The sequence below is a fragment of the Schistocerca piceifrons genome, chromosome 6 (assembly GCF_021461385.2).
Source record: "Schistocerca piceifrons isolate TAMUIC-IGC-003096 chromosome 6, iqSchPice1.1, whole genome shotgun sequence".
NCBI classification, from domain to species: Eukaryota; Metazoa; Arthropoda; class Insecta; order Orthoptera; family Acrididae; genus Schistocerca; species Schistocerca piceifrons.
This window is the reverse complement of record NC_060143.1, coordinates 316,730,085-316,802,173: the sequence shown is the minus strand read 5'-3', so window position 1 is coordinate 316,802,173 and position 72,089 is coordinate 316,730,085. Positions and strand designations below refer to the sequence as shown.

General features: G+C 42.9%; 1 non-coding gene across 1 annotated transcript; it reads left to right on the top strand.

Annotated features, from left to right (window-relative positions):
- The first annotated feature begins 40,604 nt into the window (after nt 1–40,604).
- On the top strand, nt 40,605–40,679 carry Trnat-ugu. The gene has a single exon. It is a non-coding gene; the product is annotated as a tRNA-Thr (tRNA).
- Nucleotides 40,680–72,089: the final 31,410 nt, after the last annotated feature.

The window sequence follows — 72,089 nt, the reverse complement described above, 5'->3', positions numbered from 1 at the left end:
ACAATCTCTTCGTTAAGACGTATAATCTTATGTTATAGGTTACACATATGAGTATTAAAGTCAGGAAATGTGTCTATGTCTTGAGGTAGTGTAATTAACGGCGCGCAAATTACCGAGACTTCATACATCCTGCATTTGAGAATGAGAGCACTTAGGAATTTCAAGCAGATATTACCCATGATTTCAAATTTCTATGAAGCTTTTTCTTGCTGACACCCCCCACAAAATGAAGAAGGAAAAACGCTTATCGCTTACTAAATTTTTGCTGTTCTTACTGTAAACTTTAGCATCTGGCATGGCGTTTCAGTTCGGTCCTTCTTTATTACTGGCTCTATTCGTAACACATTTTGGAGACATTATCCACATACACAACTGAATGTACCTGCAAAATCATATCATTATATGAGACGTAGCCCAGCAGATATGACGTCAATGAACATTGAGTTGCTTAAAACAGATTGGGATTTATCCACACTATACTCATTCAGTGTTTCAAAATGAGAACACTTAGCGACTTACAACAAACTTAAGACATAACTTCAAACTTTTTCCAAGCTTTTATTGTTTACGTACTTGACGTAAAATGTTGAAAACGTTAACATATTTGTAAAGTTATCAGACGTTTGTAGCTGTTTATAAGTAGGAGTTGAATTCTTCAAGGACTCAGACATGGTGGAGGATCGGGCAAGGGGGGGGGGGGGGGGGCAAGGCTACTAGTTCTTTCTAATCTTAGAAATTAATACGTAGAGTACTATATTGGGACCGAGCGAGGTGGCGCAGTGGTTAGACACTGGACCCGCATTCGGGAGGACGACGGTTCAATCCCGCGTCCGGCCATCCTGATTTAGGTTTTCCGTGATTTCCCTAAATCGCTCCAGGCAAATGCCGGGATGGTTCCTTTCAAAGGGCACGGCCGACTTCCTTCCCCGTCCATCTCTAATCCGATGAGTCCGATGACCTCGCTGTCTGGTCTCCTTCCCCAAACCAACCAACCAGTACTATATTGTTGGACATCTCCTCACCTGGTAGCATGGTTACGTCAGTGCTTCCAGACGTAAATAAAGTACAACATGCGATTTTATCTGCTCAGCTGTATTAAGTCAAAGAACCATTGTATCATTATACATTCACGAGTGACTCGAGGGACTAAATTTTATATTCTTCTCTTTTATGTAAAGAACAACTAAGATACATGAAGTTCGTTTTGGATCAAACAGCAGTTATATTTACACACAGACTTAAAAAAAAGGTTCAAATGGCTCTAAGCACTATGAGACTTAACATTCTAAGGTCATCAATCCCCTAGACTTAGAGCTACTTAAACTTGACTAACCTAAGGACATCACACACATCCATACCCGAGGCCTGAGTCGAACCTGCGACCATAGCAGCAGCGCAATTCCGGACTGAAGCGCCTAGAACCGCTCGGTCGCAGCGGCCGGCACAGACTTAATGTTGTAACATAACCAACTCATTTTTTACTGTGCACATTACACTAAGATGGGATTGTGATATGCATATATACAGATGGACGAGTATCGCGCACACAGTTTATATGAGGGTTGGAACTTAAATAGTGGAAACTATTTATTTACATCTGGTACAAAATAGATACGTGTTTCAAACTTTTACTGACCTTCAAAGTAGTCACCAGCATTGTGTATAACCCGTTGCCAGCGATGCGGAAGTCATAGGATACTCTTAGCAGTGACAGTTGTATTGACAGTTGGAGCGCCGCCGTCTACTGCCCGACGCATTTGTAGCAGTTCTGTAACCATCAGTGCTGACATTTGTTGTCAACTGTTGAGGCGTCCTGTAGACGCAATGCAAGAACATCTATCAGGAGGGACCGATGACCTGGCAGTCTGGTCCCTTCCCCCTCTTTAAACCAACAAACCAACTATCGGGAAGACTGCGTGAACTGATGCCCGCTCACATTCTGCTAGACTGACAAAAAAACACTACACAGGAGTTGGGTTGAGAAGTTATTCACCTAATCTGGCGCCCTCACATCTTCACATTTTCCGCTCTCTATTGAACAAGCTTGTAGCCTCCCAACATTTAAAAAAAAAATTTATATCATTCACATTTAGTAACCTACCAACAGATAAATTCCATAACCTACCAATAATAAAAATGTGAATAATCTCTCAATAAAATTCTGGCTTACTTATAACCTTTCAATAATTAACTGACTGTCAATCTAAACTGGTAACTTTGGACATCGGCAGTGCTGCGTCATGGCCCTGAAAGATCATACTGAATAAACTGAAAATTCTTACCCCAATCAGGTCGCCGGATAACGCATGTATATCTGCCCCTATAAGAAATTTTTCTGGCACAGCCCAGTGCAATGGTGGCCGATAGATTTGTCATGTATAAAAAGAAACAACTGATTTTTCTTTACAATAATCGGGATGACCATGGATTGGAGAAATTAGTAAATTCTTTAAATTGAGATGAATGCATGTCAAAAGTTAATTTTTATAAGAAATATTATTATTATGAGATTTTTAAAAAAAAAAAAACAACATAACAGTAGTACATATGCGCGAGGCTGCTTTTACCTTATACTAGAACGCTCAGGTACCGCCATCGCTCCCCACGACCGGCCCAGCGAACTCGATACACACGACTGCTAGCTACTACTTACTGTGGTGTCACCGCCAAACACCACACTTGCTAGGTGGTAGCCTTTAAATCGGCCGCGGTCCGTTAGTATACGTCGGACCCGCGTGTCGCCACTATCAGAGATTGCAGACCGAGCGCTGCCACACGGCAGGTCTAGAGAGACTTCCTAGCATTCGCCCCAGTTGTACAACCGACTTTGCTAGCGATGGTTCACTGACAAAATACGTTCTCATTTGCCGAGACGATAGTTAGCATAACCTTCAGCTACGTCATTTGCTACAACCTAGATTAGATTAGATTAGATTAGATTTACTTTCATTCCAATTGATCCGTGGTGAGGAGGTCCTCCAGGATGTGGAACATGTCAGAAAAACAACAATACATGACAAATATTTACAACTAAAACAAATAAGCTAATGTACCATTCCACAGGTCCCAAGTGGAATAATCGCCATTTTTTAATGAACACTAAGAGTCATTTTACAAATACTAATGCACTGAATTTAAAATAAAAAAGTTTTTTATTTATTTATAAGGTAATAAACATGTAATACAACTACTGTGATACTTATTTACAATGAACACATTACTGCACTGAAATGGTGCAGAATTTAGATTATACTTACACACACACACACACACACACACACATTTTCAATGAACACATTACTGCACTGAAATTGTGCAGAAGTTATGTTGTACTTATATACAAATCAGTTGGTTTTACTAAGAAATTCATCAATGGAGTAGGAGTTGGCCACCAATAAATCCTTTAGGCTTCACTTAAACTGAATTTCATTGGTTGTTAAGCTTTTTATGGCTGCTGGCAAGTTATTGAAAATGTGTGTTCCTGAATAATGCACACCTTTTTGTACAAGACTAAGTGACTTTAAATCGTTGTGAAGATTATTCTTATTTCTAGCTTTGATTCCATGAATTGCGCTGTTGGTTTGAAAAAGTGATATATTTTAATGACAAATTTCATTAAGGAATAAATATATTGGGAAGCTGTAGTTAGTATCCCTAGTTCCCTAAACAGGCCTCTGCAGGATGTTCTTGAGTTCACACCACATATAACTCTTACTGCACGTTTTTGTGCCCGGAAAACTTTAGCTTGGCTTGATGAATTACCCCAAAAAAATAATCCCATATGACATTATGGAATGAAAGTAAGTATGGTATGCCAGCTTTTTCATTTTTATATCCCCTATGTCTGACAAAATTTGCATTGCAAACAGAGATTTTTTAAGATGCTTCAGCAGTTCTGTGGTGTGCTCCTCCCAGTTGAATTTATTATCAAGCTGTAATCCCAAGAATTTAACACTGTCCACTTCTTCCATCTTCTTGTCATCGTATGTTAGATATATACTCTTGGGACACCCCTTACAAGTTCTGAACTACATGTAGTGTGTTTTTTCAAAGTTTAGTGACAAATAATTGGCTAGGAACCAGTGATTAATGTCCACAAATATTTTATTGGCTGATCTTTCTAAGACTACACTTGATTTGCTATTTATTGCAATGTTTGTATCATCGGCAAACAAAACAAACTTGGCATCTGGTAATGTTACTGATGAAAGGTCATTGATATACACAAGAAAAAGTAAGGGCCCCAAAATGGAACCTTGTGGGACCCCACATGTAATTAGTTCCCAGTTGGATGATGTCTGATAGCTTGATACATGTCTCTTTCCTAATAACACCCTTTGTTTCCTGCCAGAGATATAAGATTTGAACCATTTTGCAGCATTTCCTGTTACACTATAATATTCTAGTTTACTTAAAAGGATATTGTGATTTACACAGTCAAATGCATTTGACAGATCACAAAATATACCAGTTGCCTGCAATTTTTTGTCTAATGAATTAAGCACATTTTCACTGTAAGTGTAGATAGCCTTCTCAATATCAGAACCTTTTAGAAATCCAAACTGTGACTTTGACAGTACATTATTTGAGATAAGATGGTTATAAAGATGACTGTACATTACTTTTTCGAAAATTTTTGAGAATGCTGGCAACAGTGAAATTGGACGGAAATTTGATGCTATTTCTTTATCTCCCTTCTTAAACAGTGGCTTAACTTCAGCATATTTCAGCCATTCAGGAAATATTCCACTGATAAACGACTGGTTACACAGATAGCTTAATATGTTACTTAGCTCAGAATCACATTCTTTAATTAACTTTGTTGATATTTCATCATACCCACTAGACGTTTTTGATTTTAAAGATTTTATGATGAACATTATTTCTGTTGGGGTAGTGAGGGTCACATTCATATTATGGAAGTTACTTGAAATGTCTGGTCTAAGGTAATCCATAGCAGCATCTACCGAACCTGACAACCCCATCTTTTCAGTAACAGTTATAAAATGTTTGTTAAAAAGGTCTGCAACACTATACACATCTGTCACCAATGTATCATTTACTCTTAATGCTATTTGTTCCTCTTCATGTCTGGTTGTACCAGTCTCCTCCTTCACTATATCCCATATTGTCTTTATTTTGTTATCTGATATGAGTATCTTTTCCTTGTAATATATTTGCTTTGACATCCGTATTACAGTCTTTAATATTTTGCAGTATTTCTTATAATGTGCTATAGCATCAACATTGGAAATGTTTCGGATTGACAGATACAGTTTTCTTTTTGTTTTACAAGATACCCCCATTCCTCGAGTAATCCATGGCTTCTTTGTAGACTTTGCTCTAACCTTGGTAAGTTTTGGGGGAAAGCAGTGTTCGAATAAGGTAAGCACTTTATTAGCAAAAATGTTATATTTTTCATTCATGTCATGAGCACTGTAAACATCAGTCCAGTGAATGTCTCTGAGGAGTGTCCTAAAATAATCAATTTTTGGCTTACTAATTACCCTCTTGAGCTCAGATTTAACAGATTTTATATCCTGTTCAGTATTAACATTTAACAGAAGGAACTGCATGTCATGGTCTGAGAGGGCATTGACTATTGGTTTTGTAATATAATTTTGTTCATTGGACTTTTCTATAAAGATATTATCAATGGCTGTTTGTGAGCAAGTGGCTATCCTTGTGGGGAACTTTACACTGGGAATTAAGTTGAATGATAGTGTTACTAACTCAAATAAGTTCTTATTGGGAGAGTCTTTAAGGAAATCTACATTGAAATCACCAGCAACCACTATTTCTTTGTTTTTGGTTGTTAAATGGGCCGGTACAGCTTCAAGGTGGTTTACAAACAGATTAAAGTTACCTGCAGGTGCTCGATATACACTTAATATTATGAAGGATATTTTGTGAAATTCTAATTCTGTTGCACATGCTTCCATATGCTGTTCTAGGCAAAATTTATGAATATCTATGTTCTTAAATTTATGACAGTTCCTGATGAATGTGGCAACTCCTCCTTTCTCCATTTCTGATCGACAAAAGTGAGATGCTAACCTAAACCCTGTAACACTTAAAAGTTCTATACCAGTGATCACATGATGTTCAGAGAGGCAGATTATGTCAGCTGGGTTTGAAGACTCTAATTCATCTATGCAGATAGTTAATTCATTAATTTTATTTCTCAGTCCTCGACAATTTTGATGCAATAAAGATAGCTGACATTTCACATTGACTGAGTTAAAATTGGGTGGAGTTAAAATATCTGCTGACAGTTGAAAATTCTTAACCAGTGGCTGTTTATGCTGATGTAATAAGCTGGAATTATGTCTTTTGATTTCTTTCTCAAACTGAAGGTTTGTCTCAGTTCTAACCTCTCTTAAAATCTGCTTTGTTTTTGTCCTCCCTACCCTAAAAAAGGTTCTTTTCTCAATCCTATAACCACTGGTATTTTACCACTCATGACAGTACCTCCCCCCTTTAACTTTCCTGCTATTTCCCCACCCAATTTACCCTTCCCCTTCCTGTTGAGGTGAAGGCCATGCCTAGTATAATCCCACCTATTGAGAGAATCAACATGAACCACACCAATATGTGACCCCGCACCCGACATGAGCAGCCGTTCTAGCTCCAAATTAACTCTCTTGACAGAAGAGTTCAAATGAGGTCGGTCATGGCGCCCAAGAACAGATACAAACTCAACACTAGTATGCTTCGATGCTGATGCTAAACGCGTGCCTTTCAGCTTCCTCTAAATTTCGTGGGTTGGTCTCCTGCCAATCCACAACATTTTGGCGACGAGGCCAAACCGCGTTCGTAACTATACTGCCCTGATTTACTTGTGTAATGGCTTCGCCACCATCTCCAGATGTACTGTCCGAATTTTATCGCTTACAGAATCAGCAGACGCAGGCCTTACTCGATGCCCTTGGACAGCTCGTCCAGGGTCAACGTGCAATGCAAAATGATGCGGCAGCCGTCGCTCCACCGCTAACGCAGCCACAACACGCAGTTGCACCAACTTTTCGTCCTTTTGATGCTCCACTGGAAAGCTGGACGGAGTGGTCACGCCAATTTGGATTCCATCTAGCCGCCTACAGAATTCAAGGTAATGAGCAGCAGCCATTTTTATTGTCTTCCGTCGGCGTCCAAACGTACTGTGTGATCGTCAAATTATTTCCCCGACGCGACGTAGCAACTCTGTCCTACGACGAAATTTTGTCTGTATTAGATGCATATTTCAAAGAATCAGTCGATGTAGTTGCCAGATGGTATACCTTCTTTCGTACAAAACGTACGGCAGGTCAGACTAATCGGGAGTGGGTTGCAACCTTACAAGGCCTTACTAGGGATTGTGCTTTTGAGTGCCAATGTGGACTCCCTTATTCAGATACTATGGTACATGATGCAATTTCACAGAATGTTTCTGATGTTCGTATAAGGGAACAGATTTTGAAACTAGTCAATCCCTGCCTTCAACAAGTGATGGACATATTGGATTGGCAGGACACACTTGACTTTGCTCAGGAATCATTTGAAACTTCACCAGCCATATGCCAGGTTAACCGGCCTGCCGGGCGCGCTGCACGGAACAGTAAACAGTCCTCGCGCCTGGCCGCGCAACTGCCTGTTTCTGTAATAGAAAAGGACATGTTCTTAGTGTTTGCTAGAAAAAGCTCAGATCGGACACTCACAACCATTCCAGGCCCTTTGCTTTGCGCCGGAATCGGAATCGAACCAAGGATACTCAGGCTCGCGAAACTTCGCCCATGGAAAATCATGTAGTTCATTCCACTCCGCTCAGTGCCACTCTCTCTACCAGTGACTGTGTTCGTCCCACAAATAGTGTGCGTCGACGCCGCCGGAAATTCCGTCAAGTCGCAAGTGATTTTGTACTAGTGTCAGTTCACGTTGCACGAGACAGTCGCTCTTGTCGTCAACAGGACAATAAACTTTTTGTCGACTTGGACATTAACAGCAAAGTGATACCATTCCAGCTCGATACCGGAGCTGCAGTTTCACTGATCAATCAAGACACGTACAAACAGCTGGGCACACCTCCGTTGCGTGCCGCAAATGTTAAGCTACCTACATATTCAGGTCACGGGCTCCCTGTGTTAGGACAGTGCAGCCTTCTTGCAACATACAAGGGACAAACAAAACTTGTGTCATTGTACGTCCTTCGTTCTTCTTCTGCAGTGAACTTGTTTGGTTTTGATTTATTTCAGTTGTTTAACTTGTCTATAGTCAATCAGGTCCTATCAGTGAACCAGACTGTGCCTTCAGACAGTGTTTCTCGTCTATGTGAAGAATTTGCAGACATTATTGCACTGGGCCTTGGTTGTGCTAAGAACTATAAAGCACATTTGGAACTGAGAGTAAACGCGCAACCGAAATTTTTCAGAGCACGCAATGTTCCCCACGCATTGCGTGATGAGGTCGCAAAAACATTACACGATTTGGAATCACAAGGACTAATTGAACGTGTGCAGGCTTCTCTCTGGGCATCACCCTTAGTAATTTTGCCAAAACCTTCCGGACAATTGAGACTTTGTGAGGACTTCAAGGCCACAGTGAATCCACAATTAGTGATTGCAACTTTTCCTTTACCCCGCCCGGAAGATCTTTTTGACAAACTGTGCCGGGTAAATATTTTTCGAAGTTGGACCTAGCAGATGCGTACTTGCAAATACCGGTGGATGAAGAATCCCAGCGCATCTTGGTGGTTAACACGCATCTTGGTTTGTATCGATTCAAACGACTGCCATTCGGGTGTGCATCCGCCCCTGCATTGTTTCAGCAATATCTGCAAACTGCTTGTGCGTCGGTCCCTACTGCAGCAAACTATCTGGACGATATTGTGATCTCCGGAAAGACGAAAGAAGAACATTTAGCCAATCTCAGAACATTATTTCAGGTCTTGCGACAAAATGGCATTCGCTTGCGGAAGGACAAATGTGTGTTTTTTGCTCGCGACTTGCCCTAAATGGTTCAAATGGCTCTGAGCACTATGGGACTTAACATCTATGGTCATCAGTCCCCTAGAACTTAGGACTACTTAAACCTAACTAACCTAAGGACAGCACACAACACCCAGTCATCACGAGGCAGAGAAAATCCCAGACCCCGCCGGGAATCGAACCCGGGCGCGGGAAGCGAGAACGCTACCGCACGACCGACTTGCCCTACCTGGGACACGTAATCAATACCCAAGGCATACATCCCAGTCCCGAGCACCTCCATGCCATACAAGACTTGCCTTCGCCGCAGAATTTGAAGCAGCTACAGAGTGTGCTGGGAAAAATTACTTATTATCATCGCTATGTGCGCCATGCATCTTCCATTTCAGCTCCGCTTCATCGGTTACGCCGTAAAGGTGTTCCGTTCGTCTGGACGACGGAATGCGAACGCGCCTTTCGCCAGTTGAAATCGGCGTTGCTTTCCAATACTTGCCTAACGCCATTCGATCCCCAGCAACCCCTTTTGTTGATGGTGGATGCATCGGATTTCGGGATTGGTGCTGTGCTTGCGCACAAAGTTGGATCGCATGATCGTCCTATTGCCTTTGCGTCCAAATTGCTCTCGTCTGCGCAAAGACATTATTCACAGATCGAGAAAGAAGCATTGGCTCTCGTCTTTGGTGTTACAAAGTTTCATGGTTTCTTGCATGTTCGTCACTTTACCATCATCACAGACCACAAACCTTTGACATAGCTTTTTCATCCGAACAAGCCTGTACCTCCAAGTACAGCGCAGAAATTCATTCGCTGGTCTATTTTCCTCTCGCAGTACCGCTACGATATCTTGTATCGGTCCACTGCTAAGCACGGAAACGCCGATGCGTTGTCCCGTTTGCCTGTTGCTGAGGATTGAGCATTCAATTCTTCCGAACTTGCTTGTATGTTCATTGATGCGGAAACCGATGACGTGGTCGAATCGTTTCCGATTGATTTTCGTCGTGTAGCTACAGCCACAGCTGCTTACCCTGTCCTTGCTACCGTTCTGAGTTTTGTTGTTACGCAATGGCCCTTGTCAAAGTCACCGATCGGGGATCCGTTAGTTTGCCGATTTTTTGCTCACAAGGAGAGTCTTTTTGTTCGACGTGGTGTTTTGCTGTTGCGTTCTGATAATGATCAGTCCAGGGTCGTGGTCCCTCGTTCGTTACAGTCCTCTGTCTTACAGCTTCTCCACCAAGGACATTGAGGTATAGTGAGAACGAAACAACTTGCTCGTCAGCACTGTACTTGGTTCGGAATCGATGCTGCGATTACGAATATGTGTTCTTCTTGCATGGCATGTGCCGAACAACAATCCGCGCCGCCGCGGAAATTCTTTGCATGGCCAAAAGCCCCTTCCCCTTGGCAATGCTTACACATCGATTTTGCTGGTCCATTCTGGAATGCTCGATGGTTGGTTGTGGTCGATTCATTCAGTAATTTTCCTTTTGTTGTCTGGATGTCTTCCACGACGATATCTGCCACCATCCAAGCGTTATCTGCTATCTTTTGCATTGAAGGTCTTCCACAGACTATTGTTTCCGACAATGGCCCATAATTCATGTCCGCAGAATTTCAGTCATTCTGCAAGGCCAATGGTATTCAACATCTGACGTCCGCGCCGTTTTCGCCACAGTCAAACGGTGCCGCTGAACAATTGGTCAGGACATTCAAGTCACAGATGTTGAAAATGAAAGAATCGCATTCTCGGGAGGACGTGTTATTGCTCTTTTTGTCCTCGTATCGCTCTCAGCCCCGAGATGGTCGCTCGCCGGCTGAGTTGCTCCACGGTCGTCATCATCGAACCTTGATGTCTTTGCTACATCCGCCGCATCAGGTTCCTGTGCAGCGGCAGACACCTGCTTTTGCTCCAGGCGACGTTGTCTACTATCATCACTATCGAGGTTCACGGCGTTGGCTTGAAGGGCGCATTCTTCGCTGCCTCGGCCGCGCTATGTATCTGGTTTTGGGGGCCTCTGGTGAGGTGCGTCGGCATCTCAATCAGCTGCGCCTCTGTCGTCGCACGGGATCTGCCGCTCCCCGTCTGCTTTCAGCGACGGTGCCGTCCGGTCAGCGCCCTGGGGACCCATCTACTGGCTCGCCTCAGCCCCAGATGTTACCGACCCTGCCTTCCATTTTGCCCCATGACGACGCGCCGCCGCCGCCGCCGCCGCCGCCGCCGCCGCCGCCTGTTCTCCCACCGGCGACGCCCGCAGTGGACGCTTCGCTGCAGCAGCCGGGCGTCTCCCTGGGTTACGCGCCGCCGATCGCTTCCCGTGACCAGTTGTCCTCCGACATGGACCTCTTGCCCGCTCCGGACCATATGGCGTCTTCGCCCGTCGGGTGCCCCGGCCCGATGGAGGCCGACCCTTCGGCCCCTCCTGTCTCTCTGCGGGCGCATACACCGCATGTTGGCGTGCACCATGGAGCAGGTTTTCAGGCGTTTCCTAGCTCCCCTCGGTCCGAATGGCAAGGTGCGGGTGGCACAGCCTCGCCTGTTGTTAGGCTCCCCACCTCGTCGCATACGTCAACATGGGGTCCTCCCCACGGCGGGCGGAAGCCTTGTAACACAACCGTGCGCCGATTTGCGGGGGAGGAATGTGGTGTCACTGCCAAACACCACACTTGCTAGGTGGTAGCCTTTAAATCGGCCGCGGTCCGTTAGTATACGTTGGACCCGCGCGTCGCCACTATCAGAGACTGCAGACCGAGCGCCGCCACACGGCAGGTCTAGAGAGACTTCCTAGCACTCGCCCCAGTTGTACAACCGACTTTGCTAGCGATGGTTCACTGACAAAATACACTCTCATTTGCCGAGACGATAGTTAGCATAGCCTTCAGCTACGTCATTTGCTACAACCTAGCAAGGCGCCATGTTCAGTTACTATTGATATTGTAAATAATATACAGACAAGAGCTACGTTCAACATTAATGGATTAAAGTTAAGTATTCCACCATTTGCGTCCGTTTCTCTAAGTTCTAATTTCCTTGTCCTGTTCCAGACCTCACGCCAGCCTGCGTGAGCCAACCGCGTGCCTTTCGGTTTCCTCTAAATTTCGTGGGTTGGTCTCCTGCCAATCCACAACACTTACTCCTACTGCCACACAGTTCCTACTGCAGTCAGCACTACTCTTTGGTGTGAGATTCTCTTATATCTTACATATCGCAGGCAGCGCGTGAGAAATCCATCGAAAATACATCTGCTCGAGTGCGCTAGCAATAAATTCCTTAGTCATAGACCTCTTACAAGCTTCAAGGAACTTCATACCCGGATGAAAATGCACTCCGAGCATGGCATGACGAGCTCTTCCCCTCAAAACCACGTGATCCCTATAGTCGCGGAATCGAAAAGTTAACCCCGCGTTGGCAGACTGTTGCAAATAGTGAAGGAGAATACGTTGTAAATGACTAAAGTATCAGTGATGTGTATCTGTTGCGTTTGTTAAACTTATGGAAAAACCCTACGAACTTATGCACCATATTTTTATTTATGCATAATATTTTTACTACCATATTTTGTAGTGGCGTCCATCTCTACCTAGCGGTCATATTCCTTCAAAAGCAGGTACAATTCTTTTGTCAATATCACATGTACTATTTTCTTTGTGACAGTGTGACAAGTATGAATACTGTGAGGTAGTTTCTCCGTTGTTTTACGTGCAACTCCCTGCAGCACTTGAAGCGACACCTTCGATTCCAAAATTTGTTTTTCATTGACACGGAAAACGTTTCCTGCCGTCTGAATAGTGTCAAACGCTGCTTCAGATACGCACTCCTAGCTGTCGTCGGTAGTGTAATTTTTGAGTTCGGTTCATCTACGGACTCGTTCGCATTCAGACTGTTCACTTGCTGAATGTGATGCACGGCGCACATCACAAAATACGAATTTCTGCTTACGTTGTTTCACTGTTGTCCCTGGTAGGCAATGGAGAGATTGTTCTTTCTAGTGTAACATCTCATCTACGTCGTTTACGCCGAAAATATGCACTTACAGGCTTCACTGCGTCATTGGTACTTGCTGATTCGCTAAAAGTACTCCTTTGTTCCAACTAGTCTACGAGAAATTCAGCATCTTCTATCAGGCCATGGCGACTGAGGCGGAAATACCGTAAATGTCGCGTGACTAGGGCCTCCCGCCAGGTAGAACGTTCGCCGGGTGCAAGTCTTTCGATTTGACGCCACTTCGGCGACTTGAGCGCCGATGGGGATGAAATGATGATGATTAGGACAACACAACACCCAGTCCCTGAGCGGAGAAAATCTCGGTACCAGCCAGAAATCGATCCCGGGCCCTTAGGATTGACATTCTGCCGCGCTGACCACTCAACTACCGGGGGCGGACACGGAAATACTGTGACATAGCAATAAACCGCAGATTGTGTTAAAACTGAGGGTACCGGTATCTGGAACTGGATTATTTGCTCGAACCATTCTGAAAAGATTTTCCGGAGCTTTTTGTGAAAGTCTGGACAATAAAACACAGTGGAAACTTTTTCATTCAGAGGATACTTGTGAACGCTAATTGCTGCGGTTGCTGCCAGAACAACTCCTGTTTTCCAGGAACTTCTATTCCCGGTTTTTAAATTTTTAAGCAGCGTAATAACACTCCTGAAGAACTGCGCAGAGTCATAGAGTTTGTCTGCAACAGCTTTACACATTGCAGAGTTCGTCTGCAACAGCTTTATACACTGCAGTTTTTCTATTCGTCGACACCGGAAAATTATGTCTAAAACATATGCAGTTGACTCAGTACAACCATAAAGTTCCGTATCTTTACTTCTGCTGCATATTTAATTGCTTCTGGAAAACTATGATATAAAAACGTGTAAGCTGGAGCAAGTTTCATTTTACCGTATTGCCCTGGTCTTATTATTTTTTATCGTAGGTTCCAGGCAATCTTTAATTTTTTCTCTTCGTCAGTATCATACAGTTTTGCAATAGCCTCAACGAAGACAACTGGATATTGCAAATAATTGCCTTCAGCGACTTGTTTGGGAAGAATAATCTGGTCAGAAATTGCCAAATGGTTTCACAGTTTCATCAGAAAATGAGCCACCCTGGGCATCAAATATTCTTTATTAATGCAATTCTTGCTATTCGTCTCAAATTGATCAGATGTGAAGTGAAGCTAAGAAATGAAAATAGACAATGAATTTAATATTAAAAGTAATTTAAAGCTCTTACACAAACCTGTTATTAATAAAGTAGAGTACAATTAACCAAAGAGAACGAGAAAAAAAGAAACAAATATTCCACCGAATAAAGATCGACATTGTGAAAACTGCGTTTGAAATACCGCACGCTAGCAACTACGCTATAAACAAACTTTTGCTTTAGGTACTAAATAATAATATACATCAGTTCACTGTTAGGCACACCACAACGAGATAAATGTTTATTCATTCCACACAGTCTAACAGACTCGTATGGAAACGCACCTTTTCTTCCAATTCAGTACTGTCATATTTTGCATCTTTCTGTATCCCTTCCACATTGTGGAATTCGGAAAGACGCACTACCAAGCTCTGCCCTCGAATAGTAGTTTACTGCACAGCACTGCGGCATTCTCCACCACACGAAAATTGACACGTTTTCTTAGGTTCTTAATTTAATAAAAAATGGGTCTGCATGTTTCACAAATCCTTATAGTCTCAGGTAACAGCTAACTGCATTCATCCTCTCGCTCACTCTCTTGTACTATTTGCGTCTAAAGTAGCCGCCTTCTACAATGTGACGTTCAACTGACCAATGGCAGCGCTCAGTTGCTCAGTTGTCGGCAATCGTGACGTAGTAGGTTGTCGCTGCTGTTTTTATTCAGGGATTTACTGGCGAAACGTTCTCTCGGCACTCCGCGCCAGCGCAGTCACATACAAATAAACAGAAAAGAAAAACGTCAGTTGATTTTTCATCTTTTATCTTATTTGCATTCTTATAACATTACTTTATTTCCTCTTTATCGTCTTATTTATAATGTTGCAAGATCTCCCTCTATAACTTGTTCCCATTCGTGACGCAATACACTGGAGGAAAGAAAAAAAAAAAAAAACGTTCCATCAACTTCTAAAACTTTTTGTAGCATGTCAAGACAACATATTCCTTGGCGGTCTCTGTTACTATTCAGGAAGGAGGAAAGCAGCCAGTGGGCGTCGAATGGGGCAAAATTCTACATTAAGCTCAAGTGGCAAATGCAATGTTGTGCAGTTGCTGCCAGAGAACGACATCCAGTCAGCGAAGAACGTGCGGAAACGTAAGGAATGAAAGATTAGACTTTAACGTTCCGTCGACAACTAGGTCATCAGAGACGGAGCACAAGCTCAGATAACGAAAGGATAGGGAAGGAAATCAGCCGCACCCTTTTCAAAGAAACCATTCCGGCATTTGGGATCGGAAATTTTGGGAACTCACGAAAAGCCTATATCTGGATGGCCAGGCTGGAGCGGGATCTGAACCATCGTCCTCTCGAATCCGAGTGTAGAGTGCTAAACACTGCGCGCTCCCGCTTGGCGTAAGGGAAGGGACAGAAATCTGTCAGTGTCCGTCGTTGCATAGCAAGAAGACGTCATGAGAATGTTGCATTTCTGCATGACTACTGCAAATCTGTCTGAGTCTACCTACTGAATTACATAAATGCGTGCCGTCCGTTCTTTGTGAGAAAGAATGGACACTGCATTCATGAAACTGATTCGCCTCGATGAGCAATTAATCTACCACCTTCAGCGAGGATGCTGCAGAAATCTCAAAGTAGCGAGCATGGAGAACATGTAAGGGTACTGTGGATAGGTGGCGCTAGGTGGAAATGTGAGTCAGTTGGGAGACAGACAGCGCAATGGCAATAAACCATGTGTCTGGATGGCGCACGCGTTAATAACTGCTTAACAAGCGGGAGATCCTGAGTTTTAATCGAGGTCCGGCACACATTTTCTCTCGTCGTAGCTAATTCCTCATAAAGTTCCGATTCAGCTGACATCAGTAGTTCTTTCCCTTTCCTTCGATTTACATATTACCTACTCAAGCCTAGACTAAGATTTTTATTCAAAATGGTTCAAATGGCTCTGAGCACTATGGGACTCAACATCTTAGGTCATAAGTCCCCTAGAGCTTAGAACTACTTAAACCTAACTAACCTAAGGACATAACACACACCCATGCCCGAGGCAGGATTCCAACCTGTGACCGTAGCAGTCCCGCGGTTCCGGACTGCAGCGCCAGAACCGCACGGCCACCGCGGCCTGCAAGATTTTTATTACCTCTCCATTTATTATTCCATGATGTCCTAGGATGTCTCCTATCGACCTGTCCCTTCATTTTGTCAAATTATACAGTCATCAGAGAGCACATTATGACCGTCTACATTACAGCCGATATATCCCCTTTTGCACTGATGACTGGCGACACGTCGTGGTGTGGAAGCAATGAGGCCTTGTTAGGTCGCTGGAGGGAGTTGGCTCTGCATATGCACACAAAATTCACCTAATTCCCGTAAATTCTGGGGAGGGGGACGATGACTCTCCGCGACGTTCGATCACATCTCAGATGTCACTATGTTGCTCGATCCACTCCATCACCCTCCTGGCCTTGTGCCATGGGGCATTACCTTTCTGAAAAATGCCACTGCCGTCTGGAAACATGATCGTCAAGAAGGGGTGCGCTTGATCTGCAACCAGTGTACGAAATTCTTCGGCCGTCATGGCGCATTGTAAGAACTCCACTCCCCGGAGCATAAGGGAACCGCTGCTAGCCTCCCTCTGTCCCACAGTACAGCTGTAAAGGAGCTGTTACCCAGGTAGACGAAGGAGTCGCGCCCTCCCATGGGCCTGATGAAGGAGGTATCGGGATTCATCAGGCGATGCAACGCTCTGCCACCGCTGCAGCGTCTAGTACCGATGATCACATGCCCATTTCAGTCGTGGTATTAACACTGGCACATGCGTTAATCGTCGCCTGCGGAGGGCCATCGTTAGGCGTGTTCGGTGCACTTTGTGTTCATACACACTTGTACACTGCCCAGCATTAAAGTCTATATTAGTTCCCCCACAGTTCGCCGCCTGTCCTGTTACACCAGTCTGCCCAGCCTACGACGTCCGACATCTATAATGAGGAGTGGCCGCCCAACCCCACGACATCTGGACAGCTTGGTTTCGCCATGTGTTGAAGACATTCACCACAGCACTCCTCGAACTACCGACAAGTCGTGCAGTTCCCGAAATGCTAGTGCCGAGCCCCCAGGCCATCACAATCTGCTGTCGGTCAAACTCACTTAGATCGTGCGACTTTCCCATTCTACACATGGGACAGCAGCTTTCTGATACTAAATGCTCCGTGCATGTGTCTGACTAGCAGTCATTCCTCGCCAGGTGACGCTGCTTTCGCCTGGACGGATTTACATCGGTAGCAGATCGGTGGTTATAATGTTATGGCTGATCAGTGTACATCAAATCTCGTTTATTCCCAATTCCAATGAGTGATCAGTGCTCTTTAATTAGATATTCGATGTAACCACCTAAATTTTACCATTCTTTTGCAGCTACATATTCCAAAAGCTTATATTCTTTTCTTGTTTCAACTTTTTATTTCCATACACTTCAACCAAATAGTTTCAGAAAACATTTCATAACACATGAAATTAAAATTCTATGCTAACGTATGACTGTTTTAAAGGAACGCTTTATTGCAGTTGCGCGTTTGCATTTTATATGATTTTTAATTCGGTCACCATCAGATACTTTTTTGCCCAGATGGTAAAACTCATCACCTGAGTCTGATTTACCTATCTAATTACCTCAGCCTCGCCTGACTTAATCTGATCGCACTACATTACGCTTATTTGCTTTTTATTCACGTCCACCTTATACGTTCCACGATACTATTCATTTCCTTCAACTAATGATTCAGGTCTCTTGCAGTGGTATCAGCAAACCTTAAAGATTTTATTTATTCTCTCTGATAAACAGTTTTCTTTCCTGATTTCTGCATTTCTGCTTGCTCAATATACAGAATAAATAACGTAGAGCAGAGCTATAACCCTGTTCAATTCTTCCTCGATTACTTGGTCCCTTCCATGTCCCTCTCCTTTTAGAGCTACACTATCTTTTCCATAAAAAGTTAATATAATCTTTCGTTTCTTGTATTTTATCCTTGAGAACTTCAGGATTCCAAAAAGCAGTTTTACTTAGTCATTATGGAAACATTTTGGAATTTGTGGCGAGTTGCTATGGGACCTAACTGCTGAGGTCATCGGTTCGTACACACTACTCAATCCAACTACTTAATCCAACTTAAACTAACTTACGCTAAAGACAACACACACACACACTCATGACCGGGGGAGGACTCGAACCTCTGACGGGGGAGGCCGCGTGAACCGTGACAAAACGCCCGAGACCGCGCGGCTACCCAGCGCGGCTCATTTTGGAAAAAGATAGGTGATTAATCTCCTCAGTGTGTATTTCTGTTGTTGAGCATACTTATTCAAGCTGCAGAAAGATTGCTTCATTGTCTAGTATTTCGTTAACGTACAAGGTTCTCCACTTGACTGTGCAAAATATGGAACGATAGTCCCTATATCCTATGCCAGTAAAATCGTGCTATCTATACTGCATGTGAGACTGAAGGTCATTTTACTTCCACAAATATCAGATGAACAAACTGGATTTGTTCCAGGCGAGCGAACCCGTGAACAGATCCTAAACAGCCGGTAGCTCATAAAGAAGGCGAGGGAATACAGTATCAAGATGTTGATATGCTTCACGGATTATAATAAAGCTTTGGACAGAATGAAATGGTGATAGCTATGAACTATCCTCACTGAGACGAATACGCCGAGACACCTGATGTACATGATCCAGCAATAGTAGGTTTGGAACCCTGTGACAGTAAGAATCAGTGACACCTTCTCAGACATCTTTTCTGCTAACGCTGGCGTGAGATAAGGTTCCATTCTCCCCCGCTGTTATTCAGTGTACATAGTGAGCATATTATGAGAGATGTTATTGAAGACGTATTACCTATCGTTGTAGGTGGCATAAAAATAAACAGTCTCAGATACGCAGATGACATTCTTATAATTACAACAGACGAGTAATACCTGGAAGCCACAATCCAAAGGTTGACCGTACGAAGCAGGGAACACGGGCATGAAATCAACAATACAAAGACGAAAGTGATGGTTGTAGATCGCCCTAATGACAACAGACCTGATATCACAAATATTGCTGGCTGCGAGGGCGCCAGATGCTTCGGACATTTATTTATTTATTTAACATGGCAAGATTAGGGCCATCAGGCCCTCTCTTACATCTAACCAGGCATTCTACTTATTTTACATTCATATGTTTTAGTAGGCATGTTAAACTACATCTAGTACAAAAAGTGAAATAAAGAATTTGAAAGGTACACCTGGAAAAATACATACATATAGAGTTTATATTCTTAGGTCACAAGTACTGTTATAATTAGACATTATTGAAGAGACAGATTTTAGATAGGAGAGCTGGCAACAGGGAATATGAGGGAGACTCATGGTGAAGGGAGGAGAAGAATAGAGACATGATGAAACATAATTAAGGAAATATAAAGGAAAAGAAGATTGCGTGGCTAATAGAGATAGATGAAGAGGAAGGCATCTCAGGAACAAGATAGGAGACGCTAGCTTTGCTATTTGACAGATGAGGGGATTGTCCTTGTACATTAATTTTGTGGAGAACTTTGTGAGGATGATAGTAGGAAATGCTTCAACTTTTTCTTAAAAGCAGCAGGAGATCGAATTTTGCGCAAGGTAAGGGGCAGTTTGTTCCAGGGCGGACAGCGGCAACTGAGAAGGAGTTTGCAAAAGTTTTTGTTTTGTGAGTGGGCACAGTTAGGATACCAAATAAGAGTGACCTAGTGTTTCGATTATGATGACATGACAGGTTTTTAATCTCTGAAGCAAGGATCTATTAGGATCTATTGTCACTGATACTGGAGGTTGCGAATTGAGATTCTTAGGCGCACTTTGACTGCGAGAATTCTACAGTAAAACTTGTTCACATCTGAAAGGACACCTCCATCACTGCCAAACAACGCTCCCCTTCGTCAACTCCTAATCTTCCCTGTCGTGACCTATGCAGCAGCAACTTGCACGACTGACGCTCTGGAAATATGGTGCTGCAGAAAACTACCTCGAATACTTCAACAGCACATCGAACTAATGAATCGACCCTGAGGCAGCTCGGTATTGGAAGTAGACTGTCGACTCTGGTCAACCAAAATCAGTCGAAATATTGTGATTTCAGGAGGCCCAAAGGCGCTGAAAGAACTATGATAGAGGGAAAAGATGATGGCTGAAGACCTATAGAACGCACACCATTACAGTGGGCAGACCTGATTAAGAGAATGTACATTGAATAAAGTAGTAACTTGTAATGATTTGCAAATTAAGTTATGAAAGAATACCATCACAACTAGTTACCGGCTGTAGCTCATGTCCAAAGCAAGGCCATGAAATACCTACCACACAGCGTATACACAGAAGTCAGTAAAAGAACGTACCTTTTCGTCGCGTACATCCGACTGTTAGCGACTCTTTATGTCTTTGTTCTACGTCGTTTGTGTTTACGCAAGAAATCAAGTTCCTGCAAGTGGTGAGTACAACTATTACATGACAGCGTTATGGCCGCAATCTCAACTAACCAGTCCCTTACATGCAATGCGTTTCCGTGGCAACACACCGGTACCAGCGTAAAGCAAACGATTGTTGATTGCTAATAACAGGAATATATGTACCCTAATATATTACAGTTTAGTACCGTTTGTAAACCGACACCTTTAAAAACAGCGAGCAGTTTCATCGTAGAATCTTCGTACACCAACTGTCCTGTCGTCTTTCGTTTGTTGTGCTATAGTGTTAATATGGTGAAGCATCCCTGATATAAGTGTTGTAATGTTACTGTATTATACCAATTACTGTATTTCTGAACATAGATTACGTTGCTTCTGTGGTAAAATTTACTTCTATATTTTTATAGTAAAATTCTTCACGTGGGTTATCAGTATGTAACATAGCCTTTGTTACAACTGGATGATATAGAAACATACATGCAGACGCTCTAAAAAAAGAAGAACCTAAAGTTTGATCCACAGAATGCGAAATACCGTAAAGCATAATTTGAATAAAGTTGACTGAAGGCGGAATTTATACAAAGATTTATTTGAATGACTATAGTCAAAGACATTTAAATGCTGCTCACGGGTAACTATGCAGGTTGTCCATAAACTCTCGCTATCATTTCAAAAAGTAATAACTTGGAAACTATTAAGCGTAGAGGATCGTCGTTTCTTGTAAAACGTTTTGCAATTCTCAAGTTTTCCCTTTGTCGTTCGTTGGAGATTCAACATGGAGTGGGTCAAAATGGTGACAGACCAAGAAAATTCACCATGTTCCATCTGGTTTGTAGACTCCAAATCTGTGACAACGGTGCTGCACAATTGCCGACGCCAGTACGGGGGAGGGGGTGGGGAAGGGGGCAGGGGGGAGGGCGGCAGAAACAAACTTAATCGGGTGCTTCAAAATCACACAGTGTCAAAGTTCCAACAGTTCCTGTTAACAGATATCCAAGATCATAATGTTCCATCATGTAGATTGAAGTTTGAACCGGAAGGATGTGCTGAAATGACATTTTTTCGAGAGTGTCAGAGTCGTGATCGTCCTATCGCTTGGCCCCCGCTCTCATTTTTACATCAAGGTTGGCGTGTACACAACACCAGTATACGTCATTACTCCCATTCATGCACGAATCAATGAAACAATCAGAACTGTTGACGAAGGTGCAAGTAAGTACATGAAATAAATTTTCAGATATGTAAGTTGCTCGAAGTCTTCTTAAGTGATAGAACCCCGTATGTTTTTCTTGGCAGCGAGTATCCATCAGAGAGAAGGGTATCGTCAGGAGTGCCCCAGGGAAGCGCGATAGGACCGCTATTGTTTTCCGTATACATAAATGTTCTGGCGGACAGGATGTGCAGCAGCCAGCGGTTCTTTGCTGATGATACTGTGGCGTACGGGAAGGTCTCGAAGTTGAGTGTAGGAAGATACAAGATGAGTTAGGTAAAATTTCTAATTGGCGAGATGAATGATAGCTGCCAATGTGGAAAAATGTAAGTTAATGCGGATGAGTAAGAAAAAGAAACCTAAAATGCTCGGATACAGTATTCTCAGTGTCCTGCTTGACACGGTGACGTCTATTAAATATCTGGGCGCAACGTTGCAAACTGATACGATATGTAACAGGCATGTGAGGACCGTGGTAGGGTAGGCTAATGGTCGACTTTTATTGGGGGAATTTTAGAAACATGTGATTCAACTGTAAAGAAGATCACATATAGGACACTGGTGTGACCTGTTCTTGAATACTATAAAAGTGTTTGGGATCCGTACCAAATCGCGTTCAAGGAGGACATCGAAACAATTCAGAGATGGGCTCCTAGATTTGTCAACGGTAGGTTCAAAGTGGTTCAAATGGCTCTGAGCACTATGGGACGTAACTGCTGAGGTCATCAGTCCCCTAGAACTTAGAACTACTTAAACCTAACTAACCTAAGGACATCACACACATCCATGCCCGAGGCAGGATTCGAACCTGCGGCCGTAGCGTTCGCGCGGTTCCAGACTGTAGCGCCTAGAACCGCCCGGCCACTCAGGCCGGCACGGTAGGTTCAAACAACACGCAAGTGTTACTGATATGGTTCGGGAACTGAAATGGGAATACCTGGAGAAGACGCGACGTTCTCTTAGAGGAACACTACTCAGAAAATTTAGCGAACTGGCATTTGAAGCTGACTGTTGAACGGTTCTACTGCCGCCAACGCACATTGCGCGTAAGGACCACGAGGGTAAGATACGAGAAATTAGAGTTTATACGGAGGCATATGAACAGTCGTTTTTCCCTCGCTCTATTTGCGAGTGCAACAGGAAAGGAAATGATTAGTAGTGGTACAAGGTGCCCTCCGCCACACGCCAGACGGTGGCTTTTAGAGTTTATATGTAAATGTAGATGTAGATGTAGAAGGGCAGAACTCGAATATGAAAAATCAAAAGATTGATATGCGAATATTTGAACACTGCTAAGGACTTATGACTGCCGCTTCCCACAGCAGGAGTACATGGCATCCCTTGCACTTGCGGGTAAGTATACGTAGGAACTACAAAACGAAGCATTAACACCTGTATAAAGGAACATAAGAGCGATTGTTGCCTACGCAAGACGGATAAATCAGCAGTAGCAGGGCATGCGCAGGGTCCAGGGAAACACCAAATTTGTTCCTGTGACATCGTAGTTTTAAAAGAAACGAAGAAGGATTAAAATTAGGAAATTTATGGCCTTAGTGCAAAAAAAAGAGAAAACAGAGCGCCAACTCTTCCCCTCTACAAGCTCTGAAGCATATGTCGTCGCGACTGTGGGACAGGGGTTTCTTGACGTCACGAATCGACGGTTTCATGGATACGTACAAACAGCTCGACTTTCTGAGCTTGTCTGAGACTGTAGCTGCTTTCTGAGTCTTTAAAACCTCTGATGATGTCTCCAAAATTGGAAGAGAAAACAACGTTAGGCAGAGAATTATGCGTTGGACCACCGGCTAACACTCATAAATCAAATATTAGCAATTTCCGAATAGCTTTAGTCGGGGGCAGAAAGTTCTCTTTGCTGATGACAGCAGTATTCTTTACTGAGAAAACAAGAGAACTCCTTGATTTATTTATTTAATCGTAAGGCTAGGACCCCCCGCCGGGCAGACCGTTCGCCTGGTGCCGGTCTTTCAAAGAGAAAGTAAATGAAACCAAGCAAGATTACTGTTGATCAATACGCAGTAAAGTTACAATAAACATAAATAAAACAAATGCCCTTAACTTCGGTTCGAACACAGAAAGAAACTGCTTTTAAATTACATGTAGATGATACTTCTACAAACTTCATAACAAATAAACAATTTCTTAGAATGAATATTGACTGTCAGTTGAAAAGGTGTAAACACGCAAAGGTACTTGAAAACAGAATGTCATCAGCATGTTATGCCTCAGAATGTGTAATAAATGTGTGTCAGCCAATGACCGTAAGTCACTTTCAGCTCATATTTACACTAAATTACTAGCAATTCTTCTGGCGAAAAATTACGCAAAATATGAACACAATATTCACACTGCTCAAGAAAAGTGTAATACCCAAAAACAGTAATCAAGCTCATTGTAAACACCTATTCAAAACATCGGCGTTTCTAAGCCCATAATGTAAGCACTTCTAAGAATCACATATGTACTTAAAAATAGCCTTGATAATTGTTACAAAAACGTTTCCGTCAATGAACATGAAGCAATGGAACAAGATCTACACTGAAGTTACATTTGTCAAGGTATAAGAAACCTAAAATTCAAAACACCACTTTCTACCAAGGAATAAATCTGTACAGTAAATTGCCGAAGGAAATTAAAGAGTTTACTAAAACTAACTTACTTGAAAGGCAGTTAGAAAGTAGGCCATACCTGTTAAACTACACAGTCTCTACAGTAAAGAATTATTTACATAAAACCGAGAAAGCGGTTTGATCAGAAATGAATCTTCAGTAAATTATAATGAATCATCCCTGTCATTTCACAACATATTTTAGTACCATAAACTTTTTTCCAATTTTCACGAAAATCTTAAGATGTAGAAGTGTATATCGCTAGGCGTAAGATAGATTCTGTCTACAGGAAAATTAAAGAGACCTTTGGAGAAAAGAGAAAAACCTGTATGAATATCAAGAACTCAAATGAAAAACCAGTCCTACACAGAGAAGGGAAACCGGAAAGGTGGAAGGAGCATACAGAAGATCTATACAAGAGAGATGCACTTAAGGGCAATATTATGGAAATGGAAGAGTACGTAGATGAAGCTGAGAAGGGAGGTATGATACTGTGCGAAGAATTTGATAAAGCAATGAAAGACTTAAGTCGAAACAAGGCACTGGGAGTACACACCATTCCTTTAGAGCTACTGATAGCCTTGGGAGAGCCAGATGTAGCAAAACTCTTCCATCTGGTGAGCAAGATGTATTAGACAGGCGAAATACCCTCAGATTTCAAGAAGAATATGATAATTCCAATTCGAAAGAAAGCAGGTGCTTAAAGATGTGAAAATTACCGAACTATGAATTTAATAAGTCACTGTTGCAAAATACTAACACGAATTCCTTACAGAAAAATGGAAAAACTGGTAGAAGCTGACCTCAGTGAAGATCAGTTTGGATTCAGGAGAAATGTAAGAACACGCGAGGTAATACTGACCCTTGACTTCTCATTGAAGATAGGTTAAGGGAAGGCAAATCTACGTTACTAGGTTTTGTAGACTTATAAAAAGCTATTAACGTTGTTGACTGGAATACTCTCTTTCAAATTCTAAAGGTGGTAGGGGTAAAACACAAGGAGCGAAAGCCTATTTACTATTTGTACAGAATCCAGATGGCAGTCACAAGAGTCGAGAGGCACGAAAGGGAAGCAACTGTTGAGAAGGGAGTGAGACAGTGTTGGATCCTATCCCGTATTTTATTCAATCCGTATATTAAGCAAGCAGTAAAGGAAACTAATGGAAAGTTATGAGTAGGAATTATAGTCTAGAGAGAAGACATAAAAATTTTAAGGTTTACTGATGACATTGTAATTCTGACAGAGACAGCAAAGGACTTGTAAGAGCAGTTGAACGGAATGGACAGTGACTTGAAAAGAGGATATCAACAAAAGCAAAAAGAGGATAATGGAATGTAGCCGAATTAAATGAGGTGATGCTGAGGAAATAATATTAGGCGACTAGGAACTTAAAGCAGTATATGAGTTATTCTGTCTGGGAATCAAAATAACTGATGACAGTCGAAGTAGGGAAGATATTAAACGTAGACTGACAGTGGCAAGAAGAGCGTTTCTGAAGAAGATCACGTAAGCAATGGGGAGGTACTGCATAGAATCGGAGAGAAGAGAAATTTGTGGCACCATCTGACTAGAACGAGGGATCGGTTGGTAGGACACTTCCTGAGGCTTCAAGGAATCACCAATTTAGAATTGGAGGGCAGCGTGGAGGGTAAAAATCGTAGAGGGAGACCAAGAGATGAATACACTAAGCAGATTGAGAAGGATGTAGGTTGCAGTAGGTACTGGGAGATGAAGAAGCTTGCACAGGATAGAGTAGCATGGAGAGCTGCATCAAACTAGTCTTTCCACTGAAGACCACAACAACAAAACATTCAACAGATAATAGAGCAACTTCTTGCTTGACACCCGACCTTTGAATTTTCAGGAACTTAGAGCTTGTCAATGGAAATGTAATTAACATGTTACTCTTTTATCACTAGGAATGCCAACAGTTTTATAGTCATAATGATACCAGTGTATTTGACAAATGCTAAGATGACACTATACTTAAGATTTTTGCTGTAGTAGTATAAGATGTTGACGACGGATGAGTGACATTAATTGTACTCTAATACGGTTTCTATTCTAAGAGTGTATGCAATAATTAGCTACTTTGATTGTAACCATACTTTTTTCTATGTTATTTTACCTGCGATAAGTTGTAGTTACCATTCTGATCAGATAGATAAATGTATGTAACTTCAGAAATGATATCCAAGTATTTTCATTTATGTTACGTACTATAAGAATAGAGATGAATACTTAACATTGACATTTGATACCAGATTGATGATTAACTGTTGACTTGTTTAAGTAATTGACTGAAATAACACGAGAACTTTACTGACAAGCCTAATGTGTTATGAAATAACCATTACTGCTGTATGTATATTACATAAGCATTTTTGAATAAGGCCATGTTGTTGTTGTCTTCAGTCCTGAGACTGGTTTGATGCAGCTCTCCATGTTACTCTATCCTGTGCAAGCTTTTTCATCTCCCAGTACTTACTGCAACCTACATCCTTCTCAATCTGCTTAGTGTATTCATCTCTTGGTCTCCCTCTACGATTTTTACCCTCCACGCTGCCCTCCAATGCTAAATTTGTGAGCCCTTCATGCCTCAGAACATGTCCGACCAACCGGTCCCTTCTTCTTGTTAAGTTGTGCCACAAACTCCTCTTCTCCCCAATTCTATTCAATACCTCTCATTAGTTATGTGATCTACCCATCTAATCTTCAGCATTCTTCTGTAGCACCACATTTCGAAAGCTTCTACTCTCTTCTTGTCCAAACTATTTATCATCCATGTTTCACTTCCATACATGGCTACACTCCATACTAATATTTTCAGAAACGACTTCCTGACACTTAAATCTATACTCGATGTTAACAAATTTCTCTTCTTCAGAAACGTTTTCCTTGCAATTGCCAGTCTACATTTTATATCCTCTCTACTTCGACCATCATCAGTTATTTTGCTCCCCAAACAGCATAACTCCTTTACTACTTTAAGTGTCTCATTTCCTGATCTAATTCCCTCAGTATCACCCGACTTAATTCGACTACATTCCATTATCCTCGTTTTGCTTTTGTTGATGTTCATCTTATATCCTCCTTTCAAGACACTGTCCATTCTGTTCAACTGTTCTTCCAAGTCCTTTGCTGTCTCTGACAGAATTACAATGTCATCGGCGAACCTCAACGTTTTTATTTCTTCTCCATGGACTTTAATACCTACTCCGAATTTTTCTTTTGTTTCCTTTACTGTTTGCTCAATATACAGATTGAATTACATCGGGGACAGGCTACAACCCTGTCTCACTCCCTTCCCAACCACTGCCTCCCTTTCATGTCCCTCGACTCTTGTAACTGCCATCTGGTTTCTGTACAAATTGTAAATAGCCTTTCGCTCCCTGTATTTTACCCCTACCACTTTTAGAATTTGAAAGAGAGTATTCCAGTCAACATTGTCAAAAGCTTTCTCTAAGTCTACAAATGCTGCAAATGTAGGTTTGCCTTTCCTTAATCTAATTTCTAAGATAAGTCGTAGGGTCAGTATTGCCTCACGTGTTCCAACATTTCTGCGGAATCCAAACTGATCTTCGCCGAGGTCGGCTTCTACTAGTCTGTAAAGAATTCGCGTTAGTGTTTTGCAACTGCGAGTTATTAAACTGATAGTTCGGTAATTTTCACATCTGTCAACACCTGCTTTCTTTGGGATAGGAATTATTATATTCTTCTTGAAGTCTGAGGGTATTTCGCCTGTCTCATACATCTTGCTCACCAGATAGTAGGGTTTCGTCAGGACTGGCTCTCCCAAGGCTGTCAGTAGTTCTAATGGAATGTTATCTACTCCGGGGCCTTGTTTCGACTCAGGTCTTTCCGTGCTCTGTCAAACTCTTCACGCAGTATCGTATCTCCCATTTCTTCTTCATCTACATCCCATTCCATTTCCATAATACTGTCCTCAAGTACATCGCCCTTGTGTAGACCCTCTATATACTCCTTCCACCTTTCTGCTTTCCCTTCTTTGCTTAGAACTGGGTTTCCATCTGTGCTCTTGATATTCATAAAAGTGGCTCTCTTTTCTCCAAAGGTCTCTTTAATTTTCCTGTAGGCAGTATCTGTCCTACCCCTCGTGAGATAAGCCTCTACATCTTTTCATTTGTCCTCTAGCAATCCCTGCTTAGCCATTTTGCACTACCTGTCGATCTCATTTTTGAGACGTTTGTATTCCTTTTTGCCTGCTTCATTTACTGCGAATTTATATTTTCTCCTTTCATCAATTAAATTCAATGTTTCTCCTGTTACCCAAGGATCTCTACTAGCCCTCGTCTTTTTACCTACTTGATTCTCTGCTGCCTTCACTACTTCATCCCTCAGAGCTACCTATTCTTCTTCTACTGTATTTCGTTCCCCCATTCCTGTTAATTGTTCCCTTATGCTCTCCCTTGTACAACCTCTGGTTCTTTCAGTTTATTCCTTAAATTCCCACCTTTTTGCAGTTTCTTCAGTTTTAATCTACAGTTCGTAACCAATAGATTGTGGTCAGAGTCCACATCTGCCCCTGGAAATGTCTTACAACTTAAAACCTGGTTCCTAAATCTCTGTCTTACCATTATATAATCTGATACCTTCTAGTATCTCCAGGATTCTTCCATGTATACAACCTTCTTTTATGATTCTTGAACCAAGTGTTAGCTATGATTAAGTTATGCTCTTTGCAAAATACTTCCAGACGGCTTCCTCTTTCATTTCTCTCCCCCAATCCATATTCACCCACTATGTTTCCTTCTCTCCCTTTTCCTACTCTCGAATTCCAGTCACCCATGACTATTAAATTTTCGTCTCCCTTCACTACCTGAATAAGTTCTTTTATCTCATCATACATTTCATCAATTTCTTCATCATCTGCAGAGTTAGTTGGCATATAAACTTGTACTACTGTAGTAGGCATGGGCTTCGTGTCTATCTTGGCCACAATAATGCGTTCACTATGCTGTTGGTAGTAGCTTACCCGCACTCCTGTTTTTTTATTCCATTATTAAACCTACTCCTACATTACCCGTATTTGATTTTGTATTTATAACCCTGTATTCACCTGACCAAAAGTCTTGTTCCTCCTGCCACCGAACTTCACTAATTCCCACTATATCTAACTTCCACCTATCCATTTCCCTTTTTAAATTTTCTAACCTACCTGCCCGATTAAGGGATCTGACATTCCACGCTCCGATCCGTAGAACGCCAGTTTTCTTTATCCTGATAACGACGTCCTCTTGAGTAGTCCCCGCGCGGAGATCCGAATGGGGGACTATTTTGCTTCCGGAATATTTTATCCAAGAGGACGCCATCAGGCTGTAGTCTCCCCTTGCTTTCAGCCGTGAATAAGGCAAATGTGTATGGAATTATACGTTTTCCAGGACAATTCCTTACATGGATGTAACTATTTATCTAATTACTTTCTAAATTTGTTTCATGTATTCTGGACATACGTGGGAAACGATCTGGGCTACCACAAATGCACAAAGTTAATGGACAGTGTATGCCAAGTGGCTTCTGCAATTTGCTGTGGCACTAGGTTGAGTGTCACACCATGTCTCAGTTCATGAAAGATGGATCAATGAAACTCGCTTACTGTGTCAGTGCCACAATGATTGTAGCTCTTCAAATTCTGGGTTGCCAGCGGAGGCTGCCACAAGACACTTACTCCTCCCTGAACCTGCCTGGATAAAATACTTATTTTGAGCCCTGAAGGCAAAGCACTATGCTCCCTGAGTCTAGCTCAGGAATGTGCTCATGTTACCATGCTGGTGCAACTGTGATAAGCCCGTGTGTAACAGAACAGCGATGTGTGTGACTTTTAGTTGTGGTATTTTTCTTCCATTCCATGACGTTGTCCTCACAGGTTTACTCAATAATTTTGACCAGACAACTGTACCCTTTTTTGTACCCTACTGTAAATGTATGTATCTGTCTTGCTTTATTTGAACAGACAAGATCATTTACTTTTCTTCATAATATTTTCTTAAATATTTGGAGAGACAATCATAACAGCTTTGCAAAGTTTTGTACAATATTGCATGAAATGTGTGTGTCTTTCTTACTTCATTGGAACTGTCAATAGTACATACTTGTCCTTACAGGTTTCTTTTAAACATTTGTACAGCTCATTGTAATGACTTTTTAATACTTTGTACCTTATTGAAAAACTGTATGTATTTATGCCACTGTATCAGACTGAAGTAGACTGCTGAGTTACCATAGCAAGCATGTTATTATGCCAAGTCTTCTGTATCATGATAAATACGTAAAATGACTTATTATTAGAAGCTTTGTACACTTATTTGTATGTATGTACTATTACTTGGAGTTCAACCTGTGTACCATATTATACTTTGTACCTCTTCACAGATGTTTCTTATAAATTGTCAGCCACTCCAGGTGTTAGCAACCGCACATATTGTGCCATGCGTTTGTGATTGTTTCTTCCGGAGAGTTTTTTGAGTGCTTCCTGCTTCTGTATTAACAGAAACCACTCTGCATAATTCTTGTTTAATAGGGGAGGGGTGAAGGTGAAACTGAAATGTGTAACATTTTTACTTAAACTCGTGTTCGCGTGTGTCTGGTTGTTATATGCTAAATGTATAAAACTTACTTTGATACTGAAATGCGTGAATCTCAGTGCAGGGCAACAGAACTGTGTTAGAGTTACATTTTGAACGGAAATATGTTGAGCTCAAATTACACGATGCGAAATCCAAGCTAGCCGGTACATCAAACAATTCGCCTGCGACTGAGAAATTCATTTTCAGTGTAATTTACTTATGCTATCTGACTGCAAAACAAAATGATTCACATTAAAATGTTGGCCCTGAATATAGCTAATCTTTATCTTAATCTTGTAAACAAACAATATACCAAAATTGTTACTGTAATTACAGAGCAAATGAAGATAAAAATTAACGCATCTGACTGTATGATAAAACTGCTTGAAAATTCACAAGATAGCACTTTACTGAAATCTTTTGTTGTATTAAGCCTAAGAACTGATACTGATATTTTTACAAAAACGCTCTCACAGTCACTGTACCCTACAATATACAAGAATATTGATGGTAATTAAATTCATTGGCCTGCCGTTGCGCACGTAACGCTCATCTGTCTTGCAACCTCTTATTATTAAGATAAGCTCTCACTGTCCAAAACCCAGTTTCATTTACCGTACTTGCCATGTGCAAAAAAATGCTTCTGCAGCACAAAACACGCAATGTGCAATGAGGTTAAACAAACACATTCATAAAGGTAAAGAATGGAAAATGAGGAACTAAACTTAACGACTGCTAAATGAGAACAAAGACTCAAAGTTAAACTGTGCTTCATTAAACCATAACAATAGACCCTTTCATAAAGTTCTTACAGCTTGATACGTTAGCACAATATTTCTTAATAAATTCCCTGTGAACAATTACCTCCCTTGACACTTGTTTCAATTATAAGACAAATCCATTGCTTCACTATAAAACTTCTTAGAGTAAATTTTAACCATATACAATGTTCTAACAATAAGAAACTACACAATTACGATTATATTAAAAAAACTAGTTTGCCTTAGAAAACTTTCATTCTTACATTCTTGCATTCATATCACCTGAGTTTCACAAAAAAATTTTCTTTCACTAAATTAATACAAAATCATTTTCAAGTAAAACCGCGTCCACTATACGCCAGGTCAGCTTCCATCCTTTTCAAAGCAAGTACATAACCCGACTATCTAACACACACTACATCCTACTCTGACAAAGTAAACTAACCGCTCTCACCAAGACTTGTGGTTTCAGGAACAGACTTACAAGGAATGCTGTTATATCGATGCTAGATGTTGAGTACATTTATCAGATTCACAACTTCGTTCACAGTTATGGTCAAAACGAATTAAAAATCAGTATGGAAAAATAGGACAACCCCGTTTCACTTGCCCTACACAATAGAAAAGGCAATAAAATCATATTCACAATCACAGTGGAAAATTCAGTTACGTAATCTCAACCGCAACTTCGCAGCTGGAACTTCAAAACAAAATTTGCACTCCATAGATAAAACTATAGTAACTTGTGCACCGACGCGTAAAATGAAAGATTATCTGTGTAACCATCTGCATCTCTTTAAGGAATAAAAATTCCACACCTGTTGTACAGATTATTTTATTCTAATTAGTCTACAGTACAATCACCTAAAATATTTACAATTCCTTCTGAAACACCCTGTATAAAAATTACGTTCTTTTTTGTTCTTAAAATGTAATTTCATGACATGCCCATTACCCTTGTAAAAATACTCCACAGGTGAATAGAACTACTGCTAGTACTACTAGGATAGAGTGAGGAGAGAAGAGCATATTTTGAAAACATTGTCTAAATCGCGTTAATTTGGATATGTAAAAGTGTAAACGATTGCCAAAAATTTGGCACACATTTATCATCTTTGAGAGGAAGATCGCTTCTGTAAATACATGAAGGAAAATGAAATTTTAAACAGTACCTAAAATGACTATATTTTCCCATATCTTCTCCTAGGGTAAGTGACGTGATTCACGAAGGGTACAAGAAATGCCCAGTGATTGTAGTTTCGAGCTGGTTCGTTTTATTATAATGGCACGTCTAGCCTACTGGCTTAAAACTGGCTTAAGTAGTTTTTATCACACTTTCAAACCAATGAAAACAATGAAGGAGTCAGAACAACACTTAATTATTATACACACAGTTGGTCACAAACACAAAAACTGAATGAAATTATTATTGTATGGGTAATTACGCAAAAAAAGAAATTATGATACAGGAAGTGTTTGTATAACTGACATTTCCACTGCCTTTCCTGTCATTTCTTCCACAAAGGGCATATATGTTGCTGTAAACTGAACGATCTTCACGCAGTCATGTAGAGTTACATATCGTAACCACCAAGTTTTAGATCCGTCTTCAGAGACATTGTACACTTTCATCTTCATTGAACTATTCCGAGTCATTAAGCGTTGACCGCACTTCTCAAACCATTTTCGACCCAAGAAGCACGATTTGTTATCCAGTCACTGATATTCGGCATGATTTATTTAACCTGCAAGCAGAATACAGGAGATTTAGACAAACTATACCACACTATAAACGCGAAATTATCGCACAGTAAAGTGATACCCATTTTAGGTTTGTGTCTTCTCTCCTACTGTCTTCATGCCTCAACTGTCGTAAAGCAGTAGTGAAGAAGACGCACCTTGAACACTCCACACACCATTGTCATTAACGGATCTATCGCTTGCATCATTCAGTTTTTCGTTAATCCACTTACATGTCTGTTATATTTCAGAAACTTTTCTCGGCCAGTCTGCGAGAAAATTCCCTACGAAGAGTTGCGAATATGCTCACAATTTCTACAGAATTTGCAGAATGCCTGTCCTCTACAATTACTAACTCGTTACTAACATACTCTTGCTGCCAGACACTGGTAAGTATGAAAACGGAAAGTGCGTCTTCTCTCCTACCCGCGTCAACTCTGCTAGCTTTACCGCGCTACTATTACTAGTTCGCCTACGGCTTCGTCTATTGGGAAGTGCTAAGCTTCAGTTGGCTACGAATACCTTTGTATTTGGTGTTGAGTTTTCGTTGTCAGTGCTGAGTATGTCGCAGGAGTGTGTAATTACGTGAAGAAATACACATTTATTTCTTAGTGTTCTTCGTGGTATTAAGACTGCCATCTATATGTGATATTGATCCCTAGATCTACTGTGTAGAAAGTTAATTACTCTAATTGAGTGCTGGATGACTTTATAAATGCGAAGCCGAAGAGTCGTAGAGGCGACGCCACGTGTTCATCCACGACGTGCGACTTTTTCACTTAACGGCTTAATTAGTTCTGTCGTGACGTGTTCTTTGGCCGTTACATCAACAAAATGCGCTCACTTTTACGAGTTTTTATTCCCGCAAAGTGACTTGAGCGTTCGGAAAAAGGATGAGGGAACACAGGATGTAACGTTTAACGGCTGTAAAACGATGAAGTCGTTTATGGGCAAAAACGTTTGTAGGGCAGACCGAGAGAAGTTAAGGATCATCCTTTTCGGACAGAGCGGACGATCGACCAGCTCCGAGAATGAGTGTCCTAACTCGTTCTGAACGCAACTGTTAATGCACGGGGTGAATGAGTTTCTCCACAGATTGCTTGTAAGTTAATCAGCAAATGGGCAAACTCTGAACAACGTTGGCATCATGACAATGACATGACAGCTATCGGGAGACATCAAGTTAGTGAAATTTTCAATCAACACTGAAGTATTATCCCGAAATAAAGAAATATCGTTAGCTGACATCCATACATATTATGAAAATGGGTGAATGTATGAGTGTATCTTGCACAGCTCCTCCTAAACCAGTGGGCTGATTTCAACCAAACATAGTACATATATCTCTTACTGTTAGGCAAATCACTGTGGTGGTAAGAACCACATACACATCATAGTACCTCCTGCATCACGTATGTCGTTCAAATTTATTACGTCTGTGCTACTAACACTACTCGCAATAAATTTCGCAGACTGTATCTACATATGCCACTAAATGCATCTACAAAATTGTATCTACATAATTATATCTTCAGAATTATTAGGAGGTATGACATCATAAACACTTTCATGCGTAATAAACTGTTGCATCATGAATAATGTTTAAATTTATTACTCCTTTTCCACCAAGCCTATTCGTAACATATTTCAGAAATCAAATGTGTGTGAAATCTTATGGGACTTAACTGCTAAGGTCATCAGTCCCTAAGCTTACACACTACTTAACCTAAATTATCCTAAGGACAAACACACACACCCATGCCCGAGGGAGGACTCGAACCTCCGCCGGGATCAGCCGCACAGTCCATGACTGCAGCGCCTAGACCGCTCGGCTAATCCTGCGCGGCGTAACATATTTCGCAGACTATATGCACATATGCCGCTAAATGAACCTACTCAAGCATACCACTGCACGACATATAGTTGAAGAGGTATGACGTCATAAACACTGAGATGCGTGCAAACATGCATGAAGTTTTAATACATTTATTCTTAACTGCTAAGGAACTCCTACAGTCGAGTCATCTTCAGGAAATTCGTGGCACTTGGCACCGTCTTTGACAGCTTTCAACTGTGAATCGATTACAGCTGTAGGCGAAAACAATAGCCGTCTTAGAGCTATGAAGAGCCGTTACCACAGAGACGTTTACAAAATCGCGTTGTACACACGCAAAGCAACTGCGCCCAGCGTACAGAAACTGTTTCATAATTTCAGAACTGTTTTCACGAATACATGGAAATGAAATTTTTCCGATATTACACTACAAACAAAGTTCATTTTTTTGTTTTGTTCCTAATAGAAATTTGGCGCAATGAATACCTGAGCAGTGTCGGATTTGTCAGCTAGTAATAAACTTAAAATCGGAGTTGGACGAAAAACTGAAGGATTGACACTCATCCTAGAAAAGCCACATGAACAATATGGAGGTTAAGTGTTTGTGAGGCCAGTAGGCCAGTGATTGATAATAAATCTGCAAGTCAGACATGCAGGAACAACACCATCTTACTAACAAGAGAACTGGAGGCTTGCACAGTAACATCAGTCTACAAACTACATAACGCCAACTTCCAGCATGAAGAGCATCAATATTGTATTGTTAGATTTCAATTGCGAAAGCACAATCTGGCACTATGAAACTAAAGGCAAAAACGGAGACATGGTGGAAAGCGAAGGCCTGAAACTAACAAACGAACCTAAGCTGAAACCATATTCATGAGGTGGAAGTTGGCGTAACGACTATAAACCGGTCCCGGCGGAGGTTCGAGTCCTCCCTCCGGCATGGGTGTGTGTGTTTGTCCTTAGGATAATTTAGGTTAAGTAGTGTGTAAGCTTAGCGACAGATGACCTTTGCAGTTAAGTCCCATAAGATTCAACACACATTTGAACATTTTTGAACTATAAACCGGACAATGTTTTCGTCAATTTACCAGCAGCTCAATGTTTTATACAAAAAACTGAGGAACCTGTTCCCAAAGTGCTTAATCCCGTAACGTGTGCAATAGTTCGAATTATCATTTCTCAAAGGAACTGAACAATAAAGTTGCAAAATTCAAAAAACCTCCAAAATCGTCTGAGGATTTCGTACCCTAGTAAAAAATATGTCTCGAAAACATATCTCGTTGGTTTAGGACACAATCCATGTCTGGCAACCAAGACTCAGTTAACATACTTAAGATCTACCTAGATAAACATGAAAGAGACCCACTAGCTGAAGACACCATTAAGTTTGGTGAAGAGCTTTTAACATTTTTTAATGTTCGGATAAGTTGCCGTCTCTTTATCTAAGAATAGATGATGAATGCAGCTAGCCGCTAACTCTGTGTAATGTCTTGTCTGTATAGACGTGTATCAGTTGCCTTTAAGATCCCTTCACCTTCACACATAAATCTATACAGTAGAGTAAGGGCCTCCCATTTCTTGGCTGATCCGTGATAAGACAGGCGAAAAGTTAGACTAATGGAGGATTATTAGTATTATCTCTATTTTCATTTACTCTCTCTCTCTCTCTCTCTCTCTCCTTTATCTATGTACAATTTTTAATATATTATTTCATTACGTGAAATCAGCCAAATAGAATCTTTGGTGGAGTCCTTCGTCTTGGTAATCAGCGGCTGGCTTGCTGTAAGAGATCTTTAAATTTATTATTACTGTTAAACACTGCAGTCAGTCGGGAGAATCAATCGTGTGGACAATTTGTTCCTTTTACGAAAGATTGCGAATTCCAGATTTGTACGAAGCCTTTTTGGACGATTTAACACAGACTCAGTGATTGCAGGCTCTCTTCGACACAGCTGAAACTTCCCCGCTAATTACAGGGCCAACGTGATCATCAAATGATTCAGAAAAAACTTATTCGTTCATTCATTCCAGAACAAAAAAGCCACAAACCTTATTTATTAAGGAAATTGTGTATTAAATCCATCTCCATTACATATCCAGATCTCCGGTGATTCCACGCCTTAATTATTTTACTTTTACAGTCTCTTTCTCTTCAAACAAACCGCTAGCGGCACGAATGTTAATTGGCTCGCTTTAGCGAGAAGAAAAGCAGAATATGTATCTCTCAGAAACACGTCAATCCCTCAACAGATACTACAGAAGCTGTCCTAGTTACCACTCTAACAACCATGGAGAATGCATATATGCATCTCTGTTATTTCAAAGAATAAACGCACTAGAAAGTACTTTGGCGTCGTCGAGCTGTCGCCGCATATGTTACGAGAAAATCAGATCAGATAACTTTTCCAAAGTGAATGAATGTGGATGGTTTGATTGAAAATGATTAATTGGTGCGTGGTAGAGGGTATGTTCTGTGGGGACATTACAAGCTGATGACATTTATCGCAGAAAGCAGTAAGGGAAACTGGTGAAGTTTTTCAGCTGAGTCAAAACAGTATAAGGGCACTTAAATTAATTAAAACTCTAAGCAATGGCCCTAAAAAGCCACCAGAGGAATTCCTCTTATTAACACCAAATGAAAAGGCCTACCATACATCAAGATCGGTAAAACAGAGAAAAAATCACAAACTGAGAATTATTGCGACACATTGAAGAAAATAAGTTTCTGAGCTTGGCTTTTACAACAGCAGAATGGTTCAAATGGCTCTGAGCACTATGGGACTTAACTGCTGATGTCATCAGTCCCATAGAACGGAGAACTACTGAAACCTAACTAACCTAAGGACGTCACACACATCCATGTCCGAGGCAGGATTCTAACCTGCGACCGTAGCGGTTTCGCGGTGCCAGACTATAGCGCCTAGAACCGCTCGGCCATCCCGGTCGGCTTTACAACAACAGAGTTGGTAAGTACCACAAAACCAAGGAAAAACAACAGTGCTGCAGGCCAGATGACATGGGAAGAGAGAAGCTGAAAAATTTCGGACCAGAGACTATAAAGTAGTTGGTTGAGTTAATAAATGAATGTGTTGAACCGCCCTTATATCTAAGCTCTGGAGAAAAACACGTTTCGTAGCTATTCCGAAGCTGGGGTAAGAACCCTAAAATCCAAAGAATTTTCGCCCCATCGCGCTTTTGTGTCTCCTTTATAAAGTCTTTCAGACTATGGTACTGACAATGATACTGACTAGCATTTCGTCAAGTGTGGATTAAAGCATCATCTCAGGGCAAGCTGATCTTTGACCAGGTAAGTCATGCCTTAGCCAGCTCCCTAACCTTACCCAACACATTCACGATGTATGTAAAAAAAAAAACTAATCACTGGTGCAGCTTTTACAGATCTCAATACTGAAAGGCACAGTGAATCGCAAAAGGCTTATCCAAAACCTACACGAAATTACAAGGTATTTTAGGCTGACAAATGTAATCAAAGCAGTGCTCCAGAGTATAAGCTTCTATGTAACGCTGCAAGGTAAGAAGAGTCGTCAGAGAACCCAGAAGAACGGATTACCTCAAGACAGTGTGCTGTACCCGATTCTCTACAACATGTATACTGATGATCAGTCAGATGTTAGAGATGCAAGGCGATTTATCTACGCAGATGACACAGCTGTGGCAGCCGGAGGGAAGACCAATGAGGAAGCTGAATTCAAAACAAGCAACACATTTGAAAGGTTGGGTGCCCTCTGAAGCCCAGTCCAGGAAAGAATCAAGTATGCGTTTTCCAATTAAGAAACAGAGACGCTAAAAGTAAACTGAATATTAAGCAGAGAGGATCGGAAATTTAGCAATGTGATACTTCAAAATACATGGAAATTTTGTCAGAACATACTGCACGAATTTGAAAGGAAAAACTTGCATCATAAGCAACATATTGAGAAAACTGATAAGGTTTCCGGTCAGCTATGGTGAGACTGTTTCTCTGTGGTGGGAGGATATGGAACTCCAGTTTGGGGGGGGGGGGTGTCTAGGCTTGTAGACGTTGCCTTAAAGGAGCCAGTCCGCTTAGTTACTGAGTGTCTTAATGGAACACAGTGTCAAAGCTCCATCCCGTGGCCAGTATTGCACCAATACCCATCAGACGCAGAGTGTCGGGAGAAATGGGACGGGAGAAGCAGACTGAAAACCTAAAACACTTGATGCACCATTATACACATGCAGCACGTCGCTTAAGTCCAGGAAAAGTTTTTTACAGTGAACCGTAACATTAAACGTCAAGCCAGGTGTTAGACATGTTTTCTTGCGCCAAGTAAGTGACAAACAAGAACGGTTCTCTCCAGGAGAAGAAATTAACTGAGGGTAGCACCTACCCTACACAACTTGGAAAGCTATTAATAAATTAAGAACAGAAGTCTACAGACGCAGTACAAATGTGGTCTCAGGAAGGTATGAGGAGAACGTTCTGTGCAGCTGCGGAGCAGTCCAGACACCTAATCATCTCCTACACTGGTGTGCAAAATTAGAGGACGAAAGTAATTTTCGCATAATATGTCACTGCCAAGTAGCATAACACGGTAGTCACAACTGCTACGTATAGCCCAGAAGATAACTGAAAGAAGTACACAATGAGTGGACCAGATATGACACTTCAGTCAAAGACAATCATTACAGTGGTACTTATATAGATATGGAGTCTATTCTTTCGGACATGTCCGAAAGAAAAGACACCGTTGATGACCTACAGACGTTTAGAACGATATTAGAATTATATTAATACCGTCAGCTGCTTACGAACGTTGATATATATCAACGGGGACAAGTGAAAACGTGTGCCCTGACCGGAACTCGAACCCGGGATCTCCTGCTTACATGGCACTCGCTCTATCCATCTGAGCCACCGAGGGCACAGAGGACAGTGCGACTGAGGGACTATCTCGCGCACGCCTTCCGCGAGACTCACATTCTCACCTTCTATGTCCACACACTACATTCGGACATGTCCGAAAGAATAGACACCAATCCATATAAGTATATAGTTCTGGCAATACCGGCCATGACCTTCTTTTTCTGTGCGGATGCACACATACTCCCCGAACTCTTACGGGACTTGGTAAGAATGTCTTCCATGAGTAAGAAGTGTGTTGAGGTGGGACACTATGAATGTAGTGTGTGGACATACAAGGTGAGAATGTGAGTCTCGCGGGAGGCGTGCCCGAGATAGTCCCTGCAGTCGCACTATCCTCTGTGCCCTCGGTGGCTCAGATGGATAGAGCGTCTGCCATGTAAGCAGGAGATCCCGAGTTCGAGTCCCGGTCGGGGCACACGTTTTCACCTGTCCCCGTTGATACATATCAACGCCCGGAAGCAGCTGACGATATTAATATAATTCTGATGAATCATTACAGTGAAACCGCTATTTATGATGGTCCCCTGGACGTTAGGAAATGTTGGATACGATTCTTCATAGAGTTTGTGATCACTACAGACAGCTATGGATATTATGGAGCGTACTCTCATGCTGGGCACAAGGTTGGTAAGGGTTTCTTTTGGTGTGTCTTCCATACCTCCATAAGCGTGATTGGCAACTCCAGTGCATTAGGATATACTGCAATACGTTTCCCCAATGCATCAACCGAGCGAAGCGGCGCAGTGGTTAGGACACTGGACTCGCATTCGGGAGGACGACGGTTCAATCCCGCGTCCGGCAATCCTGAGTTAGGTTTACCGTGATTTCCCTAAATCGCTCCAGGCAAATGCCGGGATGATTCCTTTGAAAGGACACGGCCGACTTCCTTCTCCGTCCTTCCCTAATCCTATGAGACCGATGACCTCGCTGTTTGGTCTCTTCTCCCAAACAATCCAACCCCAACCAAACCCCAACGCATCGCACACGTGTTTGGTAGGGGTTAAGTTGGGGGAGCGGGCATTTGCCGAATATCCTCTCGTTGCAAGATCACCTCCACCTGCGCAGTTCGCTTTGGATGCGCTTTGCCATCCATAAAAATTGAAGTCATGGCAGAATACACCCCAGAAAAAACGCGCATGGGGAAAGAGTACACTGTCACACTAATGTTGACCAGTGAGTGTGCTGTATCGAAAGATCTGGAGGTCAGTACGTCCATGCAACATTATAGGTCCCAACACCATAAAGCTTAGACCACCAAAACGATCACGTTCGACGATGTTCTCGAGTGCATTACGTGATCACCTGTCACTGTATGAGGGTATGTATGCACTCAGGAACACTGTTCAACATGATCAGTTTGGCGGTCCAGCACTTACGCCGTCGTCACATTAACGTGACTGTCACCTATACTCGACGTCAACGTGCAGTACCACTCACAGGCGGAAGCTGGCAATACTATCAGTGGGGTAGTATACACAGCTTGTCAGGTGGATGCAGAAAATGATGCAGTCGTCCTCGTAATGCGGGAACGGAGCGATATACCTAAGGTCCAAAAGGGCAAGATCATTGGCTTTCGGGCCAAGGGTGGCAGCATTTCCGAAACAGCTAAGTTTGTAAGGTGTTCACGTGCCGCCGTGGATAAAGTACGCCACGCATGGCGCTGTCCAAAACTGGTGGTGAAGAAATTGTGGTGCAGCACGGGACTCAGATGAAACGGGTGAACAACGTCTGCAGAGATGGGCGAATAGAGGTGCAACTTCTGAGCATGTGACCTCCCAAGGAGCAACCAACAGCGTCTCCTCAACGACCGCTAAGCGAATATTGCTGCATATAGGCCACCGCAGCAGGTGCCTTGTTCAAGCACGCGCGCTGACTGCTGTTCATCGGCGATGAAGGCCAGAATTTGCACACCAGTACCGGAATTGGACACCCACATAGGGGGGACAGGTGGTCATTTTAGATGAATTACGTTTTACGCTCCATCGGGCAGATAGCCGTCAGCGCGTACGGCGTGAAACGTCTCAAAACAAGCACCCTGCAACAATCGTTGGAAGGGTCCAGGTCTGAGGAGAGAGTGTTGTAGTCTGGGGAATGTTTTCGAGGCATTCACCGGGTGATATCGTCATTCTGGAAGGCACAGTGGACCAACAAAAGTATGTATCTGTCCTTGGGGATCTTGTATCCCCCTACATTCAGTTTGCTTTTCCTTGCACGATGGCTACCAGCAAGACAGTGCAACGTGTCCCACCCTCGCGGTGTACGTGTGTGGTTAGAAGAGAACCAGGATGAGTTACCAGTCTCCCCTGGCCACCCAACTTCTGGGATTTAAGCCCAATCGACAGTATACGGGACCTTGCTGGTCAGGTTCTCAGTCGAGAAACCCAGCTTACTTGACCACGGCACTGGACTCGGCACAGCTCCACGTCCCTTTCGGTATGTTCCACAGCCTTATTGACTCTCTTCCTGCACGTCTCTCTGAGGTCCGCGCTGCGAAAGGCGGTTATTCAGCCTTTTGGCACGTGGTCTTATCCCACGAAAAAAATAACTGTATGGCATTGCTGGCCGGGATGTCTCATTCGGGTTCGGCCGCTTCTCATCCCATTAACTGCCATGATCCTAATTTGGGGCTCGTTTAAAATACAGCGTTTACTTCAACGTTATTTCATTTTTTTATTTTACATTCATCTTCCCAGTCTCTTTATGAGTCAAGTAACCCAGAAATAAATTTAGGTTGAAGAATTGTAACTTGGTCTTCATTTCAATCAGTTAACTTGAAAATAAATGTAGGCTGAAGAAAAATAATTTGGCAATTAATGAGTTAATGTGACTGGAGACTGCATGATATTGGGAAGCACGATGCTGCATGGGTGCACTACGCTCCATATCTCTGAACACCGTTCCATACAGCAACATTATCTAGAAGTATGCTTTCCCTTTCCTCAGTGAATGAAACATTGTCCGTTGAAAGCTATTTCTTGTATACAAATGTTCCTTTAGTCAAAACAATTCTTCTTCTGATCGCGCCTCACCTGTCGTCATATATAGATCGAATCTATATCTGGATCAGGATAACAAAATGAGTGATAGCGAAGCACAGTTAAGCAAGAATGGGGTCGATGATGTCAGTTCGCCCGTGCCTGCGTGTTCAGTATGGCTCAAGCAGTAACAGATTTTCGTGCCAGTACTGACTATATTCTCAGGCTCCCTGTGAACGAGGAGTATTGAGTTCGCTTTACTGGGTATCACTGTCAGATGATGGTTGCGCTCCTGTGCATAAAATGATACCGTTTTCCTATTTCTTGTAAATCTCAACAATAGCAACAGGACGTGCACCATCTTTTGCAATAACCAGTATGATGTACGTATGCCGCGCGGGATTGGCCGAGCGGTCTCAGGCGCTGCAGTCATGGACTGTGCGGCTGGACCCGGCGGAGGTTCGAGTCCTCCCTCGAGCATGGGTGTCTGTGTTTGTCCTTTGGATAATTTAGGCTAAGTAGTGTGTAAGCTTAGGGACTGATGACCTTAGCAGTTAAGTCCCATAATATTTCACACACATTTGAACTTTTTTTTTTTAATGTACGTATAGTTGGTATATTCGATACGAAAGAGATGTGAATCATTCTTGTGAACACAATAACTTACAGTATTAAAAAACACAAACTATAGTGTGCCTGTAGTACGTCATACTTATGCAGAAGGGTGTTTCTTAATAACGTGATGCGATTTCTTATGGAAGTGTGTTCCACGCACTGTTTTCAAATGGTTAACAATGGCACTTACAAAACGACAACACTGCACAACACTGTCACTTCTCTACATTATATTTTTGTGTCCATAAACTTTTAGATGCGTGAAACGGAGGGCTCTGACGACTGTTAACATGTAAGTCTTGCTGCCACTGGATAATTTGTCTCGTAAAGATTTTTCATCAGTTCTGCAGGAATTTCATCAACACCTGTTGCTTTTCCTTCTTTGAGATTCCGAGGACTATGTTCAAATTCATGTCTCATGACTGGAGGATCTTCTACTCTTCTTTCACAATCATTGATGTCTTCAGTTAGATTACTTTAATCCATATCATTGCACAAGTTTTTCTACGTATTCTTCAGAAAGAGCACTTGCCTCATCATTATTTATCAGAAACATTCCCTCATTATTTTTAACTATTTCTGACCTCTTTCTTGGTTTGAAGTGATACGTTAAACAAGCAAATTATTAGTTAGGAATTATAATTAAATACGGAGGGCAAATGAAACATGATTAGTTGCCTACGTAGTAATTAATGGGAAGTCATCTAGTGAGACAGAATTACTACAGCAGTCATTAAAACATAGATGTTTTCGTTGCGGGGTCATTTGTTTACGAAATTTCAATTATCAATTATATTTTGTTGGCGTCCATCAAGATAGAGAAATGACCACCATAACAAAATAAACGACAGCTCACATGGGGAGATTTAGTTGTTCCTTTGTCCAACATGCTAGTCCAGAGTGGAACGATCGACAAATAGTCGTAAAGTTGTCCTATGAACAATCCGCTAAACACTTAAGTGTAAACTGCAATGGAACCATATGTATGTATGTTCGTTAGCAAACGTAAATCTGAGGTGCCAGAGTACAGGGTGATTCAAAAGAAATGTAATGTGAACCAGAACTCCACTGACATAATTTGGTGGATAGCATGGACCAAAACAAGAAAAAAAGTCCAATAAACATGGGCTCTAAAACGCATACCTTACGAAATACGAGCGCTTGTTCGCCTTCGCTACTGCCGAACACATCTAATCCACTGACCAAGTGCTCTCAGCTCTTAGGTTATGCCCTTTAGACCCTTTGTTTGGTCAATGCTACCACCTCTGAAAGTTTGTCGTTGGAACTTTGGTTCCCTCATTTTGTCCTTCATTGCATGATTCCTCGCCCCGAACATAACGGGGTACGGGGAAAGCCGCGCAGTGAACTTCAGGCGAACAGATCGTCGTAGATGGTTAAATAGGTATAACTGGGAAACTTCCTGTCTCAGAGTCCTTCCTTCGGTAAAGATAAATCTATATATCTTCTAAAACATGCATATGTCTACTTTTTTCCTTTGTTGAAAGATAAGTCTCTATTTCTGATAAAGTCTAAGTACCTACTTGTTTCCTTTACGGCGAATATACAACAAAAACGAAAGTGAAACCCGGGAATTCTCTACAAGATCTATACCTGTCCTTGAATATGGCCCAATACTGTGATTCTCCTTAGAAGAACGTGCGCCTAACGCACTTTTATTACATTATCACTACGCATTACGGTAAACATAACGCCTCATAGACGTCGGCGCTCACTTCACATACAAGTCAGATATCGAATATAAATGTAACTAAATTTTTTCCTCTTTTCTGCGTGGCGTTGGTATATCGAACGATTACTCCTGCCCAATAATTTCCATGTTTAATGTCGCCGCATCATCATGTGCTCATAAGGCACTTCCTCACCCCCCGCCCTCCCCCCCCCCCCCCCAAGCCCCCAAAGAAAAAATCCCTCCTCTCCACTTCGTTATGTGTATTAAACTGCTAAAAGGTGTTACAATTGTCTAAAAAAAAGTATGATATTAATCTAATGAATGCACACTGTACAATGCAAATTAATGGACCACTTTTTCGAAACCATGTAACTGTCTACCATTGCGACGCATAAGTCTGAAATTCGGCTAAAAAAGTGCCCACAACCATTCTCTGTAATGGTGTAAAAGCACGGCGCCTTGCGACGTCACCCTAGAGATCGGCAATGCTTCAAACACCAAGGTGTCGACACACGCGAAAAAGAAAGGCCAGAGCACAGAAGTTCACGTGCCGTGTCAGATGGGTTAATGACGTCACATTTACACCAAATTTCACCACAATTTGACCCAACCCTGCCGTGAACGTGTCACACGGTGGAAAGGTCGTCACATCTTCATTTATCCACATTCCACCCCCTTCTTTTGACGCCTCTGCGATGAAAGTGAGAACGACGTCGAAAAGCGGTGAAATCGTGCCGTTTTATAAGGGGTGGCCGAGGAAAACATTTCAGTCACACCGACGTTCAGGATCGACACCAGAAGGCCTCAGGGCGACAGTGAAACCACCCCTTGATTCCCACACATTTTGCGGAGTTTGCAGAGAGATGAGCAGGACGACGCAGTTGACAACCTTTAACAGTGCTGACACACCCGGACGTTCCAACCCTTGATAAGACCACTGTGCTGCTGCACCCCACTGAACGTCATCGCACTCCTTTGGAGTGCAACGCGACCGCAAATTTTGCTGTCGTGCACAGGCTGAAACCACTATGGACCGTTCCAAACCATTCGATGAAATCGGAAGGTGATACCAAGCAGCAAAGGATATTTATGCCCTTTCAGCCCTCCTCCTTCGTGCCCGCCTGTGGCGTTATCACAGAGAGGTGCGACATTGGCACATGCGTAAATAAAACGGCAAAGGGTCCCTCTAAGATTCCCCCCCCCCCCCCTCCCTCCAGTTCCGAAACAACCCTCAGTGGCACCCACACACCTTTATTGAGACTTTTGAAAATGTGCCTGTACTGAGACAACCTATGAAGCTGTCCTAAGCCCCTGACAACCCTCCTACCCTAGATGCCTGATCACGCTATAGGAGGGCGCGAAACAGGAAGGCTGCTTCGGACCACCTTCCAATTTGGAGGAGACTGCAGAGGGAAGACGCTGTTGTGATATGTACTTAGCAGGCCATTACCCGCTGCCACTTCATCTCACCTCTGTTCAGTTTAACTTGTGCAAGTTTACGCAGAAATGTGGAAAGCGAGTAACATTCACTAGAGAGTAGGCTTCTTTTGATCTTACCTCATATTAAAAGGACATGTTTTGCAGTTGACCTCTGTGCCACGACTTTGCTGTCGGGTTTTCTCGCGTGTTTATCCACCTCTCTCACCGAATCGATGCAATCATGACGATCAGAGTGATTCCGCGTTTAAATTGAATTAGATTCTGCATGAAGCTTTGTTATCTCAGTAATCCCAATTCCATTATGAGCCGTACAGTTTACCCTAGCAATTTAACAGGATTATTTCCATGAACTCAGTGTCCGAATTCATTTCTTCTAGGACAGTGAATTTGTGTACTTGTTTTGTCCAGTGGTAATTTACATTCGACTGTTTTGTCAATAAATCGTGATGTTTCTGAATTCCTGTTTCATACCAGTAGCCATCTGTCCCAAATGCTACTCTCCTTCTCATTAATTTTGTACAAGAGTAACAGCTACAGAGGATGTCTTAGGACCAACCTTCCGTTTCGTTTCCTAGTGCTTACATCATTATTATACATTTGAATCATAGTGGGATGATTTATATATCGAGAGCGGATACTCGGTGCGTATTAAAAGAATTTATTGAAAGTATACCCATAAACCCAGTGGCGTCTTGCAGACTCATTTGGTCTGAATTTGTTATTATATACACCTACAATGATGAACCACCGCTCACCTCACTAGTCAATAAACTCGCCTTGCAGTTGAGGACATAGCACTTTCTTTCCAGCAATGTGTACGTCTACGGCCTTCAACGGCCCACAAAAAGATCGCATTCCCTGTCTAACTGCAACTGCACTCATAAAAATCTATGCCATGAATGTTGTTATGTATTAAGTGATTTTTAAGTGTTCCTGGATAAGTACCTGTTCAACACACAGACAAATGCTGCAATTTCGTCACTACATGTTGATGATCAACTTATTCGAATTCTCAGAGTAAAGCTCTCTTTCAGCTGTTCAGAGCCGGAGGGCTTTCATTTAAATAGGGTTAAGGATTACTTCAAACTACACAAATTTCGTAAGCATGAGAACTGAACAAGATTACCTACAAGACGAATTCCATTACTCTCAGAATTTCATAACCTTTGCACACCCCCGCCCCCTCGCCCAATTCCTATTTATTTCCCTTGGAGTACTTAAAAATTAATTTTTCATGAGTTAATTGAGCCTGTTTTCCGTTCAGCTTGCTAAGAGTAAATGTTTATCACCAAGGCTTGCAGGCTAAACGGATGTAGCATTAAACGTGTAATTCAGATCATCTTTGGTTGACTACTTAAATTGGTGCAAAGCCTGTTGTTCAAGAACTTCTCGACAGAACTTCTTTTCTTACTGTCCAAATAAGGTGATGAAAATTTCATTCACAATCAGTATTCGAACCTTATACCTTCGAATGAAGCGCCGCCAATCAGCAGTGCTTTAACGACGCCGACTTAGACAGGCGGGTTCCTCAACCGTGCAGTTTCCGTTACCAGCTCAGATGTATTGCAGAGCTCATGGAATCTTTCTCTTCTTTCAGTCTTATGCAGAGCCTGTACATTCCCGTCTCACTAACAGATCCCCCCTTCTCTGTTCCACTCGTGAATGGCGCCTGGAAACAATGATTGTTGGTAAGCCTCTGTATTAGCTCTAATTTCTCGTATTTTTCGCGTCGCTGTCATTTCGCGAGATTCATGTGGGAGGAACTAATATGTTCTTCGACTCTTCCGGGAAAGTACTCTCTTGAAATTTCAAAAATAAACATCTCCGTGATGCAAAAATACGATTTTGTAATGTCTGTCTACGGAGTTTGTTGAGCACCTCTGTGACTCTCTCGCGCCGACCAACGATTCATTGAACAAACGTGCAGCAGTTCATCGGATTTTATCCATCTCTTGTATGAGTTTTACCTAGTAAGGGTCCCATTTTGATGAATAATACTCCAGAATCGTTCGAACAAGGGCCTTGTAAGCCACATCGTTCGTGGATGAGTTACCACTCTTCCTGTGATTCTCAGTCTGGCATCCGAATTTCTTTTATGTGGTCTTTCCGCTTAACGTTTTTCTGCACAGTTACTCCCAGATATTTTACGGCAGATCCTGTTTTCGCCGGCTGGTGTGGCCAAGCGGTTCTAGGCGCTACAGTCTGGAACCGCGCGACCGCTACGGTCGCACGTTCGAATCCTGCCTCGGGCATGGATGTGTGTGGTGTACTTATGTTAGTTAGGTTTAAGTAGTTCTAACTTCTAGGGGACTGATGACCTCAGAAGTTAAGTCCCATAGTGCTCAGAGCCATTTGAACCATTAGAACCATTCCGTTTCCAGCAATTTGTCATCAATAGTGTAGTTGCACGGTAGTGGGTTCCGTTCCTACGTATACGCAGTGTGCTACATTTATTTACTTTCAGAGTCAACTGCCTAAGCTTGCACCGTGCATCAATCCCCTGCAGGTATGTCTGCAAATTGATACTGACTTCTGGCGTTGCTATTTTCTCGTAGACAAAAATGGTTCAAATGGCTCTGAGCACTACGGGACTTAACATCCGAGGTCATCAGTCTCCTAGACTTAGAGCTACTTAAACCTAACTAAGGACATCACACACGTCAATGCCCGAGGCAGGATACAAACCTGCGACCGTAGTAGCAGCGTGGTTCCGGACTGAAGTGCCTGGAACCGCTCGGCCACAACAGCCGGCTTCTTGTAGACAATCGCATCATCTGCGAACAGTGTCAAAGAGCTTCCTACGCTTTTTACTAGACCATGTACCTACATTGTATACAGTAACGGTCGTATCACTCTTCCTTGGAGAATTATGAAAATTACCTTCGTATCTGTGGATTTTGTTTCGTTAAGAGCGACACGTTGAGTTCTATATAGAAAGAAGTCTTGAATCAAGTCGTAAATCTGGTTCGATACTCGGTAAGCCCATGTGTTATACATATATATATATATTGCTCGTATACCTGATCTATAGATGACAGTGTTGGTTTGGTTTCGATCCTGCTGGGACTAACCCTGTCGTCGAACACCTCGAAGTAACTCACTGTCAGTTCTAGCTTTCTATTCGTAAAGAGTCCTACTTTCGTTACGAAACTTTCCGCTGCCGCATATCGCTGTTCTCTGTGGTATTGCTGCTGAAACTACAAATACGACTGCTCCTCATACATCGCTCCACGCGTGAAAGCTCAAATGAAAAGGGCAAACCAGTTGAACTGGGAATCTATAAAACTACCTGGTTAAATATGCAGCTGAAACCACTCGTATGTCAGTAAAAACTTCTCATTTCTTGATAGTTAATTGTGTATATGGGCGCCCATTACAGATCGCAGCTTGTAACCGGCTGACGACGAGAGCAAGCAGTTTCACCCACACTGAATCATATAATTACTACTGTTGTTATTGTGATTTCCGGATAAAAATAGGATGAGGAGAGAAAGACTTGCATGAATGAAATGACAAATGCAACTGCAAGGTCGTAATAAATTATGCACGTATGTAAGTAAGTGCAGAATATTAACTGCTTTTAGACTAATTAATTGGACAGGTTTAATAAATGAGCAGAGAGTCAACTGTAAATAATAATTCCCCACAGTTCTGGTATCTGGTCTTGACGTCTCTGTTTTCTGCCGCTATCTCCCCTATCTTGAAAATATGTGACTCTCACCTCCAGTCACAATCATCGAGGTATCTGCGTTATTTTTCACCAGCGACGCGTCCCCACTTGGCACAGATAGTTCTAAGCATCGAGTACTCGTAATTAAAGTTCAGCTACTCACTGAGGTCCATTTTGGACCATAATTACGGTATGATAGCGAAACATGTTGATGTGCTAATGCGTTAATACCAAACCGATTTACGATGAGAAAAAATTGATTGGTTCAAATTATGGCCACCAGGTGCGAATTTGGCTCTGTACATTGTTTGTGTGACGATACGACACCCACGCTCTCATTTTAAAAGCCATGACGTGAGTGAACAGTATAGCTGTCGAGAAGAGAGACAGTGCAGTGTCAATGGAACTCTTTTATGTGAACAGCAGAATTACAGTGCTGCATTGAGAAAGTATTACCGACTGAAAAATCTGAGGAGAGCTCCGCTGTCTGTAGGTGGTTTAAAGAAGAATGAAATTCGAAATCACAGGTGACAGAGAGTGGTAGCTGGGAGAGAAGGCATCCTATCCCGGTGGAAATCATTGAAGAGCTTGCTGTTTATCTAACTGATCATGTACCATGTGTAGTGTTAGTGCGCAACAAAGAACTTACTTGGTCGTTCTGCTGCCACTGCTTGATCTGCTGCATTCCATTATTTAACAAAAACATAAAAAACCTATAATTCATGCTGAGTGCAATGCATGTTCTGTATGGCGGCTCCTGCTGTTGTTGCTGCTGACTACAACTACAAATAATTCTAGAGAAAGAGTTTGGTCAAATCTAAACTCGATAAACGATAATTCAAACAAGTAATTCCTTTTTTCAAAAACTATATTCAGAAAGCGATTCTTTCTCATTCAATTAACAAAACGCTAGAAGCTCTTTGAACAATCTCTTCGTACGTAAATCTGCCTCCAGTGGCATTAAATCAATATTACAAATTAATCAAACTCTTGAGACAGACTGAAATACTTCTCAATTAAATACATAATGAAACAATTCCCTGACAATTACAAAAGAAATCAATGACAAAAATCAATACTTTATCTATTCGCCTAACAATGGTTTCCCTTAAGAATTCAACTCCTATCATTATCAAAATTACCGTCTGCTGCTATACACATCCACAAACCCTTTTCTTTAAATTAATAAGCGCGCTACAAATTATAAAAAATATCAGCTCATTACCAAATCCTGTGTGCTGCTGGCGGACACGGCAGTACGGCAGCTCGGCGACGACCCCTCGCCCAACAAACGTGTGCACCACAGCAGGAGGGCTCCTACACTGGCTTCCAAACTGCCACTAGTTAATCCGTGCGCTGCGAAACGTGACAACAATGTCTTAGATTCCAGAGCTTGTGTTTGCGCGCTGTAGCCAACCTTTAAATCCTAAGAGAATATTGCCAACTCTCAACATCCTGAGGTATTAATCAATTGTACATTTGATAATGGAGATAGGTTATGGGGGTAAAAACCGTAGAGGGAGAGAAATGCTCGAATATAATAAAAAAGATAAAATTGGGTATCGTTTCCACTAGTAATGTACATATGAATAGTCTTACACAGGATTGATTAGCGTGGAGGAGACCAGTCTTCGGACCGACGGTCACAACAACATCGTTACACCACCGCACCCGCCCATTGGTTTCGTCGTTATTCTGTTTCTTCTTTGTTTTCAACGATTTTTTTATACGGAATCAGACTGTTTGCTTCTGTGTTACCATTATTATAACGTAAAGTAATAGTCTCTTTCCATTTATTGCCTCCTGCTGAAACAGCTGAAGTGATGTGACTCTGTACACTTGTTGTGCTACTTCCGATGTCAGAATGGACCAATAACCAATGCGGTAAATCAGTAATTTGTTTGTCTTAAAAAAATACTTCCGAAAATGTACTCTATTGTTTATTTTATTTATGTGTGTCATCATAAGTTTCCTGTAGCTACAGTGCGGTACGTTGTCAGCTAAAATGAACGCATTGCATCTGTCTTGGGGTGGCCACACATGCAGACATTGTATTTCTTTTGAATCTAGTCCCTTTCCCTCCTAAAACCTCCCTTACATCCACTCCTTCGCTGAGTGCTAAAAAAATAGAAAATCTTCCAGCCGCATGTTTACAACCGAGACTTTTTTCTCTTTTTCTTCGTTGTTATTTCATCTCCCAACTCTCCATAAGGGAGGATGACTGGACTATCAGCAATACAGTCGCCCTACTTCTCAGCCGATTAACAATAAATCTGTTGAAGAGCAATTCGGGGATGGCGTTTGCGTCTTTCAACACAGTCGAGCTACTGTTCGTAATGCACGACCTGTAATGGATTGAGAGCGGTGTGCTGACCACACGCCCCTCCTATCCGCATCCTCATCTGAGGATGACACGGCGGTCGGATGGTCCCGGTGGGCCACTTGTGGCCTGAAGACGGAGTGAGTGTAATGGATTGGCCTGCACAGAGTTCTGACCTGAATCCTGCAGAACATCTTTGGGATGTTTTGGAGCGCCGACTTCGTGCCAGGCCTTACCGACCGACATCGATACCTCTCTTCAATTTAAGCACTCCGTAAAGAATGAGCTCCGATTCCCGAAGAAACCTTGCAACGCTTTATTGAATGTATGCCTGCGAGAGTGGAAGTTTTCATCAAGGCGCCACGAACCTGTGAGTCATTTTCAGTTAGGTTCCCGGTTACTTTTAACCACATAGTTATTTACAATGAATTTAAAAATTTTAAAAGTTGAACATAAAATGGATGTTTTTAAATACATAAGTGATATGAATGCCTGCACTTTCAGGTGAAATCGGTAACAGTACAAGGTAAAACGCAACACAATAAGAGCACATTTAAAAAAATTTGAAATATGATGCCGAACACTGATGTTTAAAAGACATACTTTCCTGGTACTAAAATTAGATGGACATACCAGAATCTGGAGTCTGTTGTTGAGTGAAGGAAGACTGGGCAGTGAAGATAGTAGGAATATGGTGCCATAAGAATGGAGGACTGGTGCATAGAATCGATAGGGCAGGGGTCGCTGTTGGTATAGAAGAGGGGGTGGAGTAGAGGGAGGGGTATCATTGAGGTTAAAAGTTGATGGGAAAAGAGGGGTAAGAAAAGAAAGATGGACAGGGAAAAAGGAGGATAGATAAATATGGAATGGGGAGGGAGAGGGAGCCCCGATGAGGTGGAATGAGTGGGGTGAATTTAGAGCTGGCAGCATGGGTGAAAGTCGGGATGGAGTTCATGATCTGGGAGGGCGAAGTGGTTGAAGTTTATTTGGAAGAGTATGTGGAGGGTGTGTAGGTACAGGGTTGGTGGGATGTGTTGATAGAGGTCTGGCAGCGTACGAGGATTGGAAAGCAGTGCAGAAACTATAGGATTATTGGAGTCGAGTGTCCGGGTGGTGTAGGTAGTTCAGAGGTGTTCAGTGTGAGTGAGGAGAGGTGGGAAATTGATTAGTTGATAAAGGATCCTTGTGGGAGAAGGTAAAAGGATGCGGAAAGTGAGGCAGAGTGAATGGCGTTCCAGGATTTGTAGAGACTTACGTGGGGCGGAGATCCAAGCAATATTCCATAGCAAATGATGGTTCGGATCAAGGATTTGTATGTGGAGAGCAGTGGAACCGTGGAGAGCAGTGGAGCCATGCAATACGTAAGTTCGACCAGTTAGTAAATATAGTCGGTTGTGGGCGTTTCTGCTGGATGGCTGCCCGCATCTCGTGGTCGTGCGGTAGCGTTCTCGCTTCCCACGCCCGGGTTCCCGGGTTCGATTCCCGGGTTTTTCTCTGCCTCGTGATGGCTGGGTGTTGTGTGCTGTCCTTAGGTTAGTTAGGTTTAAGTATTTCTAAGTTCTAGGGGACTGATGACCGTAGAAGTTAAGTCCCATAGTGCTCAGAGCCATTTGAACCATTTTTTTGCTGGATGGCCAATGGTTAGTCTAAGATATTTTGGTCTATTAGTTAGCTTTCAAACAAGAATCACCACATATTATAAATTAATATTCCCCACTGCAGATACTACCTGCATAATCACGCTAATATCAGGGACTACTATTACAGGGATTGTGATACCGTTTTCACTAGCAGATATACTGATTCAGGAGGAATTTTCGTGTACATAATTTATTGTTGCAGTAATGATGAGTGTGTAAAGTGAGTATGTAAATGAAGTTCGGAGTGATATCTCGTGGCAACTACGGTAGCTATGAACTGATCAGCTATAGAGAAGGCGGTATCTGGAAGAGAAACAAAATGTAAACAGCCGCCACAACGTCAGAGAGGAGGAAATCTTGAGCGAAACCTATGTGCGATCTGTTAGACTAGCGGTAATGCACGTACCTGGAAGCTGGATGGTTGTGGGGTCGAAACCCGATAAGAATACGTATTTTTCAGTCTGCCTATTAACTCAGCATTCACGATGAAAAACTTAGCTCCAGTTTTGGAAGGTTCAAACCTGGTGCTGTGACTGCAAGAAAGACATACAAGTGACAAAAGCATAATGTTGATTTTATTATTAACCACCGCGTATACAATTAGTTCAGTATGAGCACCGGAGACGCTGACGAGAAGCTGCATTATTGTAAAACGACGTGATCAACAGTTGCTCGCAGCAGTTTTTCAGTGAAATCTGAGCAACGTGTTCATGTCTACTGGTCTTCAGATCAGGTCGAGATCGAATGTGACCTTGGTAAACGCATTCTTTTAGATGTCTCCAGAGCGAAAAGTTACATGGATTCAGGTCACGGGATTTGGAGGCCACGCATCTGGAAACCTCTGGAGGTAACACGTTCGTGGTAGATTGCATTAAGCAGATCTTTCACTGGGCGAGCGACGTGAGGTGTTGTCCGATCTTGCACGAAAATAGTGCTTTCCATGCAGTTGCACGTCTAAAGTGGGTATCACATGCTGTGTAAGGAAGTCTCAAAATGTGCGGACGTTATGAAACACCTGTCAGGCCTTCTGGATGTATTCTCTTCACAGAAGAAAAGACCGAGGATAAATGTGCTTGTGAATTCTCACCACGCAATCACATCTGGCCAGTGCAATGGTTCTTCGAGAACAACACGTGGTTTAACAGTACCCAAAATTCGGCAGTATTCGCTGCACCCTGTAATGTTATATGTGCCTCGTCATTCTATAGAATATTGAACGGTTACATGTCATCACCGTCGATGTGTGCCAGAAGCTGAAGAGCAAGCTCAGAACGTGGAAACGGATCACAAGGTTCAGTTACTGCACAATCTGCATCTTGTCCGCGTACTAGTGTAACAGAGACCTCAAAAATTTCTTTACTGTTGACCATGGTACAGCCAATGCGCGTGACACTACACGACCAATAAAAAAAATAAAGTTTAGGAGATCTCTGTAATAGTAAAGTTAACAATAGTACAAGCACGAGATTTTTAGTAGAAAACACGAGATAAGAAGATAGAGCTCGCGACTTTCAATGTGTCCTACCAACCAATCCCTTCCTTTAGTCAGTCTGTGCCATAAATTCATTATTTTTTGCTCTTAATAGGTTCAGAACCTTTACATTAGTTATTCGATCTGCAGTCTGTTATGTCACAGCGTGGTCGGCATTACACACAGGTGGTAAAAGATATCGCCTGAGTTCTTTCACATCCCAACAGAGGGGCTTTTATCCTTCATGCAATGTCCGTGAAGCATCAGTTTGCTTTGAATTCTTGAGCAGAATTCACACACCACATTTATCAAAGATATTTAGTGCCCACCAAACGTTGGTTCATCAACGAAAGTGAAAATTGGATACTGCAGAAGGACTGTGCTCCGAAGCACCACAGCAAAACTTTGCAGCGGCTGGAAGAAGGAGAAATATGCGTGAGTACTGGTTTGGATCTTAGAGTCGCCTGTTGCTAATCCTAATGTATTGTCTTGCATCAAAATGTAGTTTCAACGAAAGAAGATTTTCACTTTCAAACAGCCGTCAATGCAAATTCGTCGCATTTGGAGGACTCTTCCACGTGAAAGTGCGGAAAACTTGGTTTCAAGCAGGTCTCGGTGGTGTCAAGTATTGATCGACGCTGTGGGTGATGTAATGTGTTAGTAACTACACTAAAGAACCAAAGAAACTGGTACATCACCGCGAGGGGTAGCCGCACGATCTAGGGCGCCTTGCAACGGTTTGCACGGGTCCACCCGTCGGGGGTTCGAGTCCTCCCTGGGGCATTGGTGTGTCTGTTGTCCTTAACGTTGTTGTTGTTGTGGTCTTCAGTCCTGAGACTGGTTTGATGCAGCTCTCCATGCTACTCTATCCTGTGCAAGCTTCTTCATCTCCCAGTACCTACTGCAACCTACATCCTTCTGAATCTGCTTAGTGTATTCATCTCTCGGACTCCCTCTACGATTTTTACCCTCCACACTGCCCTCCAATACTACACTGGTGCTCCCTTGATGCCTCAGAACATGTCTTACCAACCGATCCCTTCTTCTAGTCAAGTTGTGCCACAAACTTCTCTTCTCCCTAATCCTATTCAATACTTCCTCATTAGTTATGTGATCTACCTATCTAATCTTCAGCATTCTTCTGTAGCACCACATTTTGAAAGCTTCTACTCTCTTCTTGTCCAAACTAGTTATCGTCCATGTTTCACTTCCATACATGGCTACACTCCATACAAATACTTTCAGAAACGACTTCCTGACACTTAAACCTATACTCGATGTTAACAAATTTCTCTTCTTCGGAAATGCTTTCCTTGCCATTGCCAGTCTACATTTTATATCCTCTCTACTTCGACCATCATCAGTTATTTTGCTCCCCAAATAGCATAGCTCCTTTGCTACTTTAAGTGTCTCATTTCCTAATCTAATTCCCTCAGCATTCCCGACTTAATTCGACTACATTCCATTATCCTTGTTTTGCTTTTGTTGATGTTCATCTTACATCCTCCTTTCAAGACGCTGTCCATTCCGTTCAGCTGCTCTTGCAAGTCCTTTGCTGTCTCTGACAGAATTACAATGTCATCGGCGAACCTCAAAGTTTTTATTTCTTCTCCATGGTTTTAATACCTACTCCGAATTTTTATTTTGTTTCCTTCACTGCTTGCTCAATATAAAGATTGAATAACATCTGGGAGAGGCTACAACCCTGTCTCACTCCCTTCCCAACCACTGCTTCCCTTTCATGTCCCTCGACTTTTATAACTGCCATCTGGTTTCTGTACAAATTGTAAATAGCCTTTCGCTCCCTGTATTTTACCCCTTTCTGCTTTCCCTTCTTTGCTTAGAACTGGGTTTCCATCTGAGCTCTTAATATTCATACAAGTGGCTCTCTTTTCTCCAAATGTCTCTTTAATTTTCCTGTAGGCAGTATCTATCTTACCCCTAGTGAGATAAGCCTCTACATCCTTACATTTGTCCTCTAGCCATCCCTGCTTAGCCATTTTGCACTTCCTGTCGATCTCATTTTTGAGACATTTCTATTCCATTTCGCCTGCTTCATTTATTGCATTTTTATATTTTCTCCTTTCATCAATTAAATTCAATATTTCTTCTGTTACCCAAGGATTTCTAATAGCCCTCGTCTTTTTACCTACTCGATCCTCTGCTGCCTTCACCACTTCATCCCTCAAAGCTACCCGCTACCCATTCTTCTTCTACTGTGTTTCTTTCCCCCATTCTTGAGAATTGTTCCCTTATGCTCTCCTTGAAACTCTGTACAACCTCTGGTTTAGTCAGTTTATCCAGGTCCCATCTCCTTAAATTCCCACCTTTTTGCAGTTTCTTCAGTTTTAATCTAAGTAAGTTACGTTAACGTAAGTTAGTTTAATTTGGATTAAGTGGTGTGCAAGTCTAGATACCGATGACCTCAGCAGCTGGGTCCCATAGGAACTTCCCACAAATTCCCAAATTGGTACATCTCCCTAATATCATGTGGGGCCCCCGCGAGCACGCAGAAGCGCTACAACACGACGTGGCATGGATTCGAGCAGTGTCTGAAGTAGTGCTGGAGGGAACTGACACCGTGAATCCTGCAGGATTGTCCATAAATCCGTAAGAGTATGGGGATGGAGATCTCATTCGAACAGCATGTTGCAAGGCATCCCAGATACGCTCAATAATGTTCAAATCTGGGGAGTTTAGTGACCAGCGGAAGTGTTTAAACACAGAAGAGTGTTCCTGGAGTCACTCTGTAGGTAATCTGGACGTGTGGGGTGTTGCATTGTCCTGCTGGAATTGCACAAGTCCGTCGGACAATGGACATGATAGGATACAGGTGGTCAGACAGGATGTTTACGTGTGTATCACCTGTCAGAGTCGTATCTAGACGTATCATAGGTCCCATATCAGTCCAACAGCACACGCCCGAACCATTAAAGAGCCTCCATCAGCTTGAACAGTCCCGTGCTGACGTACACAATTACACAATACAATTTGAAACGAGACTCGTCCGACCAGGAAACATGTTTCCAGCCATCAACAGTCCAATGTCGGTGCTGACTGGCCCAGGCGAGGCGTAAAGTTTTGTGCCGTGCAGTCACAAACGGTACACGAGAGAGCCTTCGGCTACGAAAGTCCATATCGATGTTGTTTCGTTGAGTGATTAGTACGCTGACACAGTTTGATAGCCCAGCTCTGAAAAAATCTCCAGCAATCTGCGGAAGGGTTGCACTTCTGTCACGTTGAACGATTCTCTTCAGTCGCCGTTGGTCCCATTCTTGCAGGGTCTTTTTCCGGTCTCAGCGATGTCGGAGATTTGATGTTTTACCGGATTCCTGATATCCATGGTACTCTCGTGAAATGGTCGTACGGGAAAGTCCCTACTTCATCGCTGCCTCGGAGATGCTGTGTCCCATCGCTAGTGTGCCGACTACAACACCACGTTTAAACTCACTTAAATCTTGATAACCTGCGATTGTAGCAACGATAACCAATCTAACAACTGTGTCAGACACTTATCTTATATAGTCGTTGCCGACCTCAGTGCCGTATTTTGCCTGTTTACATATCTTTGTATTTGAATTCTCATGTCTACAGCAGGTTTCTTTGGCGCTTCAGTGTATATTCTTCACAGATTCGATGGTGCCTAGTTTTTTTAAAACGAAAAGTACAATTTGCTATGTTCGATGTTGAAGTTTTTAACCCTATATTTCGTAAGTTTAAAGATTAGGAAGTCTTTTCTAAAGGTATTTGTTTAGAGTGTAGTTCTATGCAGAAGTGAACAATTGGGAGATATAGATTCACACAAGAATAAAATAGAGGATTTTGAAATCTGGTGCTACAGAATAAAATGCCGAAGATTAGATGGATACAGTCTGGTAAGTAAGGTCGTGGTCGGACTAATCAGTAGAAAAATGCATCTGTCAACAACCTAAAACATGTACACACATCACGTATGAACAAAAGAAAAATGAAACTACGACGTCTATGTATAAAAGGCAATGTTCCGATTGAGTGACTCACTCACTAGCCCGTCATCGCCCAGCCCAAACCACTGAAGATAGAAACTTGAAATTTTCATAGGGTGTTGATCTTATGCTGTAGACATCGTTTGAGGATAGATTTTTCGAAATTCCCCCCTTAGGAAGTGAATTGGCGGATAAAGGGTTTTTTGAAAACATGTAGCTATTAAGGCCGTTTTTAAGCTAGACGAAGGAAAATCTGTATTTGGTTTCCCGATCAGAAATAAAGAAACACGTGTTTCAGCATTTCTTGATACTTAATCCCTATGGGAGTAAAATAGTCGGTGACATTCTTAATGAAAATAAGTCATTGTTGAAGAACTGCTTAAGCATTTTTAAAGCTAGATCTATGAAAAATGGTATTTAACTTGTTTGTTAGAAACAAAATACGTGCTTCAGTATTTTTGGAAATTTAGTCCCTATGAAATACTTCATTATGAAAGGATTTGTGAAGATAAATCTATGAAAATCTGAATGTGGCTTATTGGTTAGCAATAAAAAGTACATATTTCACTGTTTATGGAAATTAAACCCTATGAATGTGAAATAGAGGATGAAAATTTTTATAGAAACATTTCATTATCCATTTTAAGGTAACTTCTCCCTTAGAAACAAAAAATATATATACATTTCGCTGTTTTTGCATAGCCCGGAATTACAATCTTAAGTGGGTGAAATACGGGATAAAAGGCTTTTTGAAAATTTGTAGCTATTAAGCCAATTTTGAAGCTAGAACTATGAAAACTGCTATTTGGTTTCTCAGCCAGTAGTAAAAAAAATACCTTTCATCATTTTTGGAAATTCATCGATTAAGTGAGTAAAACAGGGGATGAAAATTTTTAACGAAATATTTCTCTATATTAAAAATTTTTTAAAGGTAAATCTATGAAAATTCGTATTTCACTTCTCGGTTAGATATGAAGAAATATGTGTCAGGGGATGAAGTTTCCATGGAAAAACCACCACAAGAAAACAAAGGTCGGGTTGACGGAGGAGATAGAGAAGATCCAAAGAAGAGCGGCGCGTTTCGTCGCAGGGTTATTTGGTAAGCGTGATAGCGTTACGGAGATGTTTAGCAAACTCAAGTGGCAGACTCTGAAAGAGACGCGCTCTGGATCGCGGTGCAGCTTGCTGTCCAGGTTTCGAGTGGGTGCGTTTCTGGATGAGGTATCGAACATATTGCTTCCCCCTACTTATACCTCCCGAGGAGATCACGAATGTAAAATATGACAGATTCGAGCGCACACGGAGGCTTTCAGACAGTCGTTCTTCCCGCGAACCATACGCGACTGGAACAGGAGAGGGAGGTAATGACAGTGGCTCGTAAAGTGCCCTCCGCCGCACACCGTTGGGTGGCTTGCGGAGTATAAATGTAGATGTAGATGTAGATTAACAAAAATCTTGGTCTCCAGCTACCACAATAGCTTTTTGGTCAGAAATACATTCGGCAAAGCCCATGCTTCTATGACCTTAATTAGTACGAAAAGTGTAGAAGGTGTTACAATTTGAGAACAACAGAAAAATTCGATTAAAGAAAAACAAAAACAAAAATAAATAAACACATAAATAATCTGAGTAGATCAGACAGTCTACGCGAACGATGCAGGCGGGCGCTTAGCTACCTGTAGATCGAAAATTACAGGCATAATCAGCCCAGATATGATAATGTGGGGTACATATTTTCACAAAATTGACGTATACAACATACCTTATGATAATACACCTCAGTACATCTGCATAATACGTACAGTATATCGTATCAAGTAGTAATACGTTATCCCAGGAACACGAAGGTGATATATCTGCATGTCAATAATGAAACAAGATTTACATAAAATATCACGCATAGACTATTGATTGCGCCAGCTCATATTCACACTGCAAGTGGAAGGAGACTGAGGATCACAAGTGAAAGCAAAGTTATTACGAACTAACAGCAGATGTCACTCTAGAAGAACAATTGAAATATTGAATTGTCAGAAAAGCATACACAAATTACAATTACACATCAACATCAATACAGCACAAGGTCTAGGTTCTAATGTAACTCGGTGCTGGAAGTCTTGGTTTAATAAGCACCTAGTATCAAACCAGAAATTAAGTAATGAATAAGTGTATATAAATAATCTGCAGTAAAGTAATATAGGTACAATATCAAACCATTGCGATTAACTTACATTCAGATATTACGAAACAACTTGGTAGCTCGAGGTGTAGATGTAAAATATATACACTGACCCGACGAAAGTTATGAGACGTCTCCTAACATCATGCAGGAACTCCCTTTGCCCAGCATAGAGCAGCAGCTCGAAGTGCCATGGACTCAACAAGTCGTTGGACGTCCCCTGCAAAAACATTGAGCCCTACTGCCTCCGTAGCCGTCCATAATTACCAAAGTGTTGCCGATGCAGGATTTTGTACACGAACTGACCTATCGATTATGTCCCATAAATGTTCGACGGAATTCATGTCAGGCGATCTGAGTGGCCAAATCATTCGCTCGAACTGTCCAGAAAGTTCTTCAAACTAATAGCGAACAAGTACGGCCCGGTGACTTGCCACATTGTCATCCATAAAAATCCCATCTTTGTTTGGGAACACGAAGCTCAAGAACGGCTGAAAATGGTCTCCAAGTAGTCGAACACAACCATTTCCAGTCCAGTCAATGATCGGTTCAGTCTGACCAGAGGATGTCGTGCATTCCATGTAAACACAGCTCACACCATCATGGAGCCACCACCAGCTTGCACAATGTCTTGTTAGCAACTTGAGTCCTTGGCGTCAAGTCTGCGCCACACTCGAACACTGTCATCAGCTCTTGCCAAGTGAAATGAAATTTGTCATTAAAAATACACTCCTGGAAATGGAAAAAAGAACACATTGACACCGGTGTGTCAGACCCACCATACTTGCTCCAGACACTGCGAGAGGGCTGTACAAGCAATGATCACACGCACGGCACAGCGGACACACCAGGAACCGCGGTGTTGGCCGTCGAATGGCGCTAGCTGCGCAGCATTTGTGCACCGCCGCCGTCAGTGTCAGCCAGTTTGCCGTGGCATACGGAGCTCCATCGCAGTCTTTAACACTGGTAGCATGCCGCGACAGCGTGGACGTGAACCGTATGTGCAGTTGACGGACTTTGAGCGAGGGCGTATAGTGGGCATGCGGGAGGCCGGGTGGACGTACCGCCGAATTGCTCAACACGTGGGGCGTGAGGTCTCCACAGTACATCGATGTTGTCGCCAGTGGTCGGCGGAAGGTGCACGTGCCCGTCGACCTGGGACCGGACCGCAGCGACGCACGGACGCACGCCAAGACCGTAGCATCCTACGCAGTGCCGTAGGGGACCGCACCGCCACTTCCCAGCAAATTAGGGACACTGTTGCGCCTGGGGTATCGGCGCGGACCATTCGCAACCGTCTCCATGAAGCTGGGCTACGGTCCCGCACACCGTTAGGCCGTCTTCCGCTCACGCCCCAACATCGTGCAGCCCGCCTCCAGTGGTGTCGCGACAGGCGTGAATGGAGGGACGAATGGAGACGTGTCGTCTTCAGCGATGAGAGTCGCTTCTGCCTTGGTGCCAATGATGGTCGTATGCGTGTTTGGCGCCGTGCAGGTGAGCGCCACAATCAGGACTGCATACGACCGAGGCACACAGGGCCAACACCCGGCATCATGGTGTGGGGAGCGATCTCCTACACTGGCCGTACACCACTGGTGATCGTCGAGGGGACACTGAATAGTGCGCGGTACATCCAAACCGTCATTGAACCCATCGTTCTACCATTCCTAGACCGGCAAGGCAACTTGCTGTTCCAACAGGACAATGCACGTCCGCATGTATCCCGTGCCACCCAACGTGCTCTAGAAGGTGTAAGTCAACTACCCTGGCCAGCAAGATCTCCGGATCTGTCCCCCACTGAGCATGTTTGGGACTGGATGAAGCGTCGTCTCACGCGGTCTGCACGTCCAGCACGAACGCTGGTCCAACTGAGGCGCCAGGTGGAAATGGCATGGCAAGCCGTTCCACAGGACTACATCCAGCATCTCTACGATCGTCTCCATGGGAGAATAGCAGCCTGCATTGCTGCGAAAGGTGGATATACACTGTACTAGTGCCGACATTGTGCATGCTCTGTTGCCTGTGTCTATGTGCCTGTGGTTCTGTCAGTGTGATCATGTGATGTATCTGACCCCAGGAATGTGTCAATAAAGTTTCCCCTTCCTGGGACAATGAATTCACGGTGTTCTTATTTCAATTTCCAGGAGTGTATATCACTTTTTCAAACGGACAGCTCAATTCATGAAATCAATACTAGAAATAAGAATAATCTTCACAAGGATTTAAAGTCACTCAGTCTTGTACAAAAAGGTGTGCATTATTCAGGAACACACATTTTCAATAGCTTGCCAGCAAGAAGCTTAACAACCAATGAAATTCAGTTTAAAAGAAGCCTAAGGGATTTATTGGTGACCAGCTCCTTCTAATCCATTGATGAGTATATATATATATATATATATATATATATATATATATATATTACAGAGAAATTCGTCTATATATACATATATATAACTTCTGCACAATTTCAGTGCAGTAATGTGTTCATTGTAAATAACAGTGTGTGTGTGTGTGTGTGTGTGTGTGTAAGTACAATCTAATTTCTGCACCATTTCAGTGCAGTAAGGTATTCATTGTAAATAAGTATTACAGTAGCTGTATTACACGTTTATTACCTTATAAATAAATAAATAAACTTTTTTTTATGTTAAATTCAGTGCATTAGTATTTGTAAAATGATCCTTTCTTATAGCGTTCATTAAAAATTACGATCATTCCACTTGGGACCTGTGGAACGGCACATTAATTTATTTGTTTGAGTTGTAAATATTTGTCATGTATTGTTGTTTTTATGACATGTTCTACATCCTGGAGGACCTCCTCACTACGGATCAATTGGAATGAAAGTAAGTCAAATCAAACCAGAGATAGGGAATCAACTGATCAGGCCACGTTTTTGCAGTCGTTAGAATCCAACCGTTATGGTCACATGCGCAGGAAAGACGCTAGAGGTGATGTGCTGTCCATCGTCTGCTGCCAGAGCCCATTAACGCCAAATTCCGTCGCACTGTAGTAACGGATTCGTTCGGCGTACGTCCTGCATTGATTTCTGCGGTTATTTCACGCAGTGTTGCTTGTCTGTACCAAATTTCAGGTACTTCCTCTCGCCACGGACAACAAAGTGACCGACGGCCTTCAGCAAAGACCGTGGGCAGCGGCGTTTCCGTAGAGTTGTCTGTACTAACAGGTAACGCTGACATCTCTACGCAGACGCCGTTGCTCTCGGTCGTTAAGCGAAGGCCGTCGGTCACTGCGTTGTTCGTGGCGAGAGGAAATGCCGGAAATTTGGTACTCTCGGCACAGACACTGTGGATCTCGGAATATTTATTTCCAAAACAGAATGTCTCATGCGTCTAGCTCCAACTACCATTCCTCTTTCAAAGTCTGTTAATTCTTGTCGTGCGTCCATAATCACGACGAAAAACATTGCACTTGAATCACCTGAGTACAAGTGACAGTTCCGCCAAGCCAATGCGCTGCCCTTTTGCACCTTGTGTACGTGATACCACAGCCGTCTGTGTATGTGCATATCGCTTTCACAGTGCCTTTTGTTAACTAAGTGTGCAGAGCCACCGGCACAAAGAAGGATATCACTAATTTGAAGTATACCGATAACAAGTGTAGCATTACAGTGTTCAACTAACATAATATCCGAAAAGGAGGGACACGTAATACTGTTAACAAATAACGTATAGTGTGACACAAGGTGCCGGTGCTAACGTAACACGGTGCTCGAAATCTAGGTTTGGCGTAATAAGTCTAGTATAAGACCAGCTGTTGAATGTAGCTATACAAAGAATTCGCAGTTTTTTGCACTGAATAACACGCGTTCTCGAACAAGATTTCTGAGCACTTCGGTAGATGTGTCCAGTTCCTCTTCACTTGCCTTCAGAATTTACGTTTTACATTATATATAAATGACCTAGTAGACAACGTCGGACGTTCCCTGAGGCTTCATGCGGATGATGCTGTTGTATACAGAGAAGTCGCGACAGTAGAAAACTGTGGTGACGTGTAGGAAGACCTGCAGACGTTATAGACTCGGTACAAGGAGTGACAATTGACTCTCAACATAAACTAATGTTGTATGATTACAAAATTTCGAAATCAGTCACTGGAAGCAAAACAAAACAAAAAAAATGTTCAAATATGTGTGAAATCTTATGGGACTTAACTGCTAAGGTCGTCAGTTCCTAAGCTTACACACTACTTAACCTAAATTATCCTAAGGACAAACACACACCCACGCCCGAGGGAGGACTCGAACCTCCGCTGGGACCAGCCGCACAGTCCATGACTGCAGTGCCTTGCCGGCCGGAGTGGCCGAACGGTTCTAGGCGCTACAGTCTGGAACCGCGCGACAGCTACGGTCGCAGGTTCGAATCCTGCTTCGGGCATGGATGTGTGTAATGTCCTTAGGTTAGTAAGGTTTAAGTAGTTCTAAGTTGTAGGGAACTGATGACCTCAGATGTTAAGTCCCATAGTGCTCAGAGCCATTTGAACCATTTTTTTGCAGCGCCCTAGACCGCTCGGCTAATCCCGCGCGGCCACTGGATGCACTTAGTTTCCTAGCAGTATGTACACGGGGCGATTTCAAGTGGATCGACCATATAAAATTAATTGCGCGTGAGTGAGATGCCAGACTGAGATGTATTGGAGTCCCCAGGAAAAGCAGTGCATCGAAAAAGGAAGTAGCTTACAAAACACTCATTCAACCAATACTTGAACACTGCTCGTCAGTATGGGATCCGCATCAGGTAGGACAGATAGAGGAAACAGAGCAGATCCAAAACACGTTTCATTGCAGGTTCACTTAGTGGGGGCGAAAAAAATCAAGGATATGCTTGAAATCCTGGTCGTCGCAGGACAGAGCGGATCAGGCTGTGGAAAGCGGCCAAGGTCAATTACTGTTAGTTATACAAGAACACACAACTTTATTGCTTGAACCAATGCACAGTTTTCTCCTTAGAACAACAAAGATGAGGGTCCAAGTAACTCCTCCAGAATAAGTTTAAATGATTCCTTTTAAAACACCAGGAGTTAGAGTAACGGCTGAAGGCCTTAATTAAGTAAAATTGCAGTATCTTCTCGGCTAAAGGCCGAAATAATATTTCAGATCAGCTAAGGAAGTTCTTTAGAAGTCAAGAATTTACAATTTTCGGCTAAAGGCCATATTAAGGAAAATGCAAATAAATTCTTCCGCTGAAAGCCCAATAAAAATGTTTACATAATAAAAGAGAGGATTTAAAGATAAGCTTTTACACAGTACAACAAAAACATCTTAAGAAAACTTGAAGTATCTTGTCGGCTTAAGGCCCAAACAATTACTCAAGAATAATTAAAGACCACCTTAAGATAAACATTTACAGAACACGGCTGAAGACGGTTTCAAGTATTCAAGATAATTAAAGTGAAACCTTAAAGACAAGGATGTATATATTAAAGCCACAGTTTCTGATACAAACACGGCTGAAGGCCTAATCTTAAAACAGTTGTCATGAAGTCGACTGAAGGCCATATACTAAACATAAAACAGAATATACTAAACATAAAACAGACAATATTAATACATAGCCGAAGGCCTGGCAAAGTACCTGCGTCCAAATAAAATGACAATCACAAACAAACAGTGGTGCTCAGAAGTGTTCCAAGTGTTGGTCTGGGGAGGAAACTCTAACCACAGGCAGCCAAGCGTAACAAAACAATCAGGTTGCAACGCGACCTAGGGATGGCTGAAGAACCAACCAACAACCTAATCAATTCCCTCTGTCGCAACTGACCAACTGCCTATTCCAGTACGCAGACAGCATTCATCTGCTCAGTATTCGACGTAAACACACTTGCGCAAGAACTCGAACAATCGTAAAAGCAATCACTGTGGAACAACAAGGACGAATCAATTCGACACACAGAGAGCTTCCACAAGCGGTCGGCGACTAAATACACGTCGTCCGATGAGACGACCGACAGAACGACCAACCCAGGTCGTTCCCACTCAAGTTAAGCGTGTCGGCAACGGTCGGGCAAGTCTTGGCCGTGCGAAGCGGACTGCAGCACCAACCCAACTCAACTCGATGTCCGCTCGGAATTCGGAGACACGGCGACCCGGGAACATTGGCTCGGACCCAACCATGCAGAGGTAACTCTTGCCCATTGGCCACGACATCTCTGCACCAGGGAGGAACCGACCCAAGTCCGGCAAGATGACCAACTGACGAGGCCCAGAAACGGTCAAAAGACAGAAATCACGTCGACCGATGAGACGACCAACCGAACGACCAACAAACGGTCGTCCCGCTCCGATCTCCTTCCGTCGGACAGATCATGTGTGTCGCCAGCGGTCGGCGAGCACTGGCTGTCCGCACCTCACTGGCGCTCCGTCTCGGACTGAACCTCCGTCCCGACTGCTACTCCGTCCCCGACTGACTCCACTGCTGGTCCGTCCGCAACTGAACTCCCGACACATTTTTTTTCCTTTATTGACTTTCAATTCAAGCTGGCAGCAGCTTAGTACGCTGCTCTACAGCCTACAGACTTTTTTAAAAACGGAAGAAGAAAAGAAATAAGAAAAACAAGAGATAAAACGGTAACTTAAAGTGTAAAATGGCTGAAAATTGCGGAAAGTTAAATCACAAAGCGAAGGGGTTGGCAATGTTAATAAAAGACACAGGAATCAGACATGTAACATAGTAGACACACAATTAAAAAACAAGGCGACAGTCTGGTTTCTGTTCACAAGAGATTAAAAAAATCACACCCAGCGACAGTATGATGGCCGTTCGCAACACTTCCCAAAAGACACACAACACGGAACACTCACTGTAAAACACTCACTGTAAAACACCGCACGAAAATGTCGGCACAAAGGTGACACTCCCTAGCCAAGGGCAGAGGGGGGGGGGACCTGGAGGAGGGGGAAAACAAGGAGGGAGGAGAGGAAAAAAGGGGGAATCAAAGAAGGGAGAGGACTCATAAGGGGGGGAGAGGGGCAGGGCAGACGCGAGACGGAATCGGAAAAGGCAGAGGAGGGAAATGCAAAAGGACTCGGGGGAGAGAAGGGGTCAGAGAGAGGGGAGGTGGGAAAAAAAGAGGATGGAAGGGGCGGAGAGGGAGCCCGGGAAAAGGACAGAGGAAAGGAAGGGGAGTGAGGATCAGAGTTGATAGGAGGGATAAATGGAGGGAGAGAGGGCATCATCCAGGAGGGGGCGTTGATGGAAGCCACCTTGGGAAAGGAGATGAAGGGTGTAGAGATGGAGGGTAGGGGGGACACAACAGTGAAGACGTGGCAGGGGGCAGGGATGGGAGAGGAGAGGAGCGACCAGGGGGTGAGGGGGATCAAGGTGTAGAGGATGATGTTCGAGGAATAGGAGCAGATGGGGGAAAGGAATGAGGTCACAGAGGATCCGCGTGGGGGACAGGAGGCGTATACAGAAGGCGAGGTGGAGGGCATGATGCTCAAGGATCTGGAGGGACTTATAGAATTTGGGGGGGCAGATATCCAGGCGGGACTGGCATAACAGAGGATGGGACAGATTAAGGATTTGCAGGTGTGGATGATGGTAGTGGGGTGCAACCCCCATGTCCAGCCAGAGAGGAGTTTGAGGAGTTGGAGGCGGTTGTGGGTTTTGGATTGGATGGAGCGGAGATGAGGGATCCAGGTGAGGTGACAGTCAATGGTGAGGCCAAGGTAGGTGAGGGTGGGGGTGAGGTGGACAGGATAGGTGCAGATGGTAAGGGAGAAATCCAGGAGCCGAAAGGAGTGAGTGGTACGACCTACAATGATTGCCTGGGTCTTGGAAGGATTGATTTTCTGGAGCCACTGGTTACACCATGCAGCAAAAAGGTCAAGGTGATTCTGGAGAAGGCATTGGGACCATTGGAGGGTAGGAACGAGGGCGAGGAATGCGGTGTCATCAGCATATTGCAAGAGGTGTACTGGAGGGAGGGGGGGGGGGGTGTTGGGGGCACATCTGTCATGTACAGGAGGTAGAGGAGAGGGGAGAGGACAGAGCCCTGCTGGGGCACACCTGCAGAGGGGTAGAAGGTGTGGGAATTGGCATTATGGATGGTAACATAGGAGGGGCGGCGGGAGAGGATGGAAGCCATCAGACGGATGTAGTTGACAGGAAGGGCGTACGTTTGGAGTTTAAATAGGAGACCGGGATGCCAGACACAGTTGTAGGCCTTTTTGAGGTCGAGGGAGACAAAAATGGTGGAGCGACAGGAGTTAAGCTGGAGGGAGAGGAGTGAGGCGAAGGAGTTGGTCATCGGCAGAGAAGGAAGGTCGAATGCCACATTTGGTGTTGGGGAGGAGGAGGTTTTGGTGGAGGTGGTGATGGATGCGCGGGGAAATGATGGATTCCAAGAGCTTGCTGAACACCGACGTGAGACAGATAGGACGATAGGAAGACGCATCAGATGGAGGCTTGTTGGGTTTGGAGAACATCAGGATACGGGAGGTTTTCCACAGGTCGGGATAGAAGCCAGTGGCAAGGATGACTTTGTAGAGGGTGGCAAGGACTGAAAGGAAGGAGGGAGGGCAGTGTTTGAGGTGGCGGTAGGTAATGCAGTCGTGGCCGGGAGCAGTGTTGCGTTTAGTGCGGAGTGTGAGGCTGGTGTCCTGTGTAGTGATGGGAGTCTTAAGTTCGGATGGTGGTGTGTGGCCCAAGTACTGGAAGCTAGGAGCAAGGGGAGGAACAGAGGTATTCGTACGGTCCATGACGTCAGGGAAGAGGGAATAATCAAAGTGGGGATCATCGGGGACTCCCGACACACCACGACCCAGGAATACTATCGGTCACTCCAGAGATGGTACGACAGTGCACTTATCGATAAGCGTTGCTGCTGCCACTCACGGGCAGGTAAGGCAGGAAGTTAGTGACGCCAATAAATGGAATAAAAAACGAGGCGGCAGTACCGTAAGAGAAGATGACAAACAATAAACGGCATGAACACGAGCCGCGCACAGTTCAATGCTCAACCACCTCCAGTGGCAGACACTGCAAGAGAGGCGTTCTGCATCGCCTTGTGGTTTACTGTTTACGGTCCGAGTACATAAAATTCTAGAAGAGTCAACCAATGTATTGCTTCCTCTTACGTATATCTCACGAAAAGGGCATCAAGATAAAATTGGAGGTATTAGAGCCCACATCAGTAATCGTTCTTCCCGCGAACTATAGTGACTGGGACAGGGAAAGGGGGACGTGACGTTGGTACACAATGTATTCTCCGCCACACACCGTGAGGTGCCTTGCAGAATATAGAAGTGGGTGTAGATATAGTTATCAAGAGAGGCCTCCATGAAAAACAAGGGATCACCGAGAATGAATCTCTGTGAAAACTTTTTTAAAGACATGTGGAAAAGAAATAAGGAATAAACCATTGAAAGAAACACAGTGTAATTTCCTCATACGAGAATAACATTCGTCAGTTCCGTGTAATGTTTTAGTTCCATGTTACAAACATTCAAACGTTGCACACTGTGATGACCATCTGCATCCATGACGTCTTGGAAGTTCGTGCGGATACCATTTCACAGTTGTTCGCAGCTCTTTTCAAACTTCCGTATCATGTTTCTCAACCTAGATGCGGAAAGATGACCTCCCCGTACTCCTTTAATGCCTCGATACTGGCGGAGAGCAGCAGCACTAATGCCGCTGTTTTGATAAATCAGCTTTGCAAGTAAAACCCTGTCCACTTTGTCCAGATCCATGTTGGCTGTCTGCAACAGTAATGCGCACTGATGCTTGTGTTTCAGCCGTACGTCACTGTACCAATATCGGCGCTTAATGACAAATCATAGCACTAACACTACTAACAACGCAAATCCTGCTATGCATACTCTGAATGTCGTCCCTGTA